Here is a 72089-nt window from a genome sequence, read left to right on the forward strand (position 1 = left end):
TAAATTTAATAAAATATGTGTTTTGATGTTGCTAGAAAAAAAATGTTTTATTGTCTTTTTTAATGGTAAAATTTTAAACTTATATTGTACTTAAAACAAAATGTCTAGCAGGCAATTAATCATTTCAAACAGCATATAATTCACAGTATGATACTTTATGTTGAAATTTAATCTTACTATAGGTATGTTTTATATAAAACAACCAAGCATCACAGCAACTTGAAGCAAATTTTAAGAATGTTAAAAATATTTGCAGTTTGTACTCAACTAAAGTCTGTTTAATCAAAGTTGAAAATATTAGTTTGATTTTTTAATTAGCTTTAGTTTTGACAGTTAACAACAAAAAAAAAACACAAAAATGTTCTCTTTTAAGTTAGATATTTAAAGATTTAGATTACTAGAAAATTATGTAAATACAGCATACAACTATACAGATGAATACTTTTTTTACAATTTCAAAAATAGTTTGAATTAATTGAACAAATAATTAAGTATAATTCAGTCTTTTAAACACAAATATTTAAGCAACATGTTAAACTCAGCATATCATCAAATAGTTAATGTTAATCTACGAGGGTAGATTAGTATATTTATAAAACTAATTGCATTTTTTAGGAACAGCAATTATCAACAATAATATTTTTGAATTAATTAATAACTAATTTTAAATTCTTTATGTTTAGTTACTGTGTTTTCAATGTAAATTATAATACTCCACTAAGCTACTAACATGTAATAAAACTTTAATTTTAAAATATTCTACAGGTTTTCTTTAAAATCATAGCAGAACAAGTTCTACACTCCGAAGAAGAGACCAAAAACAGTGAGTTGCCTTCTAAAAGAAACTGGATTTTAGCGGCTATAAACTATAAATTAATTTTGCTAAGTAGTAATTTAATAGATTTACACGTAGATAGAAGTTCGTTTTTTTCTTTCAAAGGCTTTGTTACTTTTTTACTACAAGCATTCAAGAAGTTATGTAAATTGAAATCCAACCAGTTTTTGCAGTGTAAAAACTACACAAACTATTAATTTTTTTCAAAAATTTGATTGCTAACAGTTACTTAAAAGTACCTGTAGTACTTATCTAAAACATTCTTTTCAGATTAGCTGCAAATTTTAAATGCAAAAACATAGAAAATAGGCAATTGATATGTTTATCTGTTCAAAATATCCTTTATTTCTCAAAATTATATTTCTAGTTTTTGATTAATCATCAACTTCAAAACATTTAGAGTGTCTGTTTCAAATTATGGCTTTGTGGCTCCTACTTTTACAGCTTAAGGCCTTTGATTTTCTAAATTTTTTCAATAGTATTTAGTATAAGTTGAAAGCTACCATTAAAGTGCTTAGGCACTTCTACTTTTTTACTTTCCATCATTAATTCAAGAATATTTAGTGTGAGTTTCAAATTTTGACCTCATGCCCCCTTTGGCTTCTTTGCTGCTTATGGCCCACTTTTAGAAACCTTGCTTTTTAGCTACTTTAAATTCTTATATGAGATTAAAAAGTTTGTTTACATTACATACCTATGAGATAAAAAAAGTTTTTTTTAACCATGTTTTATTGTTAAAAAAAAATGGAAGAAAATTAATTTTTTTAAAAGCCCAACAAAAAAAAAACCGTAATGACAATTAAAAACTAAATAACAAGTATGACACAAAACTAAATGTAAATTTAAGCTTATTCAACATTATTTTAAAAAGAGTAAATAATATACATTTAAATTTATTTTTATTAAAATACGGACGTCTCAAAAAAAGTTATTTTATTTTGATTTTTTTTTTGGTATAAACTTTCTATTTCTACTTTGATATTAAAGTTTTATTTTACCAAGTCAAATATCCACACTTAATTATACGCTATTAAAGCAACAATTTTCAAAAGAAAGTCTGAGTCTGACAACACTATTTTTTTAAAATAAGCTATCTGCTGACAATAAAAGCACTACAAATTTAACTTACAAAATTAATACTATGTTTTAAACTTAGTTTGATTTTCAATTTTTAAGATTGTAACTTGCTAGAGTAGTTCAGAAAAAGAATATAAATAAGTTTTAATAGTGTTAGCCAATCATTTTAAATGTGTTTTTTTATTAAAATGTTTAAGTATGAATAACTTAAAAGTTACATCGACTTTGTTGTAAAACAAAAAAAAATCTTAAAGGCACACTAGAACAAGAATCAATTTATACAGCCTACAACAAATAACGTCTAACTCGTACGGTATATTGAGCTTGTAAGATATAAAGTTGTTATAATGTAATTTATAACAATATTTACCTACGAATCATGTAAAAATTATGTAACAAAATGGTAGTTTATTTTATTAATTGCTTAAAACTGAACTTACAAACGATACGGGGCAAATAGTTATACTTTTAACTATTATTTAGACAAAAATTAACTTTTATGTTAAAATACTAACAAACACTAATAGTTTTAGACTAACTCTAAAAATTCTGTAAAATGCATTAACATACAAGACTAAATAAACTTTTAGGTTAAACATATAAAAAATTAATATTACTGAAACTATTGTACTGTTTAACTAGCTAAAATAAGTAAAACTATAAAACTTTTGTCTTTATTCACAAAAAAAAGTTTTCAATTAGAAATAATTTTTAAAGACTGTTGACATTAATACAATTAAACTTGAAAGAATATAATTTAACTTCAGTGTCAAAAATCCTGGTTTGTTCGTGTTTTTGTGCGTCGATGTATTCTTTGTTTCATTTTTGATTTTAAGCCAATTCAAAGTAGTCCTTAAATTGATTTCAAACAGAAAAAAATTTTATAATATATTAATTGATGGAAAATCTTAATTAGATAATAATTTTTATAAGTTTTAACATTTTCTAAAAGTTTTGTTTTTCGATCAATTAATTTGGATTTTAAAATATTTTATTCTAAATAAATAAAAGATTTTGTATATTAGAAATAAAAATGTGCATATATAGATATTTTATTTGATACCAGCTTTCGGTGGCAAAAAAAATTACGAATTTTTCAAGAATAACATATTTTTAGTAGTAAATAAATATTTAATCTGCAATTTTTTAGTTTAATAAGCTCTTTAAATTTCTGAAAATCGAAGAAGTTATTTTATTCAAGACAAATTACTTTGTATAAAAGAAATAAAAACATAGTTTTAGATTTATTTATATCTTCATAAATTTGTGAAACTTAAATTCAACTTAGTTTATTTTATTTTACATATAGTTTTATTTTGATTAAGTTTTGAATTGTGTAAAAAAATTGTCTCTGGAAAAGTGACAACTTATTAAAAGTGACTTCATGCAAAAACGGATGCTTGTTCAAAAGTGACGCTTCGTGTAAAAATAAAACCTTTATAAAAATGACAGCATGCAAAAATCTTTGCAAAATGACGAACAACTTGGGTGGGAATTGATAGGTAGGGAACTGATCGGGTGGGAATTGATTTTGATGGGAAATAATTAGGGTGGGAATTAATCGGTAGGGATTTTATTTGAGAAGGATAGTTTTCAGTCAGAAATTGATCGGGTGGTAAATTGTATTTTTAGGTTGTTAAATTTGATATTAATTAGCTTGCAATAGATTGCAAAAACAGATGATAAATAACTTATTAAAACGCATTAATTATTAAGCAAGATTGTTAAAGAAAAAAAAAGGATCACTAATGGCTTTAATTTTTTTAGTAATAAAGTTCCAAAAAATTTCGTAAATAGAAAATTCTATAATTTTAGTACAATTTTATTAAAATTAAAATGTAATTTTATCAACAAAAATTTAAACAAATTAAAAACTTATATTGACTTAAATTTAAAACAGTTTAGAATTAAAAAAAATAGTATAATATTGTTTTAAAATAAAAGTCAATATACGGTTTTTATTTGCTTCAAACAAGTGGAAATTTTTTTTATCATTCTTATTTTAAATTTAATATAAGATGTGATTTGTTGTTACTAAAAGTAAAATGTTTTAACTATTTTTCTAATGGTAAAACTTGTAAATATTAGATTATCAACAAACAAGTACATGCATAATTTATAAAATTAAAACTTATATTCTACTTAAAATAAGATGTATTTTAATCTAATAATGTAAATGTTAGAGAGTCGTTATTAAGCACGCAACTAATCATTTCAAACAACATATAATTCACAGTAGGATATTTTAAATTGATTATTTAAGTTGGTATTTTAAGTTTACACTTCATATGCTTTTTAAAAAGCAAGCAAGCCTTAAAACAACTTGTAGCATTATAAGAATGTTTAAAAGCTTTTGCAGTTTGTACTTAACTAAAGACTGTTCTCATCAAACTTAATACTATTGTTTTGATTTCTTAAATAACACTAGTCAGATAGTTGAAAAAAATTTAAATTTTAATTATAACTTTTCTGCTTTAAGTTCAATATCAAACACTTTAGACAACTAGAATTTTATGTAAATACAGCATACAACTATACACATGGAGACTTTTCTCAAAATCTCTCAAATATTTTGATTAAATTGAACAAATAAATAAGCAATGTACAATCTTTTAAACACTAATGTTTAAGCAACATGTTATACTAAAGGTTTTATCACATAGTTAATAAAGTTAATCGTAATGGGTAGATAAGAACACAGTCTTATAAAAATATTTATAATTATTAAGATCAACAAAAATCAACAATAATATTCTTTTAAAAGTATGTTTATGCTGCTAATTTAAAAAATATTTTTGTCTGGTCCCTATATTCTCAATGTCAAAAGTTATACTACTCCACTATGTATTAAAGTCTAAATTTGAAACTATTTCACAGGATTTATTTTAAAATAATGGCAGTTTTAAAAATACTTATTGAATTAGGATGGTTCGATGTTGTAGTGGTCTGTGCTATGTCAATTTTTGTCCTCTACAAATCAATTAACAGACCAAAAAAGCAAACAAAACCTTTGGAATTATCACTTGACAGACGTAAAAAAGAAAAAAAGAAGACCCCTCAAGAACATGATGATGAAAAAGTTCTTCACTCCGGAGAAAAGATTAAAAACATTGAGTTGCCTTCTGAAGGTAGAAATTCTGTAAATGAAGAAAAGCAGAATGCTGTAACTGAGGGATGTTTTGACGCTAAAAGTGCTACTGATCATTCTAAGGTTGATGATAGCAAACCAGCACCACAAAAACCACCTTCAGAAAATAATGTATCTGATGATCTAACACCTCACACTGAGGCTAACAACAATGTCTGCAATAACGCTGATTCAACAGAACCTGCTGGACGCATCAGTGATCAGGAGAAACTGAAGCAGTTCAAAGACGAGTGTTTGGGAGTGGCATTGTTTTTTGATTATTGCAAACGAAGTTTAATTAAAAAGGGCAAGAGCGATCACAATGCAAATAAATCTTTGCTAAAAGAATCCATACTTGTCTTTTCAGAGAATGTTTTCAAAAACAAGGAGCCCAGTCTAACAGTAACGAGAGCGCTGAATAATTTCCGCAATCTATATGTCAACAGTAGCGAACTTGCTTATGATGTCAAAATGAGTGAGGCGCAAGGCCTTTTCATCAAGAGACATATCACTTTTTTAAAAAAGGCTTGCGAAAGCCTGTCTAAAGGGTTTAAAAGGCTCGGCAAAGGAGCTAAAGACTCGTTCGCTGGTAACGAAGATCGATGGAAAAGACTCAAGAAAGAAGTTGAAGCTGATTTCAAATCGGCCTCAGAGTCGTTGGAAGGAATTGATAAAGCGAACTTGTTCAAGATTGAAGAAATTGTTGAAGGTCTGAACGATGAAATTAAGCAGTTTTCAGGCGAACTGTTGAAGATTGACGATTAATAGTTTAGGAGTTTTTATTTTAGCTAATTAAGATTAATTTTGTAATTTGATTTCTCTTAAGATTTATCTAGTTTATTTTTCTTTTCTGCCTAGCATTCTTGTTTAGTTGTTAAGCGCTTTTGTTGAAGTTTTATAATCTTGTTCGAATGCAATTAAATTATTTTAAGAATCAAATAGTTTTCTTAAATAGTAAATCAGTAGTTTAATACTAACCATAATTTAGTTGATAAAAGGTAGTATATGTGAGATAATCTAATATAAAATCTAACAAATATTTGTTGGTTGTTAACATTTTGTTAACTATGTATAAGAAATCTATAAAAAACAGTTTTTGTAATAAAATAATAAGGTCCTTGCTTAGTTAGTTCAATACCAAAAAGGTAGAACGCAGTGGCTGAAAACTGGATTCTAGCGGCCATTAACTAAATAACTTTGCTAAGTAAAAAATTAGTGTTAGACCTAGAAAAAACTTAGTTAGTTTCTATCAAAAATGGACTTTTCCAAAAAAAAAAACTTTTCTACTTTTAGTATAAAAAATTAAGTAAATCTTAATCCAACCAGTTTTAACTTCTAAAGTGTTAAAATTACACAAACTATTATTATTAGTCGAAAAATTTGATTGCAAAATTACTTAAAAGTACCTGTAATAATTCAGATTTTTTAATCTAACAAAAACTATATAAGTTGTTTTAAAGCTATAAATTTAAATACTAAAACATAATAAAAAGTGTGATAGACATCTATTATATTTATTAGTTCAAAATATCCTTTGTTTCTAATTTTGATTTTTTCATAACTTCTGAATATCTAGTATAAGTTTCAAATAATGACATCATAATCCCCTGTTGCTTCTTTGCTGCTTATTGCCCACTTTTGAAACCCTAGCTTTTAGTGTCTTTTAATTGTTATTATAAGCCTAGCAAGGAAAAATCAGAAAACATGGATCAAATTTACAAAAAACTTTTGACAACGTTTTCAAAATCTTTTAATATTTCGTTATAGATATTTATAGGAAAGCAAAATAACATAAGTTTTGGAATCACTTAAAATTTTGCATACTGCAAGATTTACTAAACCTATAACACCTAACCCATTTTTTACAAAATTCATATACACTGAAGTCATTTACTAGCTCACTAAGAGTTTACAAGCCAAACAGGTGACTAGCCACAGCGTCAATTTATCAAGGCTTCAAACTTAGTTTCAGCTAGTCGGTAAGATGTTTCTCCTTTCGGTTTGGAGAGCGGCTGATAACTATTGTAGAGGTTGTTTACTTTCACTGTTACTCCTAACCATTACCCTTGGTTGGTATGTTGATCCATTGGTGGTCCAGTGACGATTGTAGAACACCTTGTCCTTGACAAGACGGTAAAAGGTATCGAAGTAATGTTCGACTCGGTAACCGAAAGGTTTTTTCATGCACCAAGTCCTAGGACCAAACATTTTGAGCGTTGTTTTTTTTGTCGCTTATTAAACGATATAGAAAAAATAGTCAGTTTTAGAAAAACAAAGGATAAACACTACAGTCCAAAATAGTATTCTTGTAAATTATTTGAACAACTGATTAAACTTAAATTTTTTCGTACATTTATTAGTTAGTTTAATAAATTTGAAAAAAAAAATGTTACAAGGTTATGACTTCATCTATAGTTTTGTGATTAAGATATATATATGTAATTTTTTTATGAAAGTTCGAAACTGTTTTACTATAGAATTTAGAACATCAACTTATGGAAAATGTGATGGTTGCAATGGAAATGCGTTTCTTTAGATAATTACTTAATGTATTGGATGTGATATAACTGTTTTTAAGTATACAAGGATTAATAGTTCTTGACAACTTACTTAATATGATTTACATAAAAAAAATTTAATATTCAATTTAGTATGGTTTCCAGGTTAGCTGCAAAGTAAAACCTATTTTTAACATTTAAAGTTTTTGTTAAGTCGTGTATTGTAAGATTACAATAACAGTTATTTATTATTTTAAGAAAAAACCTGTTTTGCAAAAATAATTCTTTAGTTAGGGGGACAGTTTAGGGGACAGTTTAGGGGGCTAGTTAGCCAAAACACACCAATAAGTTTTCGGAGAAAAAAATGCAATTGTTTAACTGAGAACTAATATACTTTTTTTTAATACCCAAACAATTTGACTTTTTAAATTCAACTCTTAACCAAAAAATCAATCTAAAAAAATATTTTTGTAAAATTTTTTAAGGTACCTTTTATCAGTTGATGTGCGCCTTAATTTTGACATGAGTTTTAAGTTTTTTTTTTACTTTTTTCCTAACACCAAAATAGCAAAAATTTGCTACATTTACGTTATTTAACTTTTAAAATACTTAGAGCTAAGTAAAAATAAACTCAGTTTTTAAACGAATGAGCTTAGCTCTAAAATATTTAATTAGACTACTCGTTAAATTTTTTAGTCACTAAAATGGTCAATGGCCGATTGTAACCCCATTAGGTAGAACACTTGTTTTAACTTTTTTTTTTCGTTAGCTTACATATGTAAATTAATTGATAGACTTTTTATTTACATACGGCCAAAATTAAAAAAACTGTTTTTATTCGTTTAATAAACTTAGTGACTCAGTTGTCAAGAAATTACTTTAAAATTTTATTTTACGGTAAAATTAACAAATTAAAATCATAGTTAATTATGTTTTAATGGTTATGGCTCTTTAATGATTGGGTTTACTTATGTTGTTATCTAATTTTTTAAATTAATAGTTTGTATTAAACTGTTTTAAAAATGTAATTAAATGTGTTTATACGTCTTTAAAGAAAATACTTGGTTTAACAGCTATCGGTTCTAAAATAAGGTTCAATGTATTGGGACTAAAGTTTGTTTTGCACGAAGTCGCTGTTTATTTGAGATGTTATTAAGACTTACTAATTATGCAAAAGTGACCTTTCATTCTTTTCTGACACGTGACCCATATCCTTAGTTGACCTGGTCATGTTTTAGGGATAAGCTACAAGAGTACTTATATGCTACTACATTAGACCCATTATTCAATTTAGGGGATTTCCCCAATTAAGATTAATGAGTTTAAATAACTCACTAAGAAAAAAAAATCCGTGAAGCACTGAATAATATTGTATTACTTTATTACTAAGCTTAATAACTATTTTACATTACATGTGAAGAATTTACAACTGAATAAAAAAAACAAAGTGCATATTTAATAACATTTAGTAACATTTAAATACTCGACTAACAAACGCAACAATACATTTACAACACACAGAATTAAATTTTAAAATTTTGATTAATCAAGAAACAAACCAACTTCCTACTCTAAAGAGCCAGTCCAGTAAACAAAAATCTAATAGAACGCAGACACGTACACATAAAAGTTTAAATAAGCTTGTTTAAAGCAAACTGGTTGATAAGAATCAATGATAAATAATGTTATAACAAAAAACGTGTTTTAAGAATGACTTTTTAGTTAATTGTTAAGTGATCATATGCTTAAACAAAAAAAAACTTGAAACAAGGTTTTTTATATCAAATAGTTGTTTTTTAAGTCTTTGTTTTCGTAGGTAATGAATTCTTGTATAAAAAGTTTAAAAGTTTAGTTTGTAACAATAAAGTTCAGGAAAAAGTAAAAAACAAAAAGCAATGTGCGACATTATATTTAGTTGTATTTGCAAAAATTAATTTATATTTTAAAAAGATACCTCGGTCTTTCAAATAAATTTTTGAGTGAATAATTTTATAAATCAAAACTTTATTTATATTTTTAATTAGAATATTAAATATGTTTATACTTAAAATATATAAAGTTAAAAAATAGGAATTTTGTATAACTAATTTACAAATATAAAAGTTTAACATCAAGCTTTAACAATTTGAAACCAGAATTTAAGAAATACAGCAAAGCTAAAAAAAAATCTTTTACATGGACGTACGTTTAAATAACGTCTGAAAATTTAGTTTACATATCATCTAACAAAAAACTAAGTTAATAAAGAGTTTAGTTACCCTTAATTATACCACTTTTTAAATGAAGGATCGTTTTTTTTATAAACAGTTTAACGCTTTTATTACTTTTTTAATACTTGTTAGTTAATAGTTTGGCAAATAACAAATTTTTTCGGTGTACACTAACACAGAAAATTTAATTTTATGCTAGTTTTCAACACCTTAATTAAGGTAAACTAGAAAATTTTAAATATATAACGATTAACATGCAACGTACAAAAACTATTTGCTTGTAATAAGTTATTTATTTGAATTCGAAAAAACAAGAAAAAAGGCTTCAACAAAATCGCTTGACAACTAAAACAAATATATATAGAAGGCGACTAAATAAAACAGAATAAATCAAAATAGTAATCAGAGTTCATATTTACACAAATTTGGTCGAAATAAAAACTCGTTCATCTTCAATCTTCAATAAATCGCCTGAAAACTGCTTGATTTCATCGTTCAAACCTTCAACAATTTCTTTAATATTCAGCAAGTTCGTTGTATCATTTACTAACAACGACAACGACTGCGTTGCCCTTATGAAATCAGCTTCAATTTTGTTTTTGAGTTCTTTCCATCGATATCCATCAGCAAATAAGACTTCAGCTCCATCGGCAAGCTTACGAAACCCATTAGACAGTCTACCGCAAACCTCGGCTAAAATAAGGATTCTCCACTGAATGACGAAAGTTTGTTCCAAGCTTGTATTGTGGCGATTGTCACGGACGGGTTGTATGATGTTGTAAAACAGCAGATGAAAATTATTAAGAGCTTTCTTCAACGTTTGACTGGACACTTGGTGCCTAAAAACACTTCTTTTCCACTTCTTTTTCTAATTCAAACATGGCACCCAGCAGTTTAGATTTGTTTTCGGTATTTAACTTGCCCACTTCAATCAAACTTTCGTCGCACCATTCAAAAAACGTTGCCAATCCTAAACTTTCGTCTCTGATCAAGTTCAGTCTTTCCTGAGGGCTAATACGACCAGCTCTTTTCATTGAAACAGCTGATTTGCTGTTATTACCCTTGTTTGCCTCAGTAAGAAGTGTTAGATCACCAGAAAAAGACGAATTTTTATCTGAAGGTGATTCTTGTGGTGCATCCCCGTTTTTATATTCACGTTCTTGAGGATTCTTCGTTTTGTCTCTAAGACGTCTGTCAAGTGATAATTCTGAAGGTTTTCTTTACTCTGTTGGTCTGTTAATTATCTTGTAGAAGAAATAAGTTAAAACAGCACAGACCACTAAAACATCAAGCCATCCCGAATCGATTAGTTTTTTTATAACTACCATGATATTACCGAAAACCTGTAGAACTTATTTCAAAATTATGTTTTAATAAATGTTAGTAACTTAGTGGAGTAATATAATTTACAATGAGAATAAAATCAAAACATAGAGGTTTTTAAAATTAGCAGTGTAAACATCTTTAAGAAAAATATTATTGTTTAATAATTACTGTTATTGATAGTTGCTATTATTTTGACAAGACTATCTATTTATCTACATTCGTAAATTAACTTAATAAAATATTTGTTACCATGTCGATAAATTGTTGCTGATTTTTTTTTTCAATGAATATACTTTTCATAACTGATTGTTTAATAAAATCAAAATATTTGAGAGATTTTTAGTTAAGTCTTCATGTGTAGTGTTTTATGCTGTGTTTACATAAACTTCTATTTGTTTAAAATTTTTGATATTTAACTTAAAAACTCGAAAATTTTGTAATTTTTTTAATAGCAAAACTAGTTGTATTTAAAGAATAGAACAATATTTTGAACTTTGATAAAATACTTTTTAGTTGATTATAAACTGTAAAAGTTTTTAGGCATTTTAAAAAATATGCTACAAATAGTTTTGATGCTTGCTTGTTTTGATAAAACATATTAATTGTAAGCTTAAAATATTAACTCAAAGTATTCTTCTTTGAAGTATATGTAATTTGAAGTGGTTAATTGCGTGCTAGACTTCCATTCTCTAATGCTTACTTTATTAGAACAAAAGAAATTTTGTTATAAATTGAAATTAAGTTTTAAGTTTAATAAATCTGTCTTTAATTATTCTAAACAATCTATTATTTTAAAATATTACTAATTAAATCTTAGTTTTAAAAAATAAGTTTTGATTTAATAAACCTTACAAAAAATTATTTTACTACAATCTCATTACATAATTATTGCTGTCAGAAAACATAAAGTATTTTATTTCTAGTAACAACTTACTATTTGAAAAGACCGAGAAAAGTATTGAAAATAAGTACAAAACGTATATATTCAAATCTAAAAAACAAAGAAAAGATAAAGTTATTGATTTATACAAATATTCACTTAAACTATCATTTTTCTACCATAGAACTTTTTTTATATAAAAAGTTTTTGCTAACAAAACTAACTAAAAATTATATCGCATTTTAAAAATTTTATTCCTTCTACTTAAACTTTGTGAAAATAGAATAAACATTTTCTAGTTTTTACAAAAATTCATTACCTATAAAAAAATGGTACCTTAATTACTAATGCTTGATAAAAAAGACATGTTTCAAGTTTGTTTAAAAGTATGATATGCATGAAATTCATAAACAAAACGACAAAAAAAACACTCATAGGATTTTTGTTATAAAGTTTTCTAAAATTAATTTAAATCATTGAATAACTCATTCAGCATTAAAAATTATAAATAAGTTTGCATTAATGAAGCTTATTAAACGTTTCTGTGTTCTTTTAGATTTTATCTTACTGGACTGCGTTATAAATGTAAGCTTTAGAGTTTGTTTGATTCGTGTGGTAAATCCATCGATTTGCTTTCAAAATTGTATTTAGTACAAAGTTGTATTTATCAGTCGAGTATATTACTTAAAGCTCAACAACTTGCACTTTGGTGCTTTTTATTTAGTTGTACCGAACTCTTTACATGCATTGTGAATTAGTAATTAAACTAAGTAAAAAAGTTATAAAATGTTAGTCAATGCTTCACGGAAAGTTACTCTGTAGCGAGTTATTTGAACTCATTAAACTTAATTGGGGAAATCCCCTAAATTGAATAATTAGCCTAATGTAGTAGCATATAAGTACTCTTGTTGGTCATCCCTAAGAGATGACCAGGTCAACTATGGATAAGAGTCAGGTGTCAGAAAAGCAAAAAGGGTCACTTTTGCACGACTAGTAAGTTATGATAACATCTCATAATAAGAGTGACTTCGTGCAAAACATATATTAGTCCCGATACATTGAACCTTATTTTAGTATCACTAGTTATTAAACCAAGTATTTGCTTAAAGTACGTATCTACATACTTAGTTTCAGTTCAAAAAAATGTATTACGGACTATTGATAAATAATATTAGATAACAATTAGATATAACCAGACCTATTAATTAAAGTGCAATAACCATTAAAACATAACTAATTATGGTTATAATTTAGTATATTTACCACAAAGTGAAATTTTGAAGTAGTTTTTGGTCAACTGAGTCACTAAATTTATTAAACGGATACAAACTGCACTTTTATTCGGCCGTATGATAAAATAAAGTCAATAAAGAAATCTACACAAAAAAAAGAGTTTTGACACAAGTCTTCTACATAATGGGCTCACAAGCGGCCATTGACCATTTTAGTGACTAAAAGTATTCAACCAAGACGTTCAACCAATAATTGATTTTGTTTCTGTTGTATTATAAGTGTTTTAAAAGTTATGTAAGCTTAAGTGTATCAAATTTTTGCTTTTTTAGTGTTTTAAAGTAAGTCAATAAAACTTAAGATTTTTGTAAGCTTTATGCTTAATACAAATAAAATTTCATTTTTTTATTTATGGTCAATAAAAATGTAAAAATTGTTTGAGTATTACAAATAAAAGTATATTTCTCAACAACTGCTTAAACATACTAAAATTTTTAAAAAGATAAATATACTAATTGCGTATTAGATAATTTCTTTATGATTTAGGAATTAGTTTAAGATGAGAATTTATAGAAATTTTTATTAATAGGCATATAACTTATTTTTTGGTTTTTTCAAACGAAAACTTAATTCTAATTTACTTTTATTTTGAAAATTGTCAACTAAAAAAAAGTAAAAAAAAAAATTATTTCATTTATATAGTTTTTGATACATAACGTAACAATTTAAATAAGCCGTATAAAAAATTCTTAAATAAGTGTTTTAGGCATTTTTGTGCAATTGTTTCCAATCAAACTTTTAACAAAATCTAGGAACAATTTGTGTAATTATCACACTGTAGAAGCTAAAAACTGGTTAGATTTTAATTTATATTACCAATACTTGAAGAAAAGTAATAAAAATTATACAATAATAAATAAGTAAGAATGAAACAAATTATACATTTCTTTGTCTTACTATGTTTAATACTTAGTTGTTCTATTCAGCAAAACTATTTTTTAGTCAATGGGAAATTCAATCCCGTTAACAGCCCAGAGCTTTGTTATAAATTTTCTATAATTCTATTCTTTAGTTAGGTGGTTACTAAAATGTCAGTTAACCAAGATTCGTTGAATGTACTTTGTACACAGCTTTTATAGCAGATTATATCTATTACCTATTATCAAATTATGGTAAATATATAACTTTTTATTTACTATATACATAAAGTATTTGATAGTGGCATTTTATTTATTTCCATTCCAAAAAAAACAAGAGAGATGACATAGACAAAAGCGCTAGACTACATAAGAAAAGCAGCAATGCACAAAATAAATTAAACTGAATAATTAAATAAGTAATCTAAGTTCAAAATCAGATTCAGTTTATCAGAACATAAAACTCATAAACCTTTAATTGTGTGCTACCGATGTTGGTGGCCCAACCTCTAAAGCCTCAGTTGGGTCAGGTTGACTTTCTGTGGACAGATTGTCAACCTGACCTTTTTGTTCATACTTTTCCTGCAAGCGGGGTGACCTTCTAACAGGCTTATTTTCAGGACCCGCTGCAGGCAACTTATCATTAATATTCTCTAAGTTGGACATAGTACTATAACTAATTTATAAGTGCTAATTTGTTATTATCAGTGGACAATAAATATAAAACACTTAATGCTACTCTAGGCTACTTTATATAAATCAGACAGACAGTTTTAAGTGATGAATCTTTTATATAAAATACAACAAGAAATACTAGCATATATAAAATTATTAATTACTTTGGTAACACTTTAAAAACTGGAAGCTATTTAAATCTATATCAAAAGACTTAAAACAATAAACTAAAAATTAAATAAAACTTTTAGTAAAGAAGAAACTGTAAAAGAATAAACTATTAACTATAAACCTGGCTTAAATATTTAAACAATTAAATTCCAGTTAGAATATTCACTTTTAAAACAATACTAACAATAACATTCACAAATAAGTTCAAGATAGTTGTTGCTTTTAGCTGCAAACAAAACTAACCAACTGCTTACAAATAAACTGCCTGTCACGCCTTGACGTCTCGTTGCATCAGTATTTAGCTTAAAACATTACATCAGATGATTCTCATTGGCTCGTGCAATGACGCGTATCTAACTCAAAATATTCTCTGAGCTCAACTTTATATAATGAATAATGCACGTATTCATTACACAATCTTCAACACTTCATCAGAAAACTGCTCGATATCAGCGTTCATGCCTTAAGCAATTTATTCAATTTTGAACACGTTCTCTTTATCATTTCCTCTTTTGAATTCACGCCATCGATTGTCTATCCCGTCGGCAAACGAGTCACCGCATCCGTCCGAAAATTTACGAAAACCTTTAGACAAGGTGTAGCAAACTATTCCTAATAAACTGAATCTTCCCTGAACTGAATAGATCCGCCATAAATCTACTTCTGCAGGTTCTTTGATTTTGATGAAGAGCAGTTGGAATTTTAGCAGCACTTTTGTCACCCTTTGACTGGGCTGTTTGAAAAAACTGTTTACTTTAATTTCCAGTTCTTTTTCCAAACCAAGCATGGCACCTAGCAGTTTAGATTGGTTTTTGGTGTTTAACGAGCTCATTTCATCTAAACTTCGACGGAACCAATTTAAAAACGATGCCAATCCTAAACTTTCATTTCTGATCTGGTCAAGTCTTTCCTGAGGGCTCATACATCCGGCTCTTATAATTGAAACAGCTGAGTTGCTATTAATACCCTCGTTTGCCTGAGTGAGTGGTGTTAGATCATCAAAAAAAGGCGCAGTTTTTTCTAAATGTGGTTTTTGTGGTGCTGGTTTGCTATCATCAACCTTAGTATGATCAGTAGAAGAACTTTTAGCGTCCAAACGTCGCTTAGTTACAGCATTCTGCTTTCCTTCATTTACAGAACTTTCACTTTTGGAATGCAACTCAGTGCTTTTTGTCTCTCCTTCGGAGTGAGGAACTTTTTCATCCCCGTTTTTATATTCACGTTCTTGAGAATCATTCTTTTTGTCTTTATGACGTCTGTCAAGTGATAATTCCGAAGATTTTGTTTGCTTTTTTGGTCCGTTAATTATCTTGTAGAGGATATAAGTTAAAACAGCACATACCACTATAACATCAAGCCATCCAGAATCGATTAGTTTTTTTATAACTACCATGATATTACAGAAAACCTGTATAATGTTTCAAAATTTAGATTTTAATACATGTTAATTGCTTGGTGGAATAAAAATTACAATGAGCATTCAGTTACAACATCTAGAGAATCTAAAAATTAGCAGCACAAATACCTATAATTGTTGAACAACTACTGATAATTTTTACAAAAACATTTAAATTAAAAGTGTTTTTAATTTGATCATGTATTTGTGTTCAATAATTTATTTGTGTCATCTATAATTTTAAATTAAAATTTAAAATAATAACACAAAAGGAAAACATTTTGTTTTTATTACTAATTTAAAAGTATTTATAATTATAAAACATTAGTGCTATTTATGGTTTTAAATCATTATTTATTTTCTTGATGAGAATAGAATTTAGTTGTGTATAAACTACTATAGTTTTTAGACTAAAAAAAATGCTTCTTTTGAAAAAAGTTGTCAGTTACAAACTTATAACATAAATTTGTAGTTACAAGAATGCTGTTGAATAACCATTCTCTAATACTCGATTTATTCCAATCAAAGACATTTTGTCTTAGATGTATACTGTAAATTAAGTTATTAATTAAATTATACCAAATTCAAAACACGTTTCATTTCAAGAAAAAAACATACTTTGTTGAAAAATGTTTTTACACTTATTTTAAGCAAATAATTTTTTTTTTGACAGTAACTTTGGAACAGGTTTAAATTAGTATTTTATTTTCAATTTTATTGTTTATTGAATGACAAAAAAAGGCGCTCAAAATATTTAGTTCTGGGACCTGACGCACGAAGAACCTTACGGTTATTGAGTCGCACACCGCAGGTTACCTTTTTAAACCTATCTTACGACATTTAAACGCTTAAGAAAATTACTTTGTAACTATTAATTGAAGTAGAGTAAGTAGATCTTACTATTTACAATATTTTTGGAACTTTACGACTAAAGTAACTACAGCTAATCGTAAACTTGTTTGAGTTGTTATAATGATTGAAACAGTATACTGTTATGAATAAAACAGTATATTAATCTTTGTAGTTATTAAAATCTTTTAAATGTTAGACACAAAACAACTAAACTTTCGGTTGTTTATAATATTAAATTAAAACTTTTAGGTTATAAACCAGGTACCGCAAAATATTCTTTATAAAATTAGGTGAAATATCTAACTTTTAGTACAGGGGTCGGCAGGCATTTAGTGGTCGCGGATAAAATTTTGAATTTAAAAAAATTTCACGGGCCACAGTCGTAGTTTTAGTTTTTACTTTTCATAGCAGAACTGAAACTATCTATTGTACGTTTCGTTGTCACTATAAACTTTATCTAAAACCATTTTTTGCATTTAGCTTCAATTTTCAGAATATCTAGGGCAAGTTTCAATTAATTAATCAATCAAATTATTAATCACTGATTAAAAAACGTTAGCAGTAAGTTTTTTATAAAACTTTATTTTTAAATTACTAAACACTTAAAAATAAATTTAATTTCAAGGTTTGTTTTGTACATAATTCAAACAGCGAAAATTCACTTATAAACGATAATAAAATTTCTACAAAAATTTTCCGCTCGTAAAGCTGTCATCGGTGAAGAAATGAAACCAGCGATGCGTAACGACACAGTGCGAAACTGCTTACAAGCGAAAGTGCGAAAGTGCAAAAGCCGCTGTTGTTTTGCTGAAGTTGCTGGTGTCTCTCATATAAATTGATTAGCTTGCTGCTGTCTTTATTTGCTTTCAAGAAAAAAAGAAGTTTTTTATTCAGTTGTTTTTTTTGTTGAAGTGTTTTTTTTTTTGTTTTTGAACACAAAGTTTGTAGGCAGCTTAACCGATAAAAACTTGCTTTTTTATTGTAAACAGCATTTTTTAGCTTTATGAAATTAATAAAAATGTTCTGTTACTTTCTTATTCTGTTTTATAAATTTAAACTGCAATTCCTTAAGTTTAAAAATTATTTTGTGTAAAGATCTTTTGAAAAAGAACTTAATTAATTAGTTTTTTCTAAGTTATATCAAACAAACACTTTTTATTTTTACTTTTAGTAAAGCATGGAAATTTGACATACTTTAGTGTTCTAAGATAGTAAAATATTACCTAAATTATAAAAAATAGTAAAACTAGATGAATAAAGCTGTTTAGAGTATAATTTTTCGTCTATAGTTTGAAGTAAGCAAAAATAAATGCATGTTTTATTTTAAGTTGGATTTTTTATTACTCAACTTAAGTGTATATGATGATTCTAAAATGTATGATATAAATTTATATACCAATCTTAAAAGGTATTGAAACTAAACGATAGTAAATAACCGTGAAATTTGACATTTAATACTTATACAGTATTATAAAAGATGTTTGTTAAAAAACAATAAACAGGTTAAAGTATGTTTTTTAATGCTTATTAGCTTGTTTAAAAAGGTTTAAAAAAACTATAATTTACTATAAATATACTAAAATAGTCACCAACTTAAAGTAAAACAATTGTTAAGTTATTAGTATGAGTTTTATTAGAACATCATTATAAAAAAAAAATATATAAAGAATCATTGAATGCATATTATAGTTTGTAGGTTTTTTTTAGTTTTAAAATATGAAAACTGTTTATTTACAAAAAAAACTTAATTAGTTGTACTTGGAAAATATTTCAATTTCTACAATCTAAACAAGTATCATACTTTTACAGATAGTTATGAATAGTATAAAATCAAAAGAGTCGTTAGTATAACTATAAAAAGGTTAGTTTTAATAACCTAATTAAATTTACTTATGATAAAAATTAATATTTAGTTTAATAATAAGCTCTTTTTACTATGGCATATTTCATTTTAACTTTCATATTTTTTATTTAAAGCTTTTAAGCAGAGCTTGTTAGGGTAAATATATAATTATTTAACTTAAAAATAAATTACTATTAACATAGAATATTCTTAGTTTTAGTCAAATCGAACGAACACTTGTTTTTATATAATAATATTACCATAAAAAACATTTAGTTTAAACTATAACAAATTGACTAAATTCATACTTAATATGTAAAAAAAAACAAATTTAATTAGGTTTAATTTTTAATGATTTTAAAAATAATAACTGAACTTTTATTAATATCTTAGTTAAAATTTTTGTTTTTAATTTTACTCATGCATACAATTTTTTGAAGGTTTTGAAGTAGTTTTTCGATTTAGCAAGGTTTAAAAGTAAAAGAAATTGAATTCTACATTTAAAGCTTTTGTTATAATGATAGGTAACAATATTATTTGTCCTTTTTCGCTTTGAACTAATTTTTTTTTGAACAGAACGACTAATGAATACAACCAAGTACAAAGAATAAATCTGCAATAGTTTTTAGGTATTTAATAGTTGATATTTAAATTATAACTATTATGCTTTGTGTTTCAATGAATATTTTATTTGAAAATGAATACTAATACTTGATTAAAATGTATACAAATTAAATTACTTTATCATTTTAAAGGCAAGCTAAACGTAAATTTTAAAACTTTTTATGGAATTAAAAACCTTTTGTTTTCTTATAAATTAAGAAAATTAAAATTGAACTAAATGTTTTTGTGCTTATAAACAAAACTAACAACAACATACTTTACTGATTTGTATTTGAATTCATTTTCAGAAGTAACCTCATTGCCATTCGTCTCATTTAAGCAACTAATACGTCACCTGCTTTTTATTTTACGTCATCAAAATCAGCATTATTACGTCACGACATGAAAACCGCTCGTCACCACGACTCGAGTCTGAGCGGATCTTCAACAAACTCTGGGATTCGGGTGACTTTTATAGCTTATATATTTATACAGATAATTAATTATATTATAAATTACTCATTTTTATTCTTTAAATGTGATGTTTAGGTTTAATCAATATCAAATCTTAAAAGTAATATTTCTCAAGTCCTCTAAAGTTTTTGTGTGTTAATTTCATGATATTTAATTTCAATAGTTATTAGATATGGTCATAATATCAGATTTGGACTAGAGCAGTAATATATTAAAGGTCTTGTGTAAACAGTTAATTTTTAATTTTTTATTTTATGATATAATTATAACAGTGTTAGCTAAAAAAGGTAGAGTACAAATGCTTAAAATTTCAATTAGAATTAAAAGTCCTAAGTGGTACAAAATCCTAACTTAACCCTGAGAGGAACTTTCCTCATCAATAAAAATCTAGTTTAATCTTTTAGTAGTTACAGTGCATTTCTAGTTTTAGTTGCCTTACACTTTTATTAGATAAGCAAAATAATAAACAGTATTTTTTTCTGTATTCAATTAGCTGCTTTATCCGAAAGGCTTATTTATTATGTAGTGTAGTCCTTCAAAACGTTTTATACTTAATTATGTTCTAAATTTATTTTAGTTATGGCAAACATGTGACAAAATTTTACTTTTTTGTCTAGGCTTTTACATAAGTTATTTTTAGTAAACTTGATATGAATCTTCACTAAAAAGAAACACACAAGTTATACAGTTGTTTGAAAAAAATGAGTTGAATTTTTAAATAACATAAGATGTAAACAGCAGCACTTGATCAATTAAATATGTAAATAAATAGTTACATAACGTTTTTCTTTTACTTCATACATAACAAAATGAGTAAAATTAAAAGTTTACCAACGTTGTTTTAAGATACTCTTTAGCTACAAATCAGCTAAAAAGTGTCAGTTTACCAATTAATATAAAATAAGTTTGAATAAAGCTTTTAACTCATTCAATTGAAGATATATTTTCCCTTTTTCGGGGATCAAAACAGTCTTTAGGGAGCAATTCACTAAGTAAAGGAAAATAATGAAACAATATCTTATAATATTCACATTTAATTAAAAAATATAACTAACAAAAATTACTCATACAATATTCACATTAAAACATGTGAATCCCATGACAGGGATCAATTCAGTCTTTGGGCAGCCAGTCCGAGATGTACTCCGCAAACTACCAGCAGGACCAGGGCTCCAACTACCACGGGGACGAAGGGAGATCCCCTAACTACCAGGGTTCCGGTTACCAGGGAAGCCCCTCGGGTTACCAGGGAAGTCCTTCCGGTTACCAGGACGACGATCAGGGGGCGGACCGGAGCAAGGAGGTGCAGAAGGAGCTGGCCATGGAGAAGCTGAGAAAAGCGGAGGTTTGTGACGTCATAGTTGTTACGTCATAAGTATGTTGTTTGTGACGTACACTTTAGTCATAGAGATTCTAGGACTTTTGCGTTTTAATAAAGTAATGTGAAATATGTAGTCCTACCCAAAATGTCAGCATAAGAAATAGTTTTCAGCTTTAACAAGTTTTTTATTGATTGTCAGCAGTATTTTAAATAGTGTTTAAAATAAATTTGCAACCGAATTTTTGTTTTGAGAACGCAACGTTTGCTGTTCAATAAAATTGTACATTTGTACATAATTTACTAAAATTGTTCTGTGTTCACAGTTATAACATGTAGCGTTTGCAACGTGGCACTGATGTTTCTAAGAAGGACAAATACATACATATTTACACAATTTACAACTTTTTCAGCTTCAGCACGTGGCGTTCGCAGTTCGCACAAACGTTTCGTACAAGGGCAGGGACGATGATGACGTTCCGGTTCCGGGCACCACCGTCAGCTTTGACGTCAGAGATTTCCTGCACATCAAAGAGGTATAAATGTTGATGTTCGCTTTTCTTTGAAATATCATTACTTATATGTACTTGTAGCTTTTGAAAGAAATTCATAACGTAAGAGCCTACTTTGATATTTAAGAAACTGAAACTAGTTTGAAATTTTTCTGGCTGTTGAAAAACTCAAGGTATAAAAAAATTTTTTTTACGTATTCTCAGTTAGTTTTTATGACCTAGTATCCAAGCTTGATAAATAATGTTGTTTCTAACTCTTGGTTTTAACTATTTAAAAATTTCATATCTTTTATAATTTAGGCTGACTCATGTTAGTTTGTCGTTTAGACTTTGGTCACACAGGCTGGCTTTTACAAATCAAAAAGTAGCAACTTTAGAACAAGATTATTTTGATTTACGAGTTTGATACATTTTGATAATTGTTATACAACTAGTACGTTTTAAAAATATATTACGAAATAATGAGAACATAAATGTTAATATGTACACATTATCCATTTACAACATGACGTAACAATAAAAACACGACGAGTAATGTTGCATAGGGAGGCTGGTGAAGAAATAAATTGTTACAATACAAATAAACAAACTTGTAATCGTGACGTCATTATTGTCGCAGAAATACGACGAGAAGTGGTGGATAGGGCGGCTGGTGAAGGACGGGTGCGGGATCGGGTTCATCCCCAGCCCCCAGAAGCTGGAGCAGATCAAGCAGCAGCAGGAGAACTCCAGGTTCTACAAGAACAAGTCGGGTGGAACGAGCAACTCCTCCATCGATGGATACTCGAGAAAATCGACTCCTCCCACTAGCTGTTAGTTGTATTTGGTTACGTTGTAATGCATATACTCTATATTTTATACAACTTGAACAGGACATCTACACTATTTAAACATGCTTTATAGCTGTCAGTTTATTTGGTTGTAATGTACATTTTTGATACTGTTTAAAGTTTGAGAAAAATACTTACTCTACTTGTATATATTTTATACTAATACTTATATACACAAAAAAATCGACTACTCCTTCCAGTTATTAAATGTTAATTAATTTTTTATAAGTACAGTTATTTATTAGTTTCTTTTGATTTGATTTTTAACTGTTTTTGAAAGTTTACTTAATAATCCAATATCACCGACCAATTAATAATTTTGTATACTTTTGTTGGTATATTATATACATGTTTTTTTAAAAACTCTGTTATGAAATATAGCTTTAAAAAAGTTATTTTACATTATAAATAGGGCTACGTGCTTCATTAGTTTAAGTTAAAAACAACTTGTTTTTTTTTAATTGATTTTATAATTTTTATAATTATAACCGTAAAATATATATATATATAAAATAATAATATAATTTATATATAAATTAGTAGCACATACTTTAATTTAATATAGTTAGTATATCTTTTTAGATTATTTAAACAGCTTATAATAAATACAAGTTTTTATTTAATTTTATCTTATTTATCTTAACTTAGGAACAAATTTAACTAAAACTACTTTTTAGAATTATTATACTATCATTATTTGTTTTCTTTAAACTATTTATCAAACATTTTTATACTAAAAAATAACTAACTAATACTACTTATTTCATATTAAAATAATAATAGTTGAAAACAACTGTAAATAACCGCTACCTACAACTTTCCTTATTTTCAAACTTATATAGATATAACGATCGCAACATCTACATTAAACTTAGCTGACTTACTGAATATTGGCATAGTAGCGAAAATATACTACAAAATAGATTAAATTCAGGAGAAACCTTGTTTTGATTTTGGAGTTTTTCTTTCACAACAATCAAATGACTAATGATTTTTTTGAAAACTTTTAAAGAGTTGTATAAAAACTGTTCATAGTCATAAAAGATACCAGAAGTTTTTTTTAGGATGATTTGATTTGAGAAATGAGTCTAACAAATAGTTTAATTAATTCTCAACTAAAAAACATTTTGATAGTTCTTGAGGTCTAATTTTACTACATATTTAAAACAGTTGTACAACCTTAGAAATTTATTAAATGTGTTATCAAACTAGCTTCAATACATTTTAAGTTAGGTTATAATACTTAATTTGCTTAATCTAGGATGGGTTTGTACGTTTGTTTAATTTATTTTTCCATTCTTATAAAGATATTCTAAAATTTCAATACTAAAACTTCACAATTTATAGAAAAAATATACTTTTGTTTCTATACTGATCTAAGGTTTGCATATCTAAAGCGTTAATAGTTCTTATGTAAATAGTTATAGAACATTTTTTAATGACAGCTTAAAAAACTTGTAGTTTATCTTTATTCATAGAAACTGCTATCATTAAAAAATTGTTTCGTAATTTTTTTGTTTAGTGCTTTCACGTTAAGTTAAAATTGACCAATAAAAGTAAAGACCCACCAAGCTTTACCACTACAAACATTTGTTAAAAAAATTTTTTTTTTTTAATTTAATAAACTTCATTTCAAACTTTAAAAAACTTAGCAAACTTACACTACTGCTTTTAAAATTCAAGTAAAAAAACCTCAATTTTCTTTTTAATATTATCAGTTCGTACTATCTCCCAAACGAATTGAATTTCCACTCTAACTCAAACACTATTAGCAACTACTACTAGCCATAGCAGTCTGCCAGCTATTAAAATTTCTTACTTATGAATCATCATTATTATGAATTGAAATTTGTTGTGGTAGTTTATTGATAGTTTACATAAATTATTAGTTCTCAGTTTGTCTATGAAAATTGAATTTTGCATATAAGTTTTCATTGCTTCACAATGGCTCTAGTCTGTAAGCTGTTCAACTCAATTACTATCAAAATATCTCAGGGGAATTATGACTTGGTTTAAATACTTGTAGTACTTTTTACTGTAACCACTTTTAGCTATTTGCATAAAAGCTTCAGTTATAGTCAGCTTTTTTAGCTCGAGTATGTTGTTGTTTGAGCTCTACATTATGAAAAATTTGTTTATGCAGAACTTTTAAACTTTTTTTTACAAAGTTTCCATGATATTTAATTAAGGTTTAAATTATAAAGTAAATTTAATTAATGCAAAAACTAACCGTGTTTTGGTTACAGTTTAGTATTCTATACATTTTAAGTTATAGCGCTTAGAAATTTTTCTCACAATGGATTTAACCGAAAACCAAGTACTGACACTTTTTAATTTTTTTTAAACCGGTGGATATACAATTTAACACAAGCGTAATTAAATTATTGCTTTACGTAGAAACTTCAAGTGTTTGTTTGAAGGTCTGTACATGGTATAAAAACATTTTTAAACAGTTCTAAAGTATTTTATTGGAAAACCACAGGCACAGACCAAGGTAACCAAAATACTCCGTGTATTTTTAAGATTTTTTTTAGCGATCTTAAATAAATAGTTTTTTGCATAATTTGCGTATTTTCTGTATTTTATTAGTTATTTATTACCTAATGAACTGTATATAATTTTATCGTTTGTTCACACCTATTTTATATCTTATTTACCATTATAAATATATTATATACTATCTTTTTTAATATTGACACAGTTTGTATTATTATGTTGTATTCTATTAACTATTAATTATTACTTTTAAGATATGGACGATGTAGATGATGATGAAGACGGCGTGAGACAATTCGGGTGAGTTGTAAAAAAATATTTAATAATTAAAATAAACTTAGTGTGAGACAACTTGGGTAAAAAAACTTGAAAAAATGTTTACAAATAAAATATGGTGTGAGTCAATTTTGGTGAGTGAAAAATTTAATCATTAAATTAAAAAGTATAAACGAAACCACGGGTTAGCCAAACTGGGTGAATTTAAAAGCAAAATTTAAATACAAAAAATATGAATAAAATATTGTGTGAGACAATTTGGGTGAGTTAAAAATAACATGCGCATGAAACAAAATGTATAAAAATTGATGATTTTCAAACTATGAATGCTGTTAATGTTGGCCTATAGACCCCAGGGTATTCCGAAAGTCAGCGATAACTAGCAATGGACGCAAAAATAAATTGACTGGTAAATGGGCCACTTATAATAAAGTTGGTGATTTAAGTTTCTGCCAAAGGGATCAATTATGAAAACGAGTTTGGGAAATCCCAACGTACGTAAAAACTATTTATGTTTTTTATTTATTTTTAGTACTACAAGAACATTGATAGGATCACTTAAAATAAAAAATAAGTCTATTCAGTAAGATAAATTGATGAAAAATCAGTTGTTACATGTTTGGAATGTTCATAGAGTTTTAAGTGTTTTTGTAGAATTTTATTTTTTAGCTGACAATTTATTATTCGACCGTGAACTGATTCAGCCTTTTGGTACACCAAATTTAAAAGCAAAGCTCAAAAAATTATTTCAATTGATATTAAACAGCACATACAAGACCGCAATTGTGTCATTAAATAAATTTTATGCTCTAAAAGTTTTGCTGTAAAGGCAATACATTAGAAAAATCAATCAAACTAACTTGAAATTGCGTGAACACATTCTGTTGAAAATACTTACACAGCATTTGCATTAAAAAAATTCTTGTGCTTGAGTTGGTTCTCTAAAGTTTCAGAGAATCGAGTTTAAAAGCTTCTAACTTTGTAGATTTATTCATATATGACATTCTTGAAAAAGTTGTAAGCTACTTTATAAACTGAGATAAACAAATTTCAGCTTTGTTTTATTGTTTGATAAAACAATCATGAATATTATTTATAGATAAATTTTTTACAGTAATTTGTTTTATTTTTACTTTTAAACATTTCAAAAACATACGTAGTTTAGTTGTGTCTATATGTTATTTTTGCTGCAGTTATTTTGATTGCAGCAGTTTAATTAAATTAAGTTTGTATATATTTATATACGACTTACGTGTGCAAAAAGTAAATTTACCGTAAATTTTTTTTTACAAAAACCACTTATTTCTGACGTCAACGTATTGAAAATTTTAAAATAATTTTTTCATACAAATACAAATATATTCCAGACAGTTGCATAATGATTCGTTTTTTAAAAACGTTTGATTAAACCTTATAAAGGTGTGTTAGTTTTCGCTAATATAAACAGCACATTTTAAAATTAGTTTTTCTGAGAATTTTTATATATTGTTTATCAAAAAAAAAAAAAAATAAAACGCTCAAGTTTTGGTCCTAAGACCTGGTTTAAAAAAAAATTTCGGTAAAATATGTGTCCCTTAGTTAAATTTTGTTTATAGTTTATCATTATGAATAAACCTGAAAGACATTGAAGCCATGCAGAAAGTAGTCTTAGTAATTAATGTAATAAATTATAAAAAAAATCTCTTTCTGTGAAGTTTAGAACTCTAATTGCTTAATTATCAACTTGATGCATAATATTTCAAAAGATTTGACTAAGAACACAAAAAAGCTTGCTTTTGATAACATGGTAAAAATAGTAAACTTGCTTTAAACATGGAAATAGGAGAAACTTGAATTTTTGCTATTCAAAAAATCCCTAAAAAGAGTTATACTGGTTTTCTCGCGTTTGGAAACAACAGTTTCTCTTATGAAAGAGTGTTCATTAGAAAAAAGTAATATAATGAAAGTGCATGTGATAAAGTGGTAAAAATAGCAAATTCAGTTCACACATGCACACAGGAGAAATTTGAATATTTATTTCTGCAACTGTTGCAGACTTGCTATTGATTTATAATCAAACAAATTCAAAGACTATTTATGCAGTTCTGTTTATTTTTATCCTATTTGCAATACTCGAGTCTTTAGGAGAACGAACCCAGTCGTTTTGGAAAACTTTCTTTTTACTTGAAAAAAGCTTCTGACTTTACTCATTGTAATATTAATAGTATCAAAGTTGAATGAAACTTTTTTATGCTATTTTTAAACTTTTGTTTTAGATAAGACTTTATTAATTTTAAAGCACGTTTGGCAATTTTTTAAACACTATATTTATGTGATTACAATAAACTCTGTAACTGTTTTGATTAATATCAACTGATTTATATACAACTAAATTCTGTTATTTCTATCTCTGTTATTTTTATTCTTTTTGTAATACTTTAGGAGAATGAACAGCGTATTTTTTGCAAATTTTCTATTATTTCTGTTTAAAAAAAAAAACAGCTTCTACTTTACTTATTATAATGTTGATTGCACAAAAATAAAACGAAAATTTTTAGCGCTACTTTAACTTTATATTTAGAAGGAGACTTTACTATTAGACTTTTTTACCAATGTTCTATTCTTTTCATCTAAATTAAATAATTTTTTACTTAACAACTATAACGTAATAGTAACAGTAGTATCAAAATTTGCTATTTTTTTGCTACTTTTAATTTTCAGTGTATTTGCTTTACTTGTAGTACTTGAGTCTTTAGAATTGGTTGTTTAAAATTTTTTTTTTCTTTTTACCTCAAAAATAAAAAATCTCTATCTTTAAACAAAACGCAATTTTTTTATTTATTATTTAGGTTATTTTTAACTTTTTTATAAGATAAAATTTAAACTATTTATGTTTGTTAATTTGTATAAACTATTGTTATTTTAATATGAACTCAGCTAACATAAAGTCTATTGCTTTTGCAAATTTTTAATTCTTTCTACTTAAAAAACAAACATTTTTTGTCTTTACACAAGTTAGTCGTATCGAAATAGCTATACTTTTATTTAGTAGAAAATGTCGGTTTTTCAAATTTTTTTTTCTTACAGGTAGCTATGTAAATGTATTATACAATCTTAAGTACAGCACTTTTATATATAAAAACAGAGCTTTAATAATACCACTTTCAAATGATAAACCTACCTAAGTGTTACATGTTTGATTGCTGCAAAAACAATGCAAATGAAAATTTAAAAAGTTGTTACAAAATATTTGATTAAAAATTTTATATACGTTACTTTGAAGATACACTCAATATTTGCAGTAACATTAATTACGATACATTTGAAGAGTTTCTGTTCTTGTTCGCTCTATTTAAAATTTTCACTACTTTGATATTTTTTTAATTGTGTTAATCTCAAGTGTATTGATGTAGAGAGTTTAAAAACCATAACAAATATTAAGGGGTGGCTCTTTGCAATTTGCCAGGGTAGCGTGTATACTTCTTACAAATGTAAAAATTTCTAATCTCTAAAGACTGTTGTTCACGGTCAAATACGTATGATTTTAGTTTTCTTTTACTTGTGTCTGAAAACTTTTAAGTCAACTTGTGCCTCTATTTATTCACAAAAAATAAACAGTGCTTCCCTTAACTCATTGCCTAGAGTGGCCTTTGGAATTTTATAAGTTACTTGAAGGCTTAAACTAAAATCAGTAATGAACGTTTATTGTAGGGCTTTAAAACTTTGACCCAAAAAGAAATTAACTGGACTCAAAAAATTGAATCATGTGTATTTGTGCGTTTTACTCACAAATAAAAAAAAACAATTATTAGTTAACTATTCAAGTTAGCACGTTTAGTTTGTGAGCATTATAACAAAATTGCTCAATGCGTTACGGTTAATTCGAGTTAATATTGGAATTATAATTGCCGAGGTCGCATTTACACTTAAGAGGTTAATGAAAATCAATTGCAAGTTCAAAGAAAATTCTTATATATATATATATATATATGTATATATAACTATGTGTTTAAGTATATAAACTTATAAAGTTTAGCTCCTTGTTTTAGTAACTGGTCGCATTTAAACTCTTGTATATTGCTATGAAAATATCTTAGTCAATTATATTTTGATATTTAAAGCCTACCTTTTTCAGGTTTTGAAAGAAAACACAAACACTTCATGTAAATGCAAGTGTGCTTTAAATAGGCAAAACCAAACAGTAATATTAGATTTTTAGAAGTAAGTTTTATATGTTTTAGTTGTTTTGAATACCTTCACGACTAATTAACTTGGTTTGTAAAAGTCTTCAAATACTAAGGTAGTTGTTTCTTTTATAAGTTTTTCTCTGTCAAAAATACAACTTTTAGAACTAGATTCGATTTTTTTTAAATTTCTGTTGTAATCTGTATTAAAATTAAACTTTTAAACATTACATTTTTTTCGTAAAATTAGTATGCAGTTCATTATTTTAAATTTGAAATAAGATGAACAGTTTAACAACAGAAGCTGAAAAAAACAATTTAGCAGAAAAGTTGTATAATGACATCTACAGCATAAAAACAAAAACAATTTAAACCATACCAGTTTGTAGTACATAGTAAACTTTCGATTTGTTCATTTTAACAACGCCACCGCACCGTATAATGAATCTTGATTAAAACTGGAGAAATTCAGAGTAAGTTTTATTGATTTTAGTCATCGCTCGCAGGCGTTTTAAGGGCACGTCGATAAATTACATATTTCGCTGAAATCTAATCGAGTGAGAGTTGAGAACTTGCGAGTGATTTTAGAGGGATGTTAAAAGTTAAAGAGTTGTTTTGTGGTTTTAATTGAAGAATCGTACAACTTTGATCATTAATGTTGTTTACTTTTACGATTTAAATAGACTACATATTTTACTGATATAATCTAGTGAAAGTTGAGAACTTGCGAGTGATTTTAAAGGGATGTTAAAAGTTAAAGAGTCGTTTTGTATTTTTAAGTAAAGAATCGTACAACTTTGACCATTAATGTTGTTTACTTTTACGATTCAAATAAAATACATATTTTGCTGAAATTTAACCGAGTGAGATTGTAGAATTTTTTTTGAGATTTTTAGGGGGATGATAAAAATTAAAGATTTATTCGATCACTAAGCATGGTAGAGTCTTTTTTGAATATCTAATTTACTGTTTACGGTTTGGGTAAGACTTTTGTCCGTAAAATTTGCGCTTAAATAAATTAAAAGATTCACTGCAATTTAATCGAGTAAGGGTTGAAAATTTTTAAGTTTTAAAACTTGTAGTGGGATTTAAATTAGCAGAGTTATTAATACTTTAAGTAAAGTTTGAAGTAAAGTTTTTTTTGAGAATCTACTTTTTCGTTTACTTTACGATTTGAATAAAATTTGTGATATAAAATAACAACATTTTTCACTGCACTTTATTGAGTGAGATTATTTAGAAAAATGTTGTATGTGACGCACCTTTTAACATTTTGAAAAGAAGAATCGTATCAGTTTGATTGTTTGTTTAATTGTGTAGTTTTGATAAATAAAACTTGTAGTTGTAATAATAACAATAACTCTAATTATAGCCTTGTTATTTCGAAACCGATTTTTTTGGATATTTTAAATTTTTGAATATTTAGGATGCTGTAAGATTTTTCTTAGAACTTAATTGATTAAAAGAATGAAATGGTATAAACTTCTTCAAATTTCATTTTTTTAGATAAGAAAAGTTTTTTAATTGGATTAATAGATTTCATCGAACATCATAATTGAATGTGCTGGTAAAAAAATAATTTATTTTCTTTTTTATAAATCTGAAATGTATTTGCTATGAAAAACTTGGTGATGTTTTCAAAAGTTGTACTTTTGTCTAGTAAGTGCTTTGCGATGAAAAAAACACAATAAGAATTTAAAGCTTTTTGAATAAAACAAGAAATATTTTTTTATTTAATTTCTATTCTTTTTAGTTTCAATCTACGTAAGCTACCTTAATGGATCAGTTCAATTAAATTATTTTAAATGTTAACCTTTTTTGTTGCAAAGAAAAGAATTTTGTCTTACACAAGCAAAGTAGTTGTAAAATTCATCAATTTAATTGCTTTATAATACTTATGTCAGCTGGTTTTTCTTATGTGTTTTATAACAAGTTAAGTTTAATTTAAGCTTCAGAAAAAAAAAAACTGTATTATATACGTCAACATACCCTTTTTTTAAAGCCAAAAGTTACGTTGAAATTTACGGGGTGCTAGTTTTTAAAGAAATTGTAGTTTATACCCCTTGGTGCTACCATTTTTATTTGTCTATTTTTCTAAGTTGAGGTATCAAATTTTTATTACTAATAAATTAGCTTTTATAAAGATAAGGTGCTTAAAAATTTATTTTTAAACATGAAATTTGTTAACTTTTCTTTACAATGCTCTTACAGTTTTTCTGTTTATTATAACACAAACTCGGAGCTTTGTTCATACTTTTATCCAGTTTCAACAAACTTGACATAAAATATACCGTGTAAAATGTGAATTTTTTTTTCTTGCGTCTAAAGCATACTATTTGGTTATTAATTTGTAAGTTTTTAGTTGAAACCATATCATAAAAAAATATCTATCAAGTGTGACGTTCGTTTTACCACAATAATTTTGTTAGTTTGAATAGAAAAATGTATTTATGGTATTAATGATACTTATGTACTTGATTTACTGAAATGAATACTTAATCCTGAAAGCAGGGTTGCCATAAGTTAAAAACTCATGCACGTATATAAAAAAAGTAAGCACTACTTGGCTCTACGGTTGGGGCCGTTACAGTAAGTGTCTTAAAAATTCCAAACAAAAAATTACCACAATCGTTACTGTAACAAAACATCTTTTGACACAACAGATAGTACATAATGACTATTTACTAGCTCCCGTGCTTCTTCTTTATGTTTTATACCACCTACGAATCCTACTTCTAAACGTTGACAACCATGTTGTTAAGAGCTACTTGTTCATAATTTGTTATACCATGTAGAGTTACATATATACTTTCTTTTCTCAATTTTCATTTAAACAGAAACAGACTTGTTAGTTCATAGGCTTCTTCGTCAATATACAAAATGTAACCACCGCCTACGAACTTTTTTCCATACGAAAATGATAACTTGTTGTTGAGAGCTACTTATTCATTATTTGTTAAACCATGTACAATTACACATACATTTATATATTTTTTACTTAATTTTCTATTTAAGAGAACAGAATGACGTTATCCAAAAACTGTGTTGTTTAGATCTACTCATTTATCTTATTATTTTATTGTCCTTCAAACTATATGCAATACACACTTACTGTAATAATTGTTTTAATTTTCCCCTAACAGCAACAAAATGTCGTCGTCGTCTCTGCAACAGGGAATTCCCCTGAAGGAGATGGGTGGAGGGGGCGGGAGGAGAAAGTTCTTCAAGAAGCAGGACCCCGTTCCCTTCTATGACGTAGTTCCCTCGATGCGACCCGTCGTGCTGATCGGACCCAGTTTGAAGGGATACGAGGTTTTATATTATTATTTATTATTTTTCTATTTATTTTTGTAACTAGTTTCCCTGTCGTGTTGACCGCACCATGTTCAAAGGTGGCCAAGTATAAAGTTTTATATTTAAAACAAGCATGTGTTTAACGAATCTTTCTGAAGATAATTTGAATGTTTTCTACTTTTTTAATTGCATTATTTTCGCTCCACGCGAATCGTCTACATATGCTGTTTTGTCACAATGTGTGAGATCTTGGGACATTATAATTTCTAACTTGTTTGAGACGTCACAGTAAATTAATTGCTTTATTAACAACATTTGGCCCTCATAGTGCAGAAAGCACCATGTCATTAAGGCTTATGGTATAAATTTCTAACTACGAAGGTGTTTTCACAAACTTATTTATGACCTTACACACAAACTTATTTATGACATTACAGACAAACTTATTTATGGCGTCACAGATAATTCATTTATGACTTCACAAAAGCTTATTAACTTAATGTTATATGCGGACCAGAAAGTACTAAACATCAATACTTATAAACACCTCTAATCATTTTATAGTTGATACACACATTTATTTATGACATCACACAAACATACTTATGACGTCACACAGGTGACGGACATGATGCAGAAGGCGGTGTTCGACTACCTGAAGCACAGGTTCGAGGGGAGGGTGTCCATACTGAGGGTGTCGGCTGACATCTCGCTGGGAAAGAGGAGCGTTCTGAACAACCCGACAAGGAGGGTGGTGGAGAAATCGATCGCAAGATCCAGTCTCGGTTGGTTGTTTTGTTGTATTTAATAGAAAAATTTATAAAAATGTAAAAAATATTTATTTGTAAGTTTTTGTTAAAAAAACCGTAACATGATATTTTTTGTTATAAATTATTCAAAATTAACCACAAGATGTAGTATAGGTTAATGAAGTTGTGTTGTAATTGATATAAAATCTACAAAAAGTTGATTACTTGTTTTTTTGTATTTAATAGAAACGTTTATGCCAAGATCTAATACAAATTACTAATATTGGTAACATTTAATGCACAGTCTACACAACATCAAGCTAACACTTGTAACTTAAAGTAATTGAAGAAAAATCAACAGCAAGATCCGGTCTCGGTTTTATACTTTGTAGCAATTGATTTATAATGTATATAAAAATAAGTCCTTCTTTGTGTTTTGTAATAACAAATGGAAATTTTTTTAAAAACAAGACATTATCTGTACTTGTAAAATTTTGACTTTTAAAATGTCAAGTTTTTGGTTATTTAATACAAAATTGGTTGAAATATCCACCACTAAAACTAGTCTTGGTTTAGTGTTATTTAAGTAAAGAAAAAAAAATATTATGGAGGTTGTTATTTTAAATTAAAACGTACCCAACATACTAATCCGAAACTTTAAAAAGATTAAAAATAATTTTGTATACGTAAAAAAAAAAATTCTTACCAAGTTATCTTAAACACTATTTTATTTTCATACGATACTTAACTTAATGGGCAAACCTGCTCTTAGGAAACCTCCACTTTTTGCCTGATGTTTATATCTAGAGCAAGAATGTGACTTGAAAATTATTTGCTAGATTAAATGTTTGTTATCTTAATATTTTTTAATATTTTCAATTTAATACTTAGTATATGATTCATAAAAATTGTTTGCAAGTCCAAAGTTTTTACAATGTATCAATAAAAGTCGTTAATTTTTGCATTAATAAATTAATAAAACTTGATGATTTAAAGCAGCTTTTATGCAAAACAGTAATCAATAATACAGAATAATGAATCAAGTTTTTACAGCTGAAATAATTCTCGACTCAAATTTTATCATCGCATAATTAGTTCATTAATATTTCACGATTTCATCTATTAATTTCAAGATCAACTCAAGTTGTCCATATAAAGATGTTGATAAAAGTGTTGTTTTGAACATATACATGCTCTGTTGAGAAATGTAAATGACTTTTTATTCTTCTATATTTAAACAAAAACTTGAGACACGATTCATTCAAAAAATTTTTTAATGAATTTTTCTCAAGTTTTTATATAATATATGTATTAAAAAGTACTTAATTTTTTTTTGTTTGAAAAACAAGATTGATAGTTTTAATTTGTAACAATAAAATTATTAAAAAGTTTAATATATTGACATAACTATTTAAAATAAAGAACCTTTGGTTACAAAATGCATTATGTGTTTTTTTTTTTACAATTCACAAGACAATAATTTTGATTTGTTTCTATAATAAATTAAATCAATTTCTACAACAGTAAATAAATACGCTTATAAATGTCTTTATAACATAAATAGTAAAAAACTTAGTAAGTTTGATAACTTTATTATTATAATTATCAAAAACAAACTAAAACAAATTTCCACTATTTTCTTATTTAAAATAATTTAAAAAAAAAATTATTGTCTGGTTTTAAAACACATAAGGTCTCGAGACATTGTTAAAAAAGTTTTCGCTTTGAAAACGTTGTTTTTATTTGTATTTTGTTGCATTTTAAACGTGCCTTGTATCTTTGTTTTGACCAAAACAAAGAAATAAATTTACCGAAAGTTACAAACTCACTCTTTTTAAGTTTTAACATGCATTGAATTTTTATGCTAAAAAACACTTTATAAGATTGATAAGTTTAGCTGAACCAGTTGCAAATGTTTTTAAACTTTTTTGAACTCGTTTTAAAGGTTTCATGTTTGTGAAAATTTTGTTTTTGTTTTTCAACCTTTGAGCAAATTTACATTATAAATAAAGTTTCAAACATTTGTAATATTGTTTTTTTTTACAATTAAGAAATTCAAAAATATCAATATAAAACACTTTAAAATATACTAAACTTGTGTGCTTTTTATTTTTATCAAAATTTTTATATAAAATTATTCAAAAAATTTCCAGAAATTGTTTATGAAGTAAAAGTTTTGTTTTGTAAAATAAAAATAAAAACATATGTAAATTTAGTTTTATAAAACATACTAATAATAGTTTTTGTGACCAAACTGTTCTTTATACTTTAGCTATCATAAATTTACAGTAAAAATATCTAAATTTTAAAAGAATGATTTAAATACTTTTTATATACTATAGCAAATGCCAACTTATGCAGTTAGAAAAATTAAAACATTTTTTCAAAAACACAATTCTTACAAGTCTTTATTTAAAAGCCTCTTGTTTTTAGTTATTTTTGTAAAATTTTAACATGTTCAATAATTAAAAAACAAAATTATAAGAAAGTTTTCAAAATTATTATTATCACTAAAGTAAATACAGTAAAAAAAGTAAAGTTTCTGCTAAAAACGATATCTTATTTTTTCAGAACTTGCAGAAGTTGCGCTCGAGGCAATTTATTATTTATAAGTTTTTTCGGTCCTTATGACGTCACAACGAGCTCGAGTAGAGTATATCCGCATCGCAATAACGTACAAAACACCTGATATATGTATATATACTTATTTATATGTTCTTTTATTTATTTGCATTTACACATGTATTTATCTATAAGCCTGCTTAGTTTTGCTTATCTACGTCATAGTTGTAAGATGTTTTTTTACAGCTTGTTGCTTTTACACTTACTGTATAAATTGCAAACCTTGTATATATATGTATATATATCTATACCTATTTATATGCACTTATACATACATATATACTTGCATTTTCAAAATAAGCTGGCTCAGACTAGCTAGTTTTGCTTATCTACGTCATGATTGTAAGATGCGTTTTTACAACTTATTGCTTTTACTACTTACTGTATAAACTGTAAACCTGCTCTATGTGTATGTATATATGTGTATTTTTTGAGTTTAACTATTGTTAATTTATTTACATATTCATTTTGCTTGATAAAACTAAAGTTGTTTTCTGTCCACTCATAAGCTATAAACATTTTCTTCTGTTTTCAGTATTTGCTTTCAAAGTTTGAGAATAAACTATTATCTGTTTTTGTATGAGGTTAATGAAAAGTAGGCTAGTAAAGTGTATAAAATATAATTAAAGTGTGTTATTTAATTTTGGTTCACAAATCATATACATTATGATAAATATACAATAAAAAATAAAGTGAACAGATTTTTTACTTGCACATTTGTGATGCAAGTGGTATATACTTAAAATTTTATGTTAGTGGTTTGAAAAGTTGCAGTTTACTTAGAAATACTTTTTGTCATATATTCTATGACAGAATAAAAGTGCTTTATTTAAGAAAAAAAACTTAATTCTTTATCTAAATATTTCATGATTTATTTACACTTCATACTTGCATGTAACTGCAATCTGTGTATTGAACATTTTAAAGTTTTTATCTGTTTTTAAGACGTAAAGCAGGCATTTGACATTTTAATGTAAATAAAATTTTGAGATTTTATTGTTGTAGTTATTTCGTGCTTACAAACTATGTACTTGTATTTCAAAAGTTATGCTTTGCTTAAAGGGAATTTTCGGTTGTATAATTGTTTTTATTTATTTCAGTTAGTATTGCAATATCTGTTATAATTTACTGTATTTATAACAACAAAAATTCTTATGTTTTAAAAAGAGTAATATTTTAAAGCATTATAAGAAAAAAGACTATTGTGTTACTGATATGTTGCGTTAAATTTTCTGTTTAAGTGGTTCAGGTTTTGATGCAATAGTCTAATAATGATGTACAAAAAAACTCAATAATAATAAACCTTCATTCTCGGAAAGTTTTTGTTCCTTTTACCTTTAAAAGCCACTAAAACTTATCAACGCAACGTTAAACAATCAAGGTTTGGAAACCCATACACTCAAATATGTTACATATACTCATTTTATTTCAATTAGCTTTAACAGTACACAGTGTAGATTTTAAGCTTAAATCAAAAAAGAAAAACTATCACAACTGAGGTACAGAAGGATATAGATGTAGATTTAAAGTTAGATTATTATTAAATGTACAAGATTCAGGAGCTTTACACATTTTAATGTGCATTGTACCTGGCTTATTAGATTTGTAATAATAATATTCTGAAATGATAACTTTTCATGGTTTATGCATAACAAAAATCCAACACAAATAACAGCTGAGGTCCAACGTGAGATAGACAGAACATACATTCAATTTCATATCATAAATACATAAAGTTTATAACGTATGTTTATAAATATTACAACGGTAACAACAAATAAAATTTACAGCCGAGGTCCAACGTGAAATAGACAGGATATTCGATTCGGCGAGATCAATGAGACTCATCGTGTTGGATGCGGACACCATCAATTATCCCAGCCAGTTGTCCAAAACCTGCCTCGCCCCAATTGTCGTCTGCATTAAAATATCCTCGCAAAAAGTAATTTTATAACTTTAATAGTTAAATAAATGTTTTTATTTCAATTAAATCGGTATCTCTGCATCCCAATACCAAAGCAAAAAGTAATTTTACTAAAAAAACTTTTTACTTCCGAGTATAAGTTAAAAATATTTCAAATCAATTTTAACTTTTGGTTGAAAAGATATATGCACCAAAGCATATTTTTACTAAAAGTAATTTGTTTCATAGAAACTTATTGTTAAAAACATTTTAGTTTTGATAATGTTATTCACAATTCTTTGACAACTGTAACAATAAATAGAAAAGTAATTTATCAAACCTTCATAAAAATGTAACAAAAAAAAAAGACAAAGTGAGATTTGATAAAATTTTATAACTTTCTAGATTTTTATAAAATATGTCTTTTTCTTTACCAAATTTAACTTTATTTAAAAAATTACTTTTTATGTGTTGAAATCAATTTTTTTATAGTGAAACTACATAATTTTGTCAATTTATCAAAATATACATAAAATTTTAAACGTCTAGTCAAGATTGTTCGACTAAATTCAGTAATGTATTTAACAACTTTATAAAGTATTAAAATGTCTTTTTTAAAACAAAATATATGTAGGTCTATACAGTACAGCGAACAACATTATAAATTATATTATATGGTACATTTACGTGAGGTGTTTTTTGTAAATTAACACAAAAAACTAAAGAACATGTGAACTTGTTTATTAATTTATTTTCTCAACACAATCAGTGTTGTAAAATAATTAAATAATACTGATGTAATACATTTTATATAATAAACTAAAGCCAAACATATTATTTCATTTAATCTATGAAAAACATTATTTTTTTCTAAATTGTTTTACGTTTTATTGATCTATTAAACTTAAATGAGCCTCTATAAAATTAAAATTAAAGTAGTGCGATTCAAAATATTTAAATACTTTAGAGGTGCTACAAAGATTTTTCAAATTCCAGTGTTGTTTTATTAAAAAACTATTTTATCAAACATAGTTAAATATTTATAAATTTTAACGTTTTCTAAAATTTTGTACACAACTTAAGGTGCTACAGAGATTGATCAGAACGCGAGGAAAATCTCAGATGAAATACCTGACAGTTCAGATGGTAGCTGCTGAGAAGTTAGCTGCTTGTAATCAGGTACAAATATATATAATTTGTAAAAATTTAGTTTATTAAGTTAATAAACTTATTTCTATATACATATACATATATTGTTTATAAATGTTAACAGATGAGAATTTTTTAAGTTCATAATAAATATAAATTTACTTTTTTTTTCTCGTAACTATAAAATTTTATTTTTTATTAGAAATTTCAATACAAGACTGTTTTTAAGTACTTTAAGATAAAACTACTAATTTGTAAACTATTTCAATCTTTTAGAAATTTCATCAAGGTCTCTTAGTAAGAGGTTAAACATTTGCATTAATTTTTAGCGTTTTCACTTAGTTAGCTTAATCTTAAAGTTTAAGACAAACCAATTAAAATCACCATTTATATTTTTAGCTGTAATAAAAAGGTAATTATTGTACTAAAAATTAATCCAAATTTTGTTGACGAATGTTCAGTTAATTATGAATTTTAACCTTTTACAGTTAAATTGAGCAAATACTTAGCAGTTATATTTTTACAGTAACCTGTTAGGAGTTGTTGGTTAAACTTTGGCTTACCGTTTTTGTAGAACTAAATTAACTAAATAGAAAACTAGCCTAGTTTATTTTGTAATTTCAAAGAATACTAAATGTTTAATTGATTTGCAATCATTGATTGTTTGAAAACTTTACAGTTTTGCAACTATTGGACTAAAATAATTGAGTTCTAATTTAGATATTCTACAAATAATTAAGTTAAAACAAAACATTTTGCTAAATTTTTGAAAAAAAAATTCTGTCTAATAGTCTAGCTAGATAATTGTTTAAGATTAGAGTTGAAGAGTATTTGTTTTTTGTCAGTCGAACAGTATCTTGTGCTGCAAGTAATTTTTCTTGATACTATTTCCTACAAAAACCTGTATTAACCTTTCAAAAAAAATTTTTGTGTATTAAAAATAAATAAAAAATCACCAACATGACTTATTTAGTGTTTTCACTGTTTGTACAGTAAGTTGTTAAAAGTAACTCTAAACAAAAAACAAATATTTTCACAAAAGATTTTTTTTATGTACTTGTAACTCCTCACCAACAGGACTTGTTCGATGTGGTGTTGGACGAGAACAAGCTCGAAGACGCGTGCGAGCATCTAGGGGATTACCTGGACACGTACTGGAGAGCCACTCATCCGGAACAGAGGTCCCAGCAGCAGCAGCAACAAAATAACTCTTCGTTACAGGTGGGAAAAATATCAAATAACAGCACTTTTTTAAATTTAAAACACAAATTAACTCTTCATCGCAGGTAAAGTAAAATAAAATAAATTCTTTCTAAAGGTTAAAAAAGTAAATGAAAAAAAAAAAAAATAACAAAAATCAAAAAAACATGTTACAGGTCAGTTAGAAAAAAAAAAGGAGAATCATTTTACACTTTAAAATAAAGTTTCATTACAAAATGTTAATTTTTTAAGGATTAGTAAAACCTTTATTTTTAAATTTAATAGAATATTATTTAAAGTTAGTAACTAAGAGTTCTTAAAAAAAGTATATAACTTAAATTTCGTATATGAAAAGTCTGCATGTTAATTTACGATTGTTTAAAGTGATAATTTTTAACCTGTACTTTAACATTAGTTGAAATCAAAATACTTGTTAATGTAGGCAAGGCTCTTAAAAATGTTGGAAAATACAGATTTGTACATTTGTATGATCAGTTATGTAATGTTAAAAGTAGACAAAGTGTTAAGCTGTTAAATTAGTTTTGATAAAAAGTCAAAGCTAAATCCTACTTGTAATTCTGTAATTAGAAATTGTAGCACATTTTAATTGTTCTTTTTAAAAGAAGTTCTTACTATTTTTCTTAAAAAAGCTGTACTGCTATAAATAATTTTACAACTTTTTTAATCCAACTTTTGTTCCAAAACGTTTTTAAACTAAATTTAATAATTGATTTTTGTTCGACCAAATTTGTTTTAAATAAAAGTTTTTAACTTTGTTTAAAACAATTTGATTAAAAAAGTTTGTTCAGTTTATAGTTTAGTTTTGTTTAATTTGAATGTTTTATAGTCTTTTCAGTCAATTTAAAATTTGTATAAGTTAAGATAATATTACTTAGTAAAAAAATGTTTTAAAATATCGAAACTAAATATTTTAATTTCCTTTATAAAATTCAAACTATGTATTTCGTTTTTGTTTACACAGTTTTAAAGGTTGTTTTTAAATTTTTTGAATAAAAAAAATACTTATACAAAGGTGTGTGTATCAATATTAACCTTTTTTACAAAACTTAAAAACTGTTTTACTCGTTTAATGGTAGTTTATTTTTAAAAATTAACAAAATTAATTAAATAATATATTAAGCTAATGTGTTAGTACACTTTTTTTTTTTTTTCGTTATTATTAAAATTTTACAAATTAAGTCAAGGGTAGATAACTGATTATTAATATGGACTGGATATACGAGACAAAGTTTTTCTTTACGGGCCAAACTAATCTAAAATTGATTTTCCCTGATGTTTTAATATTTACCATAGTAAAATAGTAAACTTTAATGTATAACATTTATTTTAAAAACATATCGTTACTTTTCACAAGCAGTTTTTTACTAAATGTATTTTATTTCTGTATGGCCTGAGTACCTTGATTTGCTGACTCACGAGTTATTTGTTTTTACTTTTCTACTTAAAACACATACTTAGTTGTTTGGTCAAAAAGTAATCAATATTTTTTTACTATGTTTATATTGTGATCTAGATACTGAACTTTTCGCTTATTTGTTCTAAAATACAAGTGCAGTCAACGTTCTTAAATGTTTCGCATCTTAAAAAATTTGACTGTATTGCATTATGTAACTTAGTAAAATTTCTGCATAACTTATGAGTTTTGTTGATATAAACTTACTTAAATTTTCTAGTACTGTTGCATAAAATTAAAATACTTAAACTAATAAAAACTTTATAATAAAAACAATTAATTATTTTTATTCTCACAGTTAAACGTCATTTCCTCTTTGAAGCGAAACTTAAGCTTTCGTTCTTCGAGTCCTCATTGACTTTAAACAAAACACAAAATCAACCGGAAACAGAAACAAAAGGAAGAACATCTATGACGTCATAATAAGACACATTTGACGTCACAGAAAGTTTTGAAAAATTATGACGTCACAATTATGACGTAATGACTAAATTGCATGCTTCATCGCTGTATATGGTGTTATGTGTATAGTTTTTATTTTTAATTTGTGGTGAAAATTAAGTGAACTTTTTTTCAATTAGAAGTTTTGGTAACGTTCTCCTGAATTAAATTTGTTGATTTGAAAATTAAGTTTCTCTATAAATAAATCTTGTATAAGGTGCTAGATATCAAAACTCAACACAGCTGTGCAACTGACTTGAAGCATTTTTAGATATTTTTTATACACATTTTTTATTTTCGTACTTTTTTATATATCGGCACTGCAGTTTTTTTATATTTATTTTTAATCGATGCATTAATGCTGCGAAATCTAAAAGTATTTTGATATTGTTTTTACCTGAATGCAAACTGAATTAAAATATTTCAATTAAACGCAACAATTAATGCTTAGTTAAATTAAAGTAAATAGTAGTTAATTAATCTAGTAAGTGTTTTTAGTGTTATGAAGAAAGAAAAAACGTTCTTCAAAAAATGTTAGTAACATATACTGTATCCGTTTGGATATTTAATGGTATTTTTACACCTTTAATCTGTAAAAGTTTGGTTTTGAAAAACTTATCAATATTTTTTGGAAAAATAATAATTTCGTAACTGAATGAGAAAAGTATACGTGATTCTACTGGGGTACGATCATAAAACTTATAAATGTTTCAGTTTCAAAAAATTGCTAACTCTGTCTTTAAGTTTAATTGCAACCTTAAGTTCCAACCAAAAATAGACATGTTTAACAGCATTAAAGATTTAAGTATAAAAAAAGCTTTTCTTAAAAAAGTACTAATTAGTAAAAATAGTTTACTAGATAGACACCTTAACTTCACGAACTCAGACGAAGCCATAGTTTTTTGAATAAAATTAAGTACCCAACAAACTTGCATAGGTTTACGTGTTGCGATTTATATCATGTAAATCGAGTATTTATATATCGTTCAAAATTCATTTTAGTAGTGGAAACTATGTGATATGTCATAAAAAAAAAACTTTTAATGGTGAACACTTAATTAATTTAGTCATGAACTGTGCATAATTTTTCGGAGTGGATAAAAAAAAAAGTTTTTTTTTATTTAATTATACTAGTGAGATCCTTACTTACCAAAACAAGCTAGACAGCTTAGTTTAGTGTTTAGCACAGGGTTTCCCAAAGTGGGCCATGACAGATACTCAGGGGGCCATGAGCAGCAAAGGGGGAAGAGGGGGGGGCATGAGTAGTAAAGGAGCCACAGGGGGGCCATAAGGCCATAACTTGAAACACTTACACTAGATATTCTTGAGTTGCAGATGAAGAGCAAAAAAAAAGGTCTTATGTGTATTTTATGGTAGTTTAGAAACTTACACTAGATATTCTTGAGTTGCAGATGAAGAGCTAAAAAAAAAAAAAAGGGTCTTATGTGTATAGTTTATGAGTAACCTATATGTTAAAGGGGGCCATTGCTTTTTCAAACTCTTTAAAGGGGGCCATTTGCAAAAAAGTTTGGGAAACCCTGGTTTAGCACTTCATCGATATTTGAATAGGATTCATAAAGTAGTTTATTAATACAAGAAAACCATAATATAGTAATAAAACCATAATATAGTATAGTATAGTTCAGTTATCTTTTAAAATCTAATAAACCTCATAACTAAACAAGCGATATTTACACTCGCGCATTTTATTAATCATTCGTTTAAGTTCTTCCAACCTACAATCAGACGCAGGAAAGGATCTAAATTTTAATCTTTTGCTGGTAAAGCTCTTTTTAAGTTTTAAATAACAAATCTTAGTTTTTCATTTATTTTACTTAATATTTAATAAATAAAGTGTTTCTTATTCAATAAGTTTCGTCGTAGAACATAATAATGTATTATGTACTCAACATAACTTATTTTCATTACTTGATTTAGTTTTATAAAACACTCTATTGGTTAGTGTAGAGAAAATGGGTTTTAAAAGTTTTGTATGTTTTAAGTTGAAAATATTGTGGTTACAAAAAATTTTTTACATTAAAGTGCAAAATATTACAGGCATTTAGGGAATATTTTTTTAAAGTTTTAAATAAAGCTTTTTCATCCATGCTTTAAGTCTATACAATTTCAGTGAAGGCCTTACAACTTTGTACATAACATTTTAAAGATTGTTTAAAAACTATTAAAAGGTTGTGTATAATCAAATATCAATTAAAAACTAAAATAACTATTATAAGTATATAAAACACATTTTTTTAATTAGAAGAAACTTTGTTGTTGTTATTATTTTTCATTGTTATTGTTTTTCTCATTAAGTGCATAGTGTGTAAATGTTACACAACTTATTTTTATATCATAATTTATAAAACACAACAATTTCTTTTAAATATATATTTATTTTTATATAAACTTCTTAAAGTGTTTCAACAAAAATATTGAAAACAAATAAAACGTAAATTTTTAGCATAAAATACCGATAAAGTTTAACGTAAAATTTTTTAGCTTATCACAATTTAACTTCTTTAAAAAAGTTGTGACCTATATTTTAAGTATTTTCATGTCTGCTATTAGTATTGTTTATATCGTTTTATAAATTAAACTAAAGTTAACTTTTTAGGTCTAAAAATGTTCTCTACAGCTATTTTTATTCTTTTAAATTTTTGGCTTAGACTGCATTTTAATTTTTATGATAATAGACAAGTTTTTGAGTACATTATGATATAAAAAAAATAAGTAAACACATAATTTAGTTAATTTTCGTATAACTTTCTTTTGCTGAATTTCATATTATTAATCGTTTAATTTCCTAAGGTTTGAAAGTTTAAAATCAAAAACGTATTTTTAGCTCGTAAGATATTGTAAAAGCGTGTGGTGTACGACAAGTAAACTGAAAGTTTTTATCGTACCCCAGGTCCTTAGACCAAACTTTTTAAGCGTTTTTTTTATCGTTTACTAAACAATATATGATACTTAATGCATAAAAACACAGTCAGACGTGCTAATAAATTGATCAACTTATAAACGTCATAAGTTAAGTTTAATTTTGAAGTGTAACAATTTTAAAGAAAAGCTTCCTCAAGAAAGGTGTTAAAACGTATAGTTTATTTTAACAGTTTATAAAATCGCATCTAAATATTTAATGACACAATTTACATTCAGAATTCTAAAATAGATAGTTCTATTAAAACTGATGATTACAGGACTTAAATTGTCTGTGTTAATTTTGATACCTCTAAAATGAGAAAATACAACAATGTATCTACTATTATGAATATTTTTTATAGAAATTGAATTAAAAACTGTAAATTTAGTGACCAAAAAAAAAACTTTTGATACAAACAATAAACAAAATTTTTACAACTGTAAATTTATTAAACCTAATATTTAAAAGACTTTAAAGCTAAAATGATATATATTAGAATATTGAAAACACTTTACATTAAAGTTAATACCATAGTATATTCAAGTAATAGATTGAATACATGTGATTTTTAATTTTCTTACATATTATGTTTTTGAACACATTAAATTCGTATTCACTAAATACTTTTTAGTTGCAAGATAAAATTACAAACACATTAAGTGTTTTGCATTGTACCGATGGTGTGGGAACTCTTAAAAATATTTTATTACGGGAATCATAAGTAATAAATGTTTTATTATTTTAGGGCGTGGGAATATTTTGTAAAAATAATGCACTTTAATAAGCTTTCCCACAATAAAATTATTTATTTGAGAGAACTCATGCGTTTTTTAATGCATATATAAGCAGTTTCGGTAGAGCATTCGGCGGTTATTGGTGTGCTTTAAGTTAAGATGCATTTCAAACATGTTAAATTTAAGATTTTTTCTTGATTAAGTTATTAGATACTTATTATAATTGTATTAAAATTTGTGTTTAAATATATTCCTAGTAAAGAGTGATGTAATTGTATCTTTGTGTTGTTTAGTTTATGTAAATAAAATATAAGTGTTGTTTTGATTGTTGTACTAATCTACTTTACTAATCTCTATTACCCTAATGACAGCTGTGTAGTAACGGGATAGCATATATACTATATTAAACAAGCATAAATTTTTAGTTTTATAATTTTTATTACGATTATATTATAGAGAAAATTCTTATATGAAACGATCATAAAAAATTCTATTTTACTTTAGATATATTTTATTCCGGGTTTTACCTAACATTTTAATAAGATACTATATGATAGAATATATGTGATATATGATAGAGTATATATGATCTATTATATAATAATAACAACGATGAGACAATGTACTAATACTGATTTATAAATCAGGACTAAAATTTTAAAAAGTTAAGGTTTGTTTTATCGTAAATTTAAATTAAACTTCAATGAAAAGATTCAGCAGTTTTATTTTAATTAGTATACGTATTTTCTTTATTGTATAGGGGATTGAAAACTTGTAACCAAAAGATTTCATGCATAACAGTTTAAGACAAACAGATTATTATATATTTCGTAAGATTAAAAGTTTTAACTTCTGTGGTTTTAGGTATGCTGGATTACGGTGCTAGTTTTATTGAAATTATAAAGCATAAACACGAAAATTTGTATTAACTTATACTTTTTAAGAACAATTTACTTGGAGCTGAATAGAGAACACAGTAAATGTAAAGATGAAATACTGTTAAGCATATGTTGTAAGAAAAAAACAAAGTAGTATTAAACATGTATTTAAGCTTTGATAATGTAAATTTTTACTACTATCAAATCTTTATCATCTATTTTGAAGTAATAACATTTTAAATAATATAACCAACGTTCAACTTTTATTCTATTTATTCTACAAAAAAGTCGAATCAGAAGACAGCAAAATAATACAAAAGTTGCAAAATCTTAGTTGCAAAAGAACATATTATTAATAGAAACTGTCAATAGACTTTTATTTGTAATATTGCTAAACTTTACAAATCGCTTAGTCCATGCTGATTAAAGCAGAGTCTAAAAAAGGGTTCAAAAAACTTTTCTCTTTCATTTTTCATAGAGTCACACAACCAACTGACGCAAGTGTTTGACTTAAAGTATTGTTTGATAATAGATTTTAAAAATCTCACGTTCCTTATATAGTTCCCCGTGCTTCCTTTTTTGTTGACGGACCTCAACAGCGATTCATAGAGGTCTTGCATGAACTCGCTGTCATAATGTCTTCCGCTTGGAAATGACGTCCCAGGTTGAACAGGTCTTACTGAACTTGTAGCAGTTGTGGCTCTTGTTTGTACTTCAGCAGGATTTGGTCTGTAAAACATAATTACTTATTTTTATTTCGTATATTCTCTTGGAAAATCCTTGTAAATATTGCATTAATTGGATACTAAATTTGTAAAATAAACAACTCAAGTAAAAAATCTTTAGTTTAAACTCGAAATTACACTTTCTAAACTAATTAATACAAAAACGCTACAAACCTCACTTGAGGGTTACCGGTTGGTCGAGACAATAATGCTAGCCTTAACATTTCTTCTAGAAGTTCAACTCTTCTTGAAAGCAATTCGTTTTCAGTGTTGCTGCCTGACGATTGACTAACATGCGAACCATTATTCACTGGCCTCCCAACATTGTTATTTGCAGCGCTGACCTCTGCAACCGCTGGTCTCGCAACACTTTCTTGGACAGCACTGTCATTTTCGATGCCCTCATCAATGGACATCCCGGAATAACTGGAGTCCAAAGACAGTGAATCTTCAGCAACTTCATCGGGTCTACGGAGCACTTGCTCATCAATACGTTCTGCTTGACTGGTCAAGCCATTCCTTTTGCTAAGAGCTTTCATTCTAGCTTTAAATTGTTTTTTGATACTAGCCATTGTTTTTTTATAAATTTTCGTTTCAATCGCTATAGCTCTTTCAATGCTGTTACCTGACGATTGGCTAACATGCGAACCATCAACTACTGCCCTCGCTTTTTTTGCAATTGGTAGTTGCCTTTCTGCTTTCTTTTTTGCCATGATTGTAACTTGTATGTTTGAAATTAATAAAGATTCTAATTATAATGATTATTTGTAATGTTGAGTTCATCTTAACAAAAAGCACCAATAAAAGTTAGTTTAAATTACGGAATACTACACTATTAAAGTAACAACACAAATACACTTTTGGTTTATTGTTTACTTTATATACTTGATTTACCTAATTTAAATCAAAAAATTATAAAAAAGATAGTTTGTTAAGATTGTTTAAATTAACTTCTAAAGACTGATGAATTTTCATATAGAACTTGACTTGGTTTGAAAATTTTTTCAATTCTTTGAACCTGAGCTTGCAAATTTTAAGAAAAAATTGATTAATGATCTTGTGTTATTTCTTAAAAATTGAGAATGTGAACATATCAAATGACCTATCAAAGGGTTAATAAAAGATTTGAAAAATGTTATTCCATAATTGAATCATAATTTATATGTTTACATTTGATATCTGAACTCAAAAAAGCAATAAATTGATATCTATACTATCATATAACTTTATGACTTAGATTACAAAACATTGCCTTTTGAATTTTTAGTGTTATCAATTAAAAATTTACTTAACTTGTAAAATATTTCTGACAACTATGAACTTTTGAGATCTGTATTTACATAAAAATTAATTAAAATAGATAGCCCTTTTATAAACACATCATAAATTTATAACTTTTCAAATTAACTTTTACCTGTAATCAGTGTTTGGCAACAACTTTAACTTTAATCTATTTATAACGTAAGGCAGCTCTAGTGCCTACTAATGTACATAGTTTAAAAAATTATTTAAAATCTTCTACGTGTGTATGCACTGCTTACAGTGCGAAAGTAATATTATTTAATTTTAATGTAATCTATTAATTTATTAAAATCAATTTTTTTTATTATCAATTAGTGCTATCAATCTTGTTTAAGTTGTGTTATGATATAACTTACAGAGACTACTTGGTTTCTTTTTAGTTATTTATTAAAAATAATACTTGAGTAAAAAACCAGCTTGTAGATAACAATTCTTTTAAATACGCGATTGTTTTAAATATAAAACTTGTTTTTTTTTTCATTTTCATTTGTCTTCTGCTTTAAAACGGAAAAGTTTTTATCTGAGATTTTCAGTTTAATATTGATAGATATTAAGTTCTTATTGTAACAATTACAACAAAGGTAATTGGTTTTTACACATACTATTAAACCAGTTTAAAACCTTTGTAATTAAGTACAGAATGTTTAAAAGTCCACAATACTTTATGACAGATTGTATAAAGTAATACTCAATTCCTTTTGACTTTTTTTAACAGTTTTAATAGTACAAGTATCTCAATCATACTGACACACAAATTGAACTAGTAAATACAGCTTTTAATTATAAACAAAAATAAATGCTCATCATACAAGTTCTTAAACGTAGTAAACAACGTTAAGTAAATTAAATAATCAAATTATTTATAATAACTAAAGTAGTACATGATAACTTATAATCGCGAAACAGATATAAGACAGGTTCAAAATAAGAATTTAAAACTTAAGTTAGAAACTTATGCATGATCGACAAACTGCTTTCTGCGGACTAATTGTGGCCCGAAAAGTAATTACTTTTTAGATGTAAAAATGTTTGTTTTGATAACTGTTAGAAATTTTACTTTATTAAAAAAAATTACGTTTATGCTCGAAATCTAATAAATTGCTTTACCATTATTTTCAGCTAATACGAAAATATTTTAGTTTTGTTTCATTCCTATAAAAACTTACTGCTACTGTCGTTAAATATGACTTATTTTATAAAATATTAAACTTTTGCCTACGTTAAACTTCTTAAATGGAATTTTTCCTTTTAAAAACATTTTGTGAAAAAACATCAGTGGTTTTAAATAAAAAACATCAAATAAATGTATTGACTTTTGTAACAAATGTATTAGGAAATTCGTTGGAAAAGTATTTACTTATTTTTCACTATTGTGTTACAACTTCAACTAATTGTGATACAATAATATAAATAAGTGTTAAATCCACAAAATATGATATTATCCTAAAAATAAAATGGTTAAAACTGATCAAACAAGCGTATACTACAATCTCGCAATAATCTGATAATGACTTAGACCTTGAGATGCGAACGATTTATCTGCGTAAGCTTTGTCGCAACAGTCACTAAAGTTTTTATGTTTTTTAGCCCTCTGTGTCAAATCTTAACAGCGGTTTTTTTTGCAATTCTGCTTGACTGATGAAACTATTAAAACAGAATTGGTCATTGGTTGTCTTGAATGTTGTTTTTTCTCGTGTGGTGAAGCTTTGTTATGTTTTATCTGTTTTATATAAGCTTTCACTTAACTTCCCCTAACCCTCTTTTAAGTTCGCTTTAGACTAATTGTATCATTTTAAAACACCAAGTTATTTAGTGAAAAATCGATGTTGTATAATAATAAACAGTATATTACAAAAATATGTTGTAATGATAATAATCATGTTTTTTTTTAAATACCACTTATTAAGTTAGTAAATTGAAGACTACTATTTAAGTTACGATGTAGTTTTGCTTTTTACTATTTTACTTTTAAATGAAACCATAGAGAAGATTTTAAAAAATATACCAGAAAATAAGATAGGAAGAAAATTTTGTCTAACATGCTGAAAATAGTTATTGGAGGTTTATTAAAACACAATAAGAGATTCAATATACAAATGATGGCGTGAGTATGGGTATTTCATTATCTCCCTGATTTTTTAGTATGGAAATTTTCAAAACAAATACTTAAAAATGAAAATAATCACGCCTTATATATTCGATCCTTTTCCTATTTAAAGAAACTATAACTAGCTCACTTGCTCAATTTTTTTTTTCGTCAAGAATGTTGCCGAGTTGACTTTTGTATAATTTAATTTATTTATTTTCGTTAGAGTATAACATATTTACAAAAAAAATTTTTTGTTTTATTGCAAAAACACTCAAATTCAATGTTACTGTTACCAAAGAACTGTTCTTTTAAATAGTTTTTTTTAGCATTTAATGCTCCCTTTAAACACAAACACGAGTGCAGAAGTAAGAAAACTAATCGAGCCGTAGTAAACGGACGGAAATAACTTTTGAGGTAGCAAAACTTAACTTCAAAAATATAAGACTCATATATGTGTGCAAAAGTAGAAAAGTTTAATATTTTTCATAATAAATAAATTCTGTTCAGACATTAACACTTATTTTATGTTTTTATCAAGCAGCTTTAAAGCAGTGTTTTCAACATCTACATTGTAAAATGACACAAAACTTTTACTGTTAGCAATAAAAACTACTAAGGGTGAATTTTTTAAAGTATGCTTACTTCTAATTAACTTTTTGTTACCTGGAATAAAATAGTTATGTTATTGTAAAGTACTAGTCATATCTAAATGCTTAAGTTAGAGGTTAACTTTAGCTTTAGATTTCGTAAACTATCAAAAATGTATAATGATAGTTTTCAGTATAATCGACAGGTTTCATAATGTATGTATACACTAACCAAACTATGCATAAAAATCAGTATTTATAAGTATACTAGAAGTATACTAGAAGTCAGCGGCCTAAAAACTTTTTCTCAGTACATTTATAGATTTCTGTAGAAAAGTTTACTTTTTATTTTCAAGTTTATAAGCTTTCCACTACTCAGTTTCTGTACAGAGCACCCAATCAAGCGATACAAAGTTATAGAATTAAAAACTTTAGTAGAAAGTAGTTTAGTTGTTTAAATTTTAATTTAGTAAGTGGTCGTCAAGGTGTACACTGGTGCACACTAGTGTACTCAAAATTTATTTTGGGGTACACGGGATTTTTTGGGTACACAAAACTTATTTTGGGTTTTTAATTTTTCAGGTTGCACTGAGTAAAAAATTTAGCTTTTATTTAGTTAATCAACTTTTATAAAAATGAAATTTTACATTGAATTACCTAAATCTACATTTTTTTTTTATTTATGAAGTTTTTTATGTCCCATAAGTTAAACTTAAGTTTTTTTCGTTTTTTCGTAACTCAAGTTTTTTTCGTAGTTCCTAAAATATCTAATGTAAGTTTTACCTCTCGCGGGCCGGATTCCACTTAAATAATGTAAGTATTTTCAGATTGGTAATTTTCTATATGGTTTCTAAAGAAAGATTCGAGCGATGCAAATAAGAATATTGTAAACTTTTTTTGGAAACATAAAGAAGTGCATAATTTTGTGGGAGTTTTCCATGAACAAACAAGCTAGGTTCTAACAACAAAGCGCAGAAATTGCTGCAGTATCCTTATAAAGAAAGTTAAAGTTATTCACGGGTTCCTACCACTACCGGCATAACTTAGGGGTACACTGAATTATTTTTCTCAGTTTAGTGTGCACAGAATTTTATTAGCCTGACAACTACTATTTAACAAAAAAAATAGAAAGGTTATATCAAGCTAAACATTGTAATATTGTTAGTTTTATAACAACTGCCACAAAAACTATTAGTTTAGTAAACTATTCTATGGTTGCCAATAATAAATTTCAATGGTAAACTATGTTGAGTGTCACAAACGATCAAAATTAGCTATTTTTTAAGATTAAACTAACAGTTTACTTTAACAACACTTTGTAAATTAATTTAATATTTATTAAATCAATAATACGATGACCTAAAATACAAATCTATTTAAAACCACTTTCTACCAAATATGTATTGTAGAAATCCTTTTTTTCAACATGTTTTTAGCGTTTATTTTTTAATTTGAATGACGCCATATTTTTTCGGGTCTGCCTTCAACTTTTCGTCTATCTCTTGTTTAATATCAGGGAAGAGTTTTTTGAACTGTTCATCATCACTGCAGTGTTTGAGAGACTTGAGAGCGAGCTGCCTTCTTTGCTCTCCAGTTTGATTGATACCTCCGATGTGGTTACATTCGTTTTCAGCCATAAATGAGATGAATCCTGTGAACAATTTCATTTGAAAATTTCCAAAAAGTTGATAATGTTTTACTCATAATATCATTTTTTAGTTCAAAACTTTTTTAATTAAATTTGTTTTAAAAGACTAAGTTTTGTAATAACATTATAAAAAAATTTCATGAGCAAGGTTTCTCAAAATGGGGCTTATAGTTCCCTTGAGGTTTCGTAAAAAAATTACGAAACCAAAACCAAAAAGGGCGTGACTAGTAAAAATGCCGTAAGAAATCATAGTTTCATAAATTGAATATTGTACTAGATATTTTTGAGTTTATAAAAAATAGCAAAAAAAAAGTCTTAGATGTGTATAAAAACTTACATCAGTTATTTCTGTTTAAAAAATTTTTTTATAGTACTTCTTGACGTATTAAAGTGGACCATTATAGAAAGTTAACGGGGTTATAGGGAAATAATTTACATAATAACTATCATTAGATATACTGAGTAAATTAATAAGGTCAAAAACAAAAAGTTTTAGAATTTTTATTTTAATTTTTCACGAAGAAGACGGCCATAGCTTTTTTTAATTTTTCAAAAAGGAAAATAAGGAAAAAAATTGAAAAATCCTAAACTAGATTTTGCAAGAATATTTACTTAACTAAATCACTTATATCAAACATTAAACGAAATATTCTGTAACTGACCTCTGAGAATGGTGCCAATAGTCCAGGTTGAAGTCCAGCTTTCGGGATGAAAACTCGAAATTGACAGGCAAAGTTTTTTGTTGACTTCATACCTTCCGTTAGGCGTCATCATGCGGATTTCCGGCGGGGAGAAAGGGTAGTTGGAAGGAAAGATCATCGACCCGTGGTAATACCCTTCTTCGTAAGGCGTTTCCGAAGGACCTTGTATCTAAAAAAAAAGGTATTTAGTCTTTTTTTACTTGAAGAATTGTTTAATAAGTTTTTCATCAAAAACTTTTAGTATCAACAAGTACAATTACAAAAACTTAACTTTTACTTTAAATACATAGTCTTTCGTTGACATTATTTACCCAAGTTTATCACTTTTTATAGATTTTTTTGTAATCTAATTTCTTTTATTTTATACTTCTAAACCAATTGTGTTTACTCTATTGTAGTTCACTAAATAAAAAAAACAAACGATTTGTAGGAGTAAACGAAGAAACCGATCAGTTCCTACCCGCGATTAATTCCTACCCGATCACCACTCATCGACCAAGGTTAAGGGTTAATGGTTTAAACGATAGTAAAAAGATCAATGAAAAACAAAGTTAAACAATATCACTATAAATAAAGAAATACAAAATTGTTTGTAATTGTAAGTAAACCGAATATTATGTGTTAATGTGATGCGTATAATTTTTGTTAAAAAAAATGTAAAATAAGCTTACACAGAAATGACATTTATGAAGATTGCTATCCAAAGGTCTCACTGCTTTGACAAATTCAACAGGCTCCTTCTCTAGTCCTATATACTCCTTTGTTAATCGTTTGGTGGCAAGTTTGGTCATTTTGTATCAGTATTATTTCTATTTTATTTAATTCTTAAATAAATTTTTAAAACTTGATTTTTTAAAATACTGCTTTGTTTTTCTTTTCTTTAAGTTATTATTTACTTGCGTAACATACGCGCTTATCATAAGTGAAATTTTTACATAACTTTCCTATAGACTCTTTACTAATGGTTTGTATATAAATAATATTTTTTTTATAACAAAAGTTGTTAAAATTGATATAATGCTAAGTTTTTTACTACCCATGTATTCTAAAACATTCTAATACGAAAAAAAAGCTTTTTTTTCTACCATACAAATTTTACTTTCAATTTTATTTTATTTTATATAAAGAATTTAGACACAATTCAAAATTTATCAGCTGCTTTTAATTTTTGAAAACAAATTTACCAGGTAAGTAGTCATTAATTTTAATCTGTATCATAAATATAGAGATTTCATTAACAGTCATACAAATATTTTACCAGCTACACAGAAATTACAACTTGTGAAAATAGAAAGTATAGCAAATTAAGTTTTGTATAAATTTTTGTTTTAAAATTTGATTAAATATTAAATTAATGTTTTTATGTTAATTTTATTGTTGATAAATATATAGTTAATAAAAAAAAAATCACTTCACTTATCTTATTATGATTGTTTACATTCTCAAAAAATAAATATTATTTATAATCTAAATAATTTCTTTTAAACTTGTACTATACTTGGCTTTAAAATAAAATCAAATTAATTCTGACATCTTATCTTAGTTAATTTCAACAAATAAACTATTAAAATGAATTAAATATACTATGTATTAGAGCTATATTATGACTCTAATTAAAAGCCAACAGTATAACTAGAAAATTTTATTAACATTAATAGGGACAAAACTAATTATGTAAATGTTTAATGAAACTTGCCATATTTGCTTCATTTCCCAATACTAACTAAATTAATATTAAAATCAAGGACAAAACTTGAAACTTAGATGTTTACTAAAATTTGCCCTAGTTGCCAATAACAATAAAATTATGGAAAACAACGAAAAACATTATATATAAAAATTTTCTATGTGAGAAAACAATATTAATACAAACTACAAAAAAAAGTTGAGCAAAAAGTAATTTATATTAAAAATTTTTGTACTAATACAGCAAAATATTAATGAAAAAAGTTTTAAAAAAATTTTTGGTTTTTAAATACATAGTTTATAAAAAAAAGAGAAATAATATTATAACAATCTTTTCCATTTTTTTATAAATTCATTTTTAACCTTTCGGTCCTCATAAGATCATTTTTTATTCTAGTTTTATTAAAAGCATTTGTTAGAAGCCATAATAAGACCTTTTATATATTTTTATTTTTTTTATCCTGATTAATCAAAGTTGCCACTTTTGGAAGAAAAAAGCATGGGTAAGTATCAACCATTTATTAATTTGTGTAGTAAACGCAAAAAAAAAACTCTTATTCAAGCTTAAATACTGAAAAAAGGCACAAATAAAGGATAGTGTATCTAAAGAAGTGTATCACTTAAAATTTCATTAAAGTAGCACAAGACTAATAACTTGAGTTGTCCTTTTATTAAACCTGTTTAAACACATACATAATCTTATCAAATATAAACTAAATATTGCAAAAAAAATTAATTAAACCTGATAAATTTTTAAACTTGTAAATGAAAACCTGTAATAATTTAGATTTACTAAAATAAAATAACTATAACTAGAAAGAGTACATTATTATGAATTAATAATAAACTATTGTATATTTTCTTTATTTTTAAATAAGTAACTAGTTTTAGCTTCAGCAAGAATTGAACAACTTAAATTCATGAAATAAATAAAAAATCTTTAAATAGTGATATGGTCATTTTAAAGCTAAAGTTAATGATTTAGATTTTTCAGCTTAAATTTTGCCAATAATACTTTAAACTAATATCAGGATTATTCATCAAAAATTAGGAAGATATCTAGGAGATATAAGTTACACTAAACATTTTTATAAAGCTTACTAGTTTTAAGAGATCTTTAACAGTTAGAGCTGCCCTAAATTACCTAACTGTACAAAGGGTTAAAACCATGCTACAAGCATTATTTTCTGATAATTACATTTTATTATACTAATACTTAAAAAATATATTCAAAGAAATTCTATGACATTTATTTTTTTTTTATTAACTATGAACAAACTACCATTAGATTTATATTTATAAAAAAGTGTCAACTTTTGTTTAGGAACTTACAGCTTTTATTAAGAACTCAACACTGTTTAAAAAAAAACAAAAAAAAACTAGAATAATTATATTGCTACCTAAATTATATAGGTAAAGTCCTTGATAAAAATTATTGTAACTAAAAATAAGATAAGGAGTATTGAAAAAATTAAAGATATTTATATAAAGCTTTAATTAACTTAATTTTATAGTTGATATCAAAAAACAAAAACTAAAAGTTTAATAATCTTTCTAAAAAAATAAAATTACTTTTAATCAGCTGAAAAAAACTAAAATTATTGTTAAAGTCAAAAATAAAAGTATTTAATGCAAAATAAATTTAAAAAGTTTCTTAAGGTTTTTTGAAACTTCAATTTAAAGTTAATATGAATCTAGTTAGTAATACTTAAACTACTTTAAAAGCCAAATTGTTTAAAATTTTCATCAGAAGTTTTGAGGTGATAATACTTATGAGGAAACAGAACTTATAACTTAAGAAGATGACTGATAAAAATGTTTTTATTAGTTGTTAACAGCTTTCCAATCTTGCACTATGTATTTTTAAATAAAAAAAACTTTAAGAACTAGGTCTTTAAATTTGTCTTGTATTAAAACATGTATATGATGGGAAAACTATGAAACATTTATAAAACCATTTGTGGTTACTTGGTTCTCGCATCATATTTAAAAGAAAATACAAAAATTTGCACTTTTTTAATGTTTAACAAAATATAGTTATTAGTGAATGAAATTAGATTTTCTTTAAAAAACAGAGTTTGACTAACAAACAAGTCCATAATTAAAGACAAAACTCAAAAAAAAAAACAAAAATGGCCTATATCTCAAAGAGTATTAAATCCATTATAAAAAAATTCACTTACAATAAAGCTAATTCACTGGAGAAAATTTATTTTTTAAATTAATGATATCTGTGTTTTTGGATATATTTTGCAAAAACAAAAAAAATAGCCATAATGTTTCACTTTTTAAATGGAGTCTAGCTCCGACCCAATAAACCCAAATTCAAAAAAAAAAGTTTGATTAATCAGTTAGTGACAAAAATATGTAAAAACTAGTCTTTAAGTTTTTTTTTTAACGATTATCGTGATATAACTTTAAACTAGCTCGCTGTTTAATGTTATAATAAGTAGAGGGTATAAAAATCACTCCGGTTTTGTTGAAATGTAATGATAACTTCATAAAAACATCGTAGTATTTAGTTTTATTCAAAATCCTTTTTTATGTTCAATCCTAGTTTGGTTTCAGTTAACTATCCTTTAAAAACTACGGTATGTTAGACCCTTAATTATCAAAAGTTCTTTTTTATGGTTAAATGTTTAAGCAATAAAGTTTGTTTAATAGTGAATATGTTTAGCTTTAGGTATGCTTAAATTGTATAATTAGAATGATTTAACAGTTAACATGTACTTTGGAAACTAATTACAAAATGTATTTATAAAAGTTTATAATTCATAAAATCAATCATGCATCTGTTTATAATATCTATTTAAACTTCACTATGTTTTTTCTTTGATAAAAATTATGTTTAAAATAAATTAAAAACTAGGTAATAGTTTTAATTTTTACTTAATAATTTTTTCTTTTAAATTTCAACTGGTACAAGACTAATATCTAAAATTTGAAATACTTTGTTCCACTTGATTGTCAAGTATACGGTTGCTAAAAAGACTGGGAATGGGTCATAATGTATGAAGACAAAATTGCATGAGATTACTAAATTGCACGAAGGGACTAAATTGCACGAAAACAAACTTATACGAGAGTCCTTTTGTTGATGAGACCAAAATCCCATAATATTTGCTGAGTCGGCATAGAAAAATTATAAAAGTTTTATGTTTTAATTAGTTTTTAATATGTTTGGGTCAGGTGGGTTAGGGTTAACTGTATAAATATTTAAAAAAAAGTTAATTGATGATTCAGAAAATATAGGGGAAGTACCCTTGTTTTAAAATTGGACCTCTTGCACGAGGCGAAAAAATGACATTAGGGCGAAATTGCACGATGATACTTTTGCACGTAGACAGTTTTGCACCAAGGGTCATTTTTTCACGAGAGTATAAAAAAAGATAAATATATATAAAAAATGCAGAAAAAAAAAACGAAAAAAAAGATAAATTTACTGACCGAAGGTAAAGGTTAGGTGTAACAGTGAAAGTAAAAAATATATAATAAAAATTGTTTAAAGAAAAAAATTAGTTAAAAAACTATATTAATTAAAAAGAAAAAACAAAGCTACCGACCGAGGGTAAGGATTAGGGGTAAAAATGATAGCAAGAAAAAAGAAGAAGAAAGGGTTCGGGGTAACAGTGATAGTATAAAAAAACTATTAAAAAATAATTTCAACCCGTGCAAAATATCTCAGTGCATAATTGTCTGCTCATGAAAAAGTGTCTTTGTGCAAAAGTGACCTTTCGTGAAAAAGTGTCTTCGTGCAATTTTATTTTCGTGCAATTTTGTACGCTCGTGCAAACTTGACAGCTACCCATGATTTACACCCCTAGGTAAAATAAAACTAAACTTCAAATCAAACTTTTTTTAACTGGTAAAGTTAATATGATTGTATAAAACATGATTTTATGTTGAACTAATTTCCAAATATTTAAAAAAAATTGTATTAATGAAAAACTAACACAACAAACTAAAAAGGGAAAAGTAATTAGTACTGTAATGCTAGCGAAAATGTTAACTGATAAGTTGATTTAACTAATTAAGTTAACTTCTCCCTAGTAATACCGTTATCATTTACTTTTTCCATATTAGTATACTATGTTCAAATTATTTATTATTTTAACTAAATCAAACTAAAACAGTCATTGATTTAGTGAAGTAGGTATATATTTAATAACTACTGTATACAAACCTTTCTAGTAGATTGACCTGTATGCAAATTTATTCTCTGTTTGATTATATATACTTTATCTGAGCAAAATGAGAAATAAAACTGTAAGGTAAATTTTTTCGTACGCATAAAAATTACTTAGAAACAAAACACAACAAATATAATAATCGCAAAATAAATAGAATCATTTTGAAATTTAATAATTTCTATCGGCCATATTTTCTATAAAAAATTGCTAGAGGGCCGTAGTTATCTTTAAAAATCTAGTAATCGATATAAAATTACTAGTTTAAGCAAAACATGTTATGAACTAAGTAATTCAAAAGCGCTACAAGGAGTATTAGCTGAAAACAATGGCAAAGGACTTTATTAGATTTCAGCCTAAACGCAAGTTTTTTCAAAAAATTGAAATTTCTAATAGTTATGAAAACAAGTGTTTTTACAGCTAAAAAATAATTACTTTTCGGGCCACAATTAGTCCGCAGAACGCAGTTTGTCGATTCCTGCATAAGTTTCTAACTAAAGTTTTAAATTCTTATTTTCACCTAGACTTATATTTGTTTCACGATTACAGATTATTATGTACTAGAAAAAGTTTTTATTTTTTTGTTGGATTAAACTTTTGCACAATTATTGATAGGTTATTAAGTTATTATATATAATTTGATTATTTAGTTTACTTTACGTTGTTTACTACGTTTAAGAACTTGTATGATGAGCATTTATTTTTGTTTATAATAAAAATCTGTATTTACTAGTTTAATTTGTATGTCAGTATGATTGAAAATCTTCTATTATTAAAACTGTTAAAAAAAAAGTCAAAAGAACTGATTATTACTTTATACAATATATCATAAAGTGTTGTGGACTTTTAAACATTCTGAACTTAATTACAAAGCTTTTAAACAGGTTTAATAGCATGAGTGAAAATAAATTTCGTTTGTTGTAATTATTACAATAAGAACGTGAAATCTATCAACATTAAACCCAAAATCTGAGATAAAAAGCTTTTCCATTTTAAAGCAGAAGACAAATGAAGAATATAAGAATCCAAATTTTATATTTAAAACAAGCGCATATTTGATAAAATCTTATCTGCAAGCTGGTTTGTTATTTAAGTATTATTTTTAACAAACAACTACAAAGAAACCAAGTAATTTCTGTAAGTTAAATTATAAAACAACTTAAACAAGTTTAATAGCACTAATTAATAAAAAAAGAAACAAATATTTATAAAATAATAGATTACATTAAAAAGAAATAATATTACTTTCGCACTGTAAGCAGTGCATACACACGTAGAAGCTTTTAAATAATTTTTTAAACTATGTACACTAGTATGCACTAGAGCTGTCTTACGTTATAAATAGATTAAAATTTAAGTTGTTGCAAAACACTGATTACAAGTAAAAGTAAGTTTGAAAAAATATAAATTTTAGATATGTTTATAAAAGAGCTATCTTTTTTAATTTTTATATAGATACAGATCAAAAAAGTTTATAGCTATCAGAATTGTTTTACACTTTAAGTATGTTTTTATTCGAAAATTAAGATTTAAAAGATAATATTTTGTACTCTAATTCATAAGAAATATGTTAATATCATTTTAATTAATTTAATGCTTTATTAAGATCATATATCAAATACATTTGTATGAATTATGATTCAATCTTGGGAATACATTTAAAAGCTTTTTCATTAATCCTTTCAGAGGTCATTTGATATGTTCATAGTGTTTATATTTAAGAAATAGTACAAGAACATTAATCAAATTTTTCTCAAGATTTGCAAGCTAAGGTTCAAAGAATTGAAAAAATTTTCAAACCAAGTCCAGTCCTGTAGAAAAATTTATCAGTTTTTAAAGTTAAACTAAGCAATGTTGGTAAACCATATTTTTGAGAAATGTTTTGATATAAATTAGTTAAATCAAGTGTATTAAGTAAACATTAAACCAAAAGTGTACTTGTGTTGTTTCTTTAATAATGAAATACTCTGTAATTCAAACTAACTTTTATTATTGCTTTTGGTAAATTTGAACTTAACATTATAATTTACCATTATAATTATAACCTTTATTAACTAGGGAGGTACTAAGTTAATTAAATGTACCAATATTTGGTAGTGATTTTCAATACAAAGTAAGTTGTTAATAGCATGTTATCTACATTAGATTTAGATAACATAAAGTTGTTGTCAGTGTATTTACGATTTGTAAGTGAGAACATCTTTTTGCTGAAACTGTTATAAAAATTTCTCTTGATTAAACTACCTGTTTAGTTCTTATGACAAACTGTCATTATTTAGGATTGACTGATTTGAAAATATCAGTAAAATATTATTAATATTAACGATAACTAAAAAAATTCATAGAAAACTTATATTTTTTTATCTATAGCCTTAAATATTTAATTGACTTAGATTTTTGCATTCTGTGTCAACTGTTGTTAAATTTACCAACTTTTATTTAGTTTTACATTCATCATGAAGCATACTACCAAGACAATGATAATAAGCACTTTAATACTAAACACTGAAGTACTTAATTAATACGTATATATTTAAAGCCATAACTTATTGTAAACCTACACACGGAATTTTTTTCTTAAGTATTTAACATGAAAAATATCATTGAGCTAAAGGAATTTTTCCAAAGAAATGGATAACCATTGACCAAAATAAAACAAAAGAGCCTTTGGAACATCAAACGGTCAGTGGGAGGCGTACTTACAACACAGGCTGGACAATGGCAAGCACAACTGGAAGTACATAAGTCCGCTAGGAAAAGAATATCGGCTAGTTGACTTATCAATTATTGATATTCTAGTAAAATTAAGAATACATTATAATAAAAATATTTTTTATCACTAAGACAAGCTTTACTAAAACATCAAACTGAATACAAATAGAAATGTATTGTAATACATTTAAATTAGCTAACTGTTTTTAAAATTAATAAGTATCTCACTCAAGCTCTTCCCAATAATGTAATTATTATTTTAAAAATCCGCTATGTTGTTCATTTATTAGTATTTTTTTACACACATTTAGAGATTTATTGTTTAAAAATGTAAAAAACTCTCAAGAAATGAAGTTGTTAGTATTTTTTTCTTTAAACCTAGTTAATTTTTTAAATAGGGTTATAAAACTACTAATATTTACAGATCATTGTCAGAGGTTATCAGAGAGTACAGAATGCATCATTTGAACAACTTCACAAACTTTCTCGATATCCGATCAGTGAACAATGGGCAGGTTGCACTGAGTGAAATTGATTCGACAACGGATGATGATGAAGACTTGCAAGATGAAGAAGAGACTACAGAACCTGCGCAAGAGGTTGGTGGCAACAGCGCTAATGCGACCCGCACTGATCCTGCGCAACTGGAAGCACCAACGGAGAATGCTTCGGTTGCAAATGGAAAGACCGGAAAAGACGCTGTAGGCAGTCCAGGCAAGTAAATTTTTGAAAAGTCTAAGAAATGTGTCAATTGGTTGTGCGATCATCAGATTATGTTTATATGTTATAATCTCACTTCTTATGCATTTTAAGTTGTAGCCACAGGTGTAAATTTTATGTTTAAGTTACATTTTTAGCATTTTACTAAGTGTTTATAAAGTACTGAATGTCTTTTTATAAGTTTGTGTTTATATTGAAAGTTGCTTACTAACAATTTATTAGTTACAGTCATATTTTGTTTTTATAAAATGTGTTTCTTTATAATGTGTCATATTGTCTTATTTTTTGAATAAATAAGTATATATAAACAATATAAATATGAATATATAAATATTATTTTTTTTAGTTGTTAATTTTTGCTTAGTTGTTCTACATATTTATATATTAAAGTAATAGTAAGTAATAATATTGTTATGCATCATACAGTTTTCAAATCAAATTTAGTTTACCAAAAAAAAATATTTAGCTTGGCTTGAGACTGACTATAGAGAAAAATTTTTATTAATAAACACTTTAATGGTTGTTAATGCTATATATTTATAATGCTATCCGAAATTTTATAAATCATAGTTTTAAACTTTATAAAACTAATAATTAAGTTTAGTTTATATGTGATAAAATTATGTATGTGTTTAAACAGGTATAACAAAAGATCAATTTAAGTTATTAATCTTATGCTAGTTTAATAACATTTTAAGTGATACATTTCTTTAGATACACTATCCGTTTGTTCAGCTTTTACAGTCCTTAAGCTCGAATAGTAAGAGTATTTTACTTTTTTTTCGAGTTTAGTTCACATATTAAAAAACTTTTAATGCTAATCCAAGCTTTTTTCTTCCAAAAGTGGCAACTTTGATTAATCAGGATTATAAAATACAAAGAGTCTTATTATGGCTTCTAACAAAAGCTTTTAATAAAACTAAAATAAAAAATGATCTTATCAGCACCAAAAACTTTAAAAAATAATTTTTATTAAAATGAAAAAGATTGTTATAATATTTTTTCTGTATTTTTTTAATACTTTGTACTTAAAAAGCCAACAGTGTATTTTAAACCTTTTTTTAATAGTTTGCTGTATTAATAATTTGTGCTAAACAATTTCGAAATGAGATGAATTGGATTAATATATAAGCAAAGTCTTTCAGTAAATACTCAATTAATTCATTAACCAGAAATCACGAAAATAAGACCTGCTTCAAATTCAAACTTTTTTAGTGGTTGTTACTACTGTAAATTTAGCATGAACGTTTAACAATACTAAAAGTTACGTTTTATACATTAATATAGTACTTATCATTGTACTAGATTGCTCAACTTAAATTCAACTTTTGTTAAATCTAGGATATTTAAGTTTTTTTGAGACTTATATTTTTATACAGTTTAATGAATACTGTTTGTATTTATCAATACATACATGTAGAATGAAGATAAATAGTATGTACACACTTATTACTGATAGTTGTTTGTGGTAATTAAATTGGGCATCTTTCGTTTTCAAACTTTGATAAGTTGTTAATACTTAAAGCAAAATAACGTTTGTTGAATTTGAACTATTTGCGTACAAATAGAATAGTTTTGCATAGATAACTTATATTGAAAATAATTACTATATTAATACAATTAAAACCTGTAAAATATCTAATTGGAATACTGATGTAAATAATTTGTATAACTGAAACTTATAAGCTTGTAATCTTTTGTTTAATATACCAAGAAATGTTATTCGATTATTTTTATAAAAATGTAATGTCTTACTAATAATCACAAAAAATTTAAAACTTTAATACTTTTTTTTATAAGATCAGAGCAACGATCTAAAACTATGAATTAGTTAGACTGTTATGACTTATAGTTTTTTATAGTATAAAGTATATTTAAAAGTTTAAAAAAGTCTTTTTCATTATTATAAAACTTTTTATTTTTTTAACTAATTCTCTAGCAATAGCACTATACATTTTTAATTTTAATTTGAATTTATTTATAATTTTTTGCATTATTGTTTTTTCTTAAGTTTGTCCATCGTCTTATGTTTATTTTATTTAACAGGCCTGAAGATCCCTTAGGGGAGAAACATTGTAGCCTTTGTAAATAAATAAATTTAAAAAAAAAAAAATTAACTTATAGTTTTTAAGTTTTCTAAACTAAATTTGACAAAAACAAGAACAAAAAAATTCAAAAGTAGTTTTAAATAGTTAAAAAAATGTTGTGGTCATTAAATTATTTAGATACAAAGGTACTAGTTAAATTGATATTAAGTTTAAGTAAGATAGTATTTGTAAATAACTAATTTCAAGAACTGAAAAACTAAATAATTTTAAAAACTCTTCAGAATAAAATTAAATTTATACGCATCACTAAAACTACATTCTGTATGTTAATATGAGGTAAAAAAAACTTTCTTACTTATAATATCTATTTTAGACAATTCTAAAATAAAAAGTTTACCAAAAACCATTAAAATTAAATTTAACTTAAAATAAAAGCAAAAAACAACTTGAGTTACTTTGAAATAAATAATACTTACTAGTCTAAGAATATTTTTAATATATAATTATACTTGCTGTGGTCATTAAATTTATAAAGACATAAATATTTTAACAAGTAAAATATGTTTTTTGCTACAGTAAAAAATTAAAAGGTAAATTGTCAAAGTTTAATTGTAAATATTAAGTTGTTAAACAAAACTGTGGCAATATACCTAACCTATTTTTAAAACAATATAGTTATTCGAGATCATAAATTCATGAAAGTTTAAGATTTTAAATTAAAATATTTTGCTATTTACAAACATCACAAAACTCTAATAAAAGTAATGCATTTAGTTTATAAAGTTTTTAAAAAATACTTAAAGTAAACATTTTGAATATTTTTATAACTAAAATTTCAATGTCGCGAGGTTGAATAGCTTAGGATAAAAGTTCTTGTAATCGTAAAACCGACAACAACGGATATTCGAGCTAAGATACTTATTGATTATGAATATAATGTTATTTTCGTGAACTTTAATCTATGTTACAACTAGCGAAACAAAAATGCAAAGAAAATATTTTCTAAAAATCGAAAAGACTAAGAAAAGCCTTTGGAGAAAAGTAAAATATTTTTACGGCTAAAGTAAATGTTTTAAAGTTGCCAATATGCTAGTGCAAAAAAAAAAACAAATGAATAAACTTATTTTAGTTAATTTGTTTTTTATACACTATAAAAAAACAATAGTTTTAAAGAAAGAAAATATAAACTTTATTCAAACATACATAAATAGCAAACAAATACCAACCTACTAATGCAATCAAAAGTATGTTATGCTACTTTCGATCACTGATGTAAATGTTTCTACTGTGTCAGAACAATTTTAGAGTTCAAAAGAGGTATAGTCGAGTCGAGTTTGCTTATTATCTATATTCGTTACTAAAAAAACGAGAAAAACCAAAAAAAAAAAAAAAAACACAAATAGAATCAAACAGAAAATAAGATTTATTGATATTTTGAAAAAATATTTTTTTTTAATACAAATATTAATAACTTTGTCTTAACACCAGTTTTAGTTAACATAAAAGAGCAAAACCTGAAAAGCATTAAGCATTTTATTAAATTATAAATAATGCAAAATGTATTGATTTGAAGTAGCAGTTAGTATTTTTTGTATATGAAATTTATTTCGATAACAGAACTAAACAACAATAGTTTTTTATGTATAAAAAACCAAATTACTAACATTCAAAATTTCAAGTTCTGAATTATAGTATGATTATAAAAAAACAATGTTTTCAGATTATTCTTAAAAGTACGAATCGATAACTGGAAAGTTTTTATGTATACTATGTCCTAAAACCTTAACTTTCAAGCGCTTTTGTTGTAAAACAAAATATATATAAAAAAAAATTTAACTAGTAGTGTTTTGTGATTTTATAAAAACTGTTAACAAACTAGGGGAACTTTATATAAAAGCTATGTGTACAAAATTTATGTCTGTACGATGCATATGAATTTAGAAATTTTGCTTTAACTTTTATACTATAAATTATTTAAAATTCTAGCTAATATAATGTCTAAGTTCTTTTTAATAAGTTTTTATACTTTTTATCTTTGAGAACAGTAACAATTCTTCAAATACTTTTCAAAATCCACCAAAAAAAAAAACAATAATGTTGCTATGTAATTATTACATATATTGCCAAAAATATACATATATGCCAATTAAAAAAATTATAAGTAGATGCAAGATAAGTTACTTTAAGTATTAATGAATAGTCTAACACGGTCTATTATTTTTTTTTTACAGTTTCAGACAAATATATAATGTAAAACTCTTTAAAATTAAGTTAAAACGTTTATTGTTGTAGGGTAAAAATTAGTCTGATGTTCTTCTACCATAAAAAATTGGTTGTTTTCTTTTTGGGCTAAGTTTTTTCAAATTTAGGTTACTATAGGTCAATACTCTGATTTACTCGGTTGTTCAGCAGGTTTAGTTTTTTTATAGTTTAAATATTGGTAAATAAAATTAGTATGCAAGCTAAGTAATTTTAGGACTACCAATTCATAACAAAACTTAAAAAAAAATACATTAAAAAAATCACTATTTTAGACATGTCATTGCTCCTAAAAAAACGGCTAAATTGCAAAAATAAGGTAAGTATCATTTTAATTAGACCTTCAAGTATGCACATATAAAAATCAAATGTTCTCAGATGAAAATGAATGTTTAATGTTTTAATTTTAAGTAAAAAGATGGTATTTAATATTGAAAAATAATAAAATGGCAAAAATCGTAAATAAAATTTTAAAGCAAACAACTATTTTTTTACCCTAATTTAACATTTTAGATCCGGTTAACCCCAAGAAATTTTATATTTTTTTGTGCTATTGTTGAGTACGATACATAACTGTGTATAAAACTCATTAACAAAAAAAAAAAATTAATACGTTAAAAAAAAACGTTTCATATTTTCTTTTCATTATTGTTTAAAAGATTACTGCAAAAATTCAGCTTTTCTTCAAGTAAAATTTTAAACGGCCATAATAATACTAATGTTTTTTTATTAAGAGGCCGTAACATTAGATTATAACTTTAAAATTAAAATATTTTATTAAGAATCGTTAGTCCTAAAATAACTTAACCAGCATAAAATAGTTTATTTATTAATTTTTAAGCTAAAAAAATTAGCCTGCTGAAAAACTGAGTAAGTCAAAATATTGATCTATAGTAACCAATATTCAAAAAACTTAGGCTAAAATAACATAGCCCAAAAAGAAAAAAAATTGACAGCTCTTAAAATAGTAAACATTTTTAAGTTGTGAAACTTTAGTTTTGCAATCAAAGTTTTATAGATTTTGGTGTTTTTGAAAGCAAGTTTCACTACTCTTTGTGAGTAATTGAAGTCAAGATAATAGCTTTAGCGGAAAATATAGTACTCTTAATAAAGTAACTCTTTTCAATGAACATGTTTGTGTTTTATGTTTTGTAAAAATTATAACAGTGTTTTAAAATTTCCGAAGTTTATTACTTTTAATTTTTAAATATGTCGTGATGATTGAAGAGTTTTAATATGCTAAATAAAATAAAACAGAAAACCAGTTTGATTAAAAAAAAATTAATAGAAGTGTTTACGATCAACAAACATACCAGACGAACTTGAGCTAACAAGTATTATTTCACATTACTACTAACACCTAAAAAACAAAATTAATTTAGCAGGTTAGAATACAAGTTGGTTTTGTAGCACGTAATAAAATTAACTTGCAAATTTATAAGCATAATATCTACAATAGATTTTAAAAACTAAAAAAAAATAATTAATTTTAGTAAGTTATGGTTTGAGATTATAACAGCTTTAAGCGTGGTAATTAAAGTAAACAACTTTTATTTTTTTGAAAAAAAAAAGTTATCATAAAGGTTTATATACCTAAAAAGTTTGAAACTTAATGTTGAAATGTTTTTCAAAGTTCATAAAAATTTACAGTTATTTGAAAGTATAAATTAGCATAAAAACTAGCTCTGAATCGGGTACAGTTTACATAAAAAAAAATAAAAAAAATAAACAAAACTTTTAGTTGCTGTACTATTGATATTCTGTTGTAGGTATATTTTAACTAAACTTTATTTTGTTTTATAGTTAGAGTTTACTAGTCTTAATAAAATTTAAAATACATATGAAGTTAAGAGCACGATTTTAAGTTTTTATTAACATTTATAAAAATAATATCAACTTGAACTTAGTAAAAGTTATTTGTCTGCATATTTTAATGTATTACAAATTTATACTTAAAAAAATACTTTAAATATTAAAACTTAAACTTTTAATTGATTAAAAACATTGCAGAGACACTTAGTAACGTCATTTAAAAGATAAGTGACGTCATAAAAAAAATGCACGAATAACAGCTCCAGTCGGGTATTTATATTAAAATATCGTTGCACTATAAAGGAAATTTACTTTATAAACCGAAATTTGAAGCGAGTAATTGATCCTTTATATCATTCTCGTAAAGATATATAAACTCGTTATAATAATAATAATAGGTTTTAAATAAGTTAAGATTAAGCTTTTAACATGAAAAAAAAACTGTTTACTACACGACTTTTTATAAATAACTAAAGAGTAACTTAAACTACTTGTCATAAAAGAACTTTGACCTTAAAAAATGTTTACACAAGTTTTAAAAGAGACAAAGTCGTTTATTTTAAAAAGCAAATCAGAAGATGAATGTTTTAGTCAAAAACTAGCCTGTAAAACACAAAGTAAATAAACAAACAAACAGATAAAAAGCTTATACATGAACAGAAAACAAATATTATATGAACTTAATAAATATTATAAAAACTTAACATTTTAAACCATAGTTTAATACTTAATCATTTTTTTGGAAAATATGTTTATAACCTCAAAAGATTAATAAAAAAAGTAAGTTGATCACAAAAAATAATGAGTCTTTAAAGATTTATCCTTAGTAATTATGAGTAGCACGACAAATTCAATATTTATTAATAAGTTTTATTTTAAATTTTAGTAACAAACGTTAGATTGAAATAAGTTTATTTTTGAACTAATTAGAATTTTAATCAAAAACAAACGTTGAACAGATTGTTTAGCAGTTAAAAAAATAAAGTATTAAAATAAGAAATACAAGTTGTTTTTAAAAAAAAATAAAATAAATTAAATCAAACAAAATTGTTTTATGTTTTTATTATTGTAACTTTTCCTTTACAAAATTGTATGAACTAGAGTTTAGCATGAAAAGAATTTAAATTACCAATAAAAAAATTATTAAGACGTTTTTGTAGGACATACAAAAAAACAACTAAAATATTAATTTTGTATATGTCAAAGTAGTAAAACAAGTTTATAATAGCTAAACTGGTAGCAAGTATTTATAAAAAAAACTATCCTTAATCTTTGTTTAGTGAAAATGAAGTATAGTTTTTTGTAATATTATAAGACTGACCTATCTTTTAAAATGTTTATGATAATTTTTTCTGAACTCAATTTTCAAATTGTCTTTGTATTCTATTAAACACGTAAATGAAAAAGAAATATATTTTAATAAAATATATTTAGGCATAAAATTCAATAAAATTTACAAATCATTTAAACAAATATTGTTTTAAATTGTAATAAACATATCAACAAACTAAAATTTAAGTGATAAAATATTGATATTTTTGTTATATGTAATGACGGTGTTGCTAATATTTTTAGTTTTAGTTCAAGTATTTAAGTCTAAAAAGTTAAAGTGGTTAGAAATAGCACAGCATCTATAAAACAGTCTACACTTGATAATTAGAAAATAACAGGGGTACCACCGGCTGAAAATAAAAAAGATTTCAAAGAATCCTCAGTGGTAAGGCGTGTCTTCAGGACCCGAAAGTGAAATTTCTCACTGCGACAAGCTGTCTTTTATCCGAAATGTAAAGTACGAATGAAGATCGCGAACGATCTCTCCGAGCTCCCTATGCAGTTTTTTGAAATTTGGAGATGTGGTAGCCGGATTCGAGCCGAAAATGTTTTCGAGCAGTTTGTTTCTCCGGCTTTCTTCTGGTGGGCGTTTGCTTGCCGAAGACATTACCTGTTTAAGATTAATCTTTATCTGTTGAATAAGGTTAGTTAAATAAATATAGTTAAAGCACCAAAGTTTTTATTGATTTGTGATGTTTAAATTTTCTATTAAAAATTGTCTTTTGAGGTAAACTAAATGCATGACAGTCAATGAATATACTGGTGGTAAAATTTTTAATTGTATGTAAAATCGTTTTATAATTTAATGTTCACTATTTATTTAAGCAAAGCCAATAGAAATAGTTCATTTAATATAAAAGAGTGTTTAGCAATTGAAAAAATTGATAAAAAATTAGGATAATTTAATTGTAAGTAGAACTTTTGCTAAATATCTGAATAATATGATGAATCAATTAAGCAAAGTCTTTTTGTAAAATATTCAATAACTTCATTAACTAATATAATCTAAAATAAAAAGTGCTTCAAATTAAGACTTTTTAGTGATTGTTACAACTTTAAATTTTGCATGAACGTTTAACAATACTTAAAGTTACGTTTTATACATAAAGAAAATACTTGTCATTGTACTAGATTGTTTTTTTTATTTAATTTAACTTTTATTTTATCTAGTTTATTTTAGCTTTTCCTTTAGACTTATATTTTTA

General features: G+C 25.8%; 1 protein-coding gene and 1 pseudogene across 3 annotated transcripts; one reads left to right on the forward strand and one right to left on the reverse strand.

Annotated features, from left to right (window-relative positions):
* The first annotated feature begins 19001 nt into the window (after window positions 1-19001).
* Window positions 19002-42979, forward strand: LOC145834322 (voltage-dependent L-type calcium channel subunit beta-2-like). 3 transcript variants are annotated; one of them, XM_082941721.1, is made up of 13 exons: window positions 19002-19055; window positions 19614-19666; window positions 19949-20105; window positions 21220-21459; window positions 21846-21968; window positions 22564-22756; window positions 25525-25570; window positions 32853-33021; window positions 33623-33788; window positions 38165-38316; window positions 39361-39456; window positions 40504-40647; window positions 42399-42979. In XM_082941721.1, exons 3-13 carry the CDS (start codon window positions 20043-20045, stop codon window positions 42456-42458), a joined length of 1452 nt encoding a protein of 483 aa, XP_082797847.1. In that variant the 5' UTR covers window positions 19002-19055; window positions 19614-19666; window positions 19949-20042; the 3' UTR covers window positions 42459-42979. The 3 variants fall into 3 exon arrangements, with proteins under 3 accessions (XP_082797847.1, XP_082797848.1, XP_082797849.1); XM_082941722.1 differs by having other exon boundaries at window positions 21232-21459; XM_082941723.1 differs by lacking the exon at window positions 19949-20105.
* Window positions 42980-53218: 10239 nt separating this feature from the next.
* LOC145833130 (ubiquitin-conjugating enzyme E2 J2 pseudogene) lies at window positions 53219-54919 on the reverse strand (annotated as a pseudogene).
* Window positions 54920-72089: the final 17170 nt, after the last annotated feature.

This window comes from Thalia democratica, chromosome 4 (assembly GCF_965202585.1).
Source record: "Thalia democratica chromosome 4, ktThaDemo2.hap1.1, whole genome shotgun sequence".
Lineage (NCBI taxonomy): Eukaryota > Metazoa > Chordata > Thaliacea > Salpida > Salpidae > Thalia > Thalia democratica.

What these genes read in the sequence shown, in the direction of transcription:
- LOC145834322 (XM_082941721.1), top strand. Translation starts at nt 20,043, where the DNA reads ATGAAAACCGCTCGTCACCACGACTCGAGTCTGAGCGGATCTTCAACA. An exon ending in CAACAAACTCTGGGATTCGG is followed by an intron (nt 20,106 to 21,219) that starts GTGACTTTTATA and finishes ATCCCATGACAG; the next exon opens with GGATCAATTCAGTCTTTGGG. An exon ending in AGAAGCTGAGAAAAGCGGAG is followed by an intron (nt 21,460 to 21,845) that starts GTTTGTGACGTC and finishes CAACTTTTTCAG; the next exon opens with CTTCAGCACGTGGCGTTCGC.